Source organism: Chionomys nivalis, chromosome 3 (genome assembly GCF_950005125.1).
Source record: "Chionomys nivalis chromosome 3, mChiNiv1.1, whole genome shotgun sequence".
Lineage (NCBI taxonomy): Eukaryota > Metazoa > Chordata > Mammalia > Rodentia > Cricetidae > Chionomys > Chionomys nivalis.
The window spans coordinates 121,880,714-121,941,661 of NC_080088.1; the positions used below are offsets into that span (position 1 = coordinate 121,880,714).

The 60,948-nt window shown below is 51.6% G+C and overlaps 1 protein-coding gene across 6 annotated transcripts; it reads left to right on the top strand.

Moving 5' to 3' along the window:
* The first annotated feature begins 5,930 nt into the window (after positions 1-5,930).
* Cmklr1 (chemerin chemokine-like receptor 1) lies at positions 5,931-40,816 on the top strand. 6 transcript variants are annotated; one of them, XM_057764930.1, is made up of 3 exons: positions 5,931-6,189; positions 36,548-36,635; positions 38,511-40,816. In XM_057764930.1, exon 3 carries the CDS (start codon positions 38,513-38,515, stop codon positions 39,626-39,628), a length of 1,116 nt encoding a protein of 371 aa, XP_057620913.1. In that variant the 5' UTR covers positions 5,931-6,189; positions 36,548-36,635; positions 38,511-38,512; the 3' UTR covers positions 39,629-40,816. The 6 variants fall into 6 exon arrangements, with proteins under 6 accessions (XP_057620913.1, XP_057620914.1, XP_057620915.1 ...); XM_057764931.1 differs by having other exon boundaries at positions 5,931-6,111; XM_057764932.1 differs by lacking the exon at positions 5,931-6,189 and adding an exon at positions 15,944-16,050.
* Positions 40,817-60,948: the final 20,132 nt, after the last annotated feature.

Genomic DNA, 60,948 nt, shown 5'->3' on the forward strand with positions numbered 1-60,948 from the left:
GCTCAGCTGGTGAGGGCCCTGGGCATGCTCTCCCTGGCTGGGGCCAGTGTGCTAACAGCCCCATCTCTCATGAGCTCTGGGTTTGCCCAAGGTAAGAAAATAAGCCCTGAATCGAGGGAAGGAGGAGGCTGCTTGGGTTTTCAAAACAGATGCAGCCTCCCCATTGCTATGAACAAACTTCATGTTTTCAGAGTTTAAATGTTTTCTTTTAGTGACTCACGTAAAAGGCACACAGCCTCTTTGTAGACACACGGAAGCCTGTACCAGAGGGCCAGGGGCCAGGACAACCTGTCTGTAGCCTTTGAAGGCTGGCTGGAGTGGCTGGCATTCGGGAACCCACCCTGCGTCACAGGCAATCCTCCAATGTCTCCTACGTCTGCAGCAAAGGTGTATTCGTGCACAAGGATGGTCGAGGACTTAAAAGCAGCTGTGCCCCAGTGCTCTAAGGGATACATTGTCCACCGTGGCCCCGCAATTTTGTGCTATTCTGTTTCTGAGGACATGAGTGGCTGTTGACGCACAAGTAGATACCCAAACAGACTTTGATTAACTTGATTTTGCCATTTTCTCTTGGGTTCTGCCCTCAGTTGGCACATGATTTCTGTTTTTAAGTAGCTTTGTAGGGTCCAGGTCCAGTCTACGGACTCTGTGTTCTGGGCTCCTGGGCGCGGGGCCTGGGATGGTCTGGGCCTTTGCAGAAACATCCATGCAGAGGAAGCAGAGGCCGCTCTGGTCACTCTGCCCATGTGGCTGTGTGCCACTGGGGAACTGACTTCACCTCTCTGAGCTTCTAACACGGGATAGATGTGGGATCTGCCAGGTGGAATCTGTGATACTGGACAGCAACACTGTCTCAGGGGCTCCAACTCCTCCCAGCTTCGGCCAGCTACGGCTGGACCTCCTCCTCCTCAGGGAAGGTGTTGCCCTCCCAGGCTCCCACAGTGAGGGCCCCGCAAAGGCCTCAGGCTCTCCATGGAGCACCCGTCCTTATTTGAAGAACACCTGGGCATGGGGCCGTGAGGACAAGACTGGTGTGAAAAAAGACACAGAACGGGGCTGTTCCTCAGGTACCCCTTCGGGCTCCATGAAACATGGCCCAAAGTGCCCTGCTGTCACCTGCAAGTGCCACTGTTCCCTTGGGCATGGTGGGACATGGCCTCCCTAAAACTTTGTTCTAGGTTTCAGGAGACTTCCCCTCCCCACTCGTCCTCACTTGGCTGTCCCCACTCCGACCACCTTCTCTACCCACCTCTGCAGATTTTTCCCAAACCAACTCCCATTTTGCATATGGGAAAACTGAACACCCAGAAGCTTACCTAAGGCCATACCTGGATCATTCCAGTCTCTGCCCTATGTTCCAGACTCCACCCCCAGGTCCACGCCCTGTCTGCCCAGCTGGCCCCAGTGGGTTGCTGGCTTTTGCCATCTGCCAGGCCTTAGACTTCAAATTCCCCCTTAAAACAAGAGCAAAATCAAACCCCGAAAGCATCCATGTTAGTTTGAGTGAGAATGCTCTGGGCTCACATGTTTGTGTATTTGGTCCCCAGTTGGTGGAACCACTTGGGAAGGATTAAGAGGTGTGGCCTTGGAGAAGATCATTGGAGATGACTTTTGAGGTTTCAAAAGTTCACACCATTCCTGATTAGTGAGCATGCCCTCCCTCCCTCCCTCCCTCCCTCCCTCCCTCCCTCCCTCCCTCCCTCCCTTCCTCCCTCCCTCCGCCTCATAGTAGTTACTGTCTCAATGCATAAGCTCTCAACCACTGCTCAGTGCCACACCAGAGCCTGCTGCCATGTTCCCTACCATGATGAGTCTGGACTCCAACCCTTTGGAACTGTGAACCCAAATGAAATGCTTTCTTTGATAACTTGCCTTGGTCTTGGTGTCTTTGTAGCAATAGGAAAGTCATTAAGACATAAGGTGATACCAAGGAATGAAGTATTACCCGACTATGTGGGTTTCCAGAGGAGTGTGGACACGTTTGGGAGTTTGGACTGGGAAAGTGGTCGAAAGCTGTAAGCTGAGCTCAATGGACCTCAGAAGAAACATGGATGATGATAGTACTGAGGGCAATGTGGGGGCACCACATCTATCCATCCACATCAGAGGGAAGCAGTATTAGCAACTGGGCGAGAGAACATTCTTGTGATATTTTGACAAAGAGTATGTGGCTGTTCTCTCTCTCTCTCTCTCTCTCTCTCTCTCTCTCTCTCTCTCTCTCTCTCTCTCTATCTCTCTCTCTCTCTCTATCTCTCTCTCTCATTCTAAGATTCTAAGACTAAATTGAAGAATTCTGGCAAATTTTGTTGGCAGAGGAGCTTTCAAGACAACCTAGTTTTGACTGTGTTATTTGGTTATTAGTGAGCACTCTTACACAGAGCTACAATTAAAACAAGCAAGCAGGGTAAAAAGAAATATAAGGCTGGGTGGCGGTGGTACATGCCTTTAATCCCAGCACTCGGGAGGCAGACTCGGATGGATCTCTGTGAGTTCGAGGCCAGCCTGGACTAGTTCCAGGACAGGCTCCAAAGCTACAGAGAAACCCTGTCTTGAAAAGAAAAGAAAAAATAAAATAAGAAAAAGAAAAAAAAAGAAAAGAAATATGAACTGTCAGTTTGATGGGAAAAAGAGCAGCAGAGAGTATAATATTAGAGCCAAGTCCTTAAGAAGTTTAAAGATCGGCCTGATGCTAAATTGACTAAAGGGAGAGGTGACCTCAGGGCAGGAGGTCACCCTACCCAGCTAAGCTTCCAACATGTAAACCAGCAATTCCTAAGGAATTTTAGGCTCCTAAGGAAAACAAAAAAGCAAAGGAAAACTTATTCAACAAAGGAAAGTATCAACAAATCAAAGCGTATGAAATGTAATTCAAGGAGGGGCCCAGGCTCCATCTGAAGCAGGCAGCAGAACTTGGCAGCACTAGACACATGGTTCTGATTTTAGAGGCATGAAGGATACAGGAGTGAAGGCATTCGTGTAAAGGGTACGCGTCAGGGCTGTCCCTGAATGGAGGCTCAGACAGGCCATTCTGCGAAGCTGGAAAGGTTGAAGTTGGATTACCTTGGAGGCCCCAAGATGTTGGAGATTCCAGAGCCGTGGATACCTGCTGAGGAAAGCTGCTAACCGGGAGTGGAAGAAGCGTAAGAGAAAGAAGTGTGTGCAGTCAGCAAAAGTTGAAGGGAGCAGCCATCTAAGCTCTTTGCCGCTGGACACTGAGCTACAGGACTTGGAGTTTGGGTTTCAGTCTTGCTTTGGTCCAGTATTTCCTCAGACTGCTCTGTTCCCCGCAGTTTGGAACAGGCATATTCTGTGCCATTTATACAATTTATACATTGGAAGTATGTGATCTGCTTTTTGAATTTACAGGAGGTTACGGTTAAGAGATTGTCTTGTGTCTCAGAAGAGACTTTAGATTTTTTTTTTTTTTTTTTTTTTTTTTTTTGGGACAGGGTTTCTCTGTGTAGCTGTGGCTGTTGTCCTGGAACTAGCTCTGTAGATCAAGCTGGCCTTAAACTCACAGAGATCCACCTGCCTCTACCTCCGAGTACTGCTGGGTTTTTAAACAGTGTTAAGACTGAAGACTATGGGGACTTTTGAGGTTGGAATGGATGTGTTTTGCATAATGGTAAGGTCACAAGCCCGTGGGACAGGGGATTGGGGTGTGCTGTTTGAATGAGAAGGACCAGTCTGTTGCCTCCCTGGGTCCAGTTACTTTCTGTAAGGGAAGGGTTTGAACTGAGGCCAAGCAGAGGGGAGAAGAGAGACTGCTGTCAGACAGGTTGGTCCTCTAGGATACTGTGTGACCTTGGGGAAATAACTTGACCACTCTGGTGCTGTGAAATAGAAAGGTTAGAGCAGCTGGTGATTGTGAATGGCGGGCGGCATTCTGAGGGGTCAGGCTGTGCTGTGGTTTGCAGTGTCCCTGTTGTGGAGAAGCACTGGGAAGCTTGTCCCAGAGTTGGAGGGAGGAAGGGTGGGGCTTTCAAGGGATAATTCTGTCTGAAGTGTTCCATGTTCAGGACGACTAATGCCATAATTGCTGACAGGCAGAGCTCAGCCCCCTCCTCCTAGCCCTTCTGTGGCTTCACCTCCGTTTCTCACCACAAGCAGCAGGAAGCCCACCAGACACCACGGTTCCGGACCACTTCCTGCCTCTGGAACCCAGGGCCGCATACACTTCTGATTATGAGTATAGACAAAGACAGGCGATGGTAGACGTGACTGACACAGGTGGTGACAGACATGTCCACGGTCACAGGTGATGACAGACATGCCCATGGTCACAGGCGATGACAGACGTATCCACGGTCATAGGCGATGACAGACATGCCCATGGTCACAGGCGATGACAGATGTGTCCACGGTTACAGGTGATGACAGACAGGCCCACGGTCACAGGCGATGACAGACGTGTCCACGGTCATAGGTGATGACAGAAATGTCCACGGTCACAGGTGATAACAGACGTGTCCATGGTCACAGGCGATGACAGACGTGACTGACACAGGTGGTGACAGACACGTCCACGGTCACAGGTGATGACAGACAGGTCCACGGTCACAGGCGATGACAGACGCGTCCAATTGTCCAAAACTGTGAGGCTGGGCTGCCTACTCTGGCCTTTGTCCTCCCATCCCCTCTCTTCTCTCCTCCCTCCCTCCATTCCTCTCTTCCCCACATCTTTCTCTCCCTCAGTCTCCCCTCAGTACCCTCCCTCCATTCTTCTCCCCTTTCTTCCTATCTTATTCCTTTCTCTTCATCTTTCTCCTCCTCTTTCTCTATTTCCTTTCCCTGTTTTCTTCCCCCTTCCTTTCTGTCCCCTCTCCTCATCTCTAAGCAGTTTTAGGCAGCATGACTTCAGACCCCGAGGAACTTCAGCTCCGTCCCAGCCGTCAGACCCAACCTGGCTGCCTGGGCACAACTTCCTGTTGATGGTCTTAGCATCCTCGTCAGCCATGGGTGAGCCGTTCTAGCCACATTCCAGGCTGGCCTCGAACTCCCAGAGATCCGCCTGCCTCTGCCTCCCGAGTGCCGGGATTATAGGCGTGCGCCACCACCGCCCAGCATCTAGCTACGTTCTTAATGGAAGCACTTACTGTGGGTCACACACACCAAAGATTGCTATGTCATCTGGAGACCAAGGACTGGGATCAGCCTGATTGGACTGCAGCTCTGCTGTTCGCTGGCTGGGTGGTGTCAAGTAAAAGACTCACCAAGAAACAAGTATAATAAACAAGAATAATAAAAAATACCTGTCTGCCAGCGCTGCTGTGAGGAGGATCAAGTACTGAGTGTCTAGCACTGTGAAGGTCAGCACTGAGTGCCCAGTACCCTGCCTGGTTCTTGGCTGCTTCAATAATGCTGCTGCTGGTGGTGATGATGTAACCAAAAAACCAGGCAATATTAGGTGCTTGGGACAGACTAGGGACGAAAGTTGCTCAGGGAGTTCCCAGTCTGAACATGAGACACCTAGCGGGTGGCCCAGCATGGTCAGTGCCTGCTGTGACGTGGGAACCCAGGGCAGTCTGTTGTTAGCCGGCAGAGGCTTCCTTGGGTGAGGAATCAGCCTCGAAGAAGGACCTGGAAGTCATCTGGCCACAACAGGGACAGGAATAGCACTCGAACTAGGAACAGCAGATGCGAGGGCCTGGAGTTTGAGACAGATCTTAGAGGGGGGCAGGTCTTCAGGATTTACCCCCAACCCCAGCAGCCTGGTTTCAAGGCTCCATTTGCAGCTCCCAGCCAAGGGGCGGGTCATCCCTAGTGGGCTGCTACCACCCAGGAGCGCAGCTTGGCTGGCAGGCTCGGTCTCCTCTAGCGCCCCCACACCACACAGCTGGCGCCCCCGCCCTCTGCTCGCCGTTTCCTGCTCCTCCCTCCTCTCCCGGCTCCAGCTGTTTGTCTAGCTGAGTTCTGTCCCTGTTCCGCACAGAACTCTGGACAGAGTGTGACTCTTAGGATGTGCCTGGGGACTGTGCTCCGCGGGGCTCAGAGGAAATTTTGCGTGAATAGGAAAAACGGTTCCAAGCAAACAGCCCTTACCAGCACAACTGTGTGACCAGGAGAAGGAAGCCTGAAGCCACAGGAACCACAGGGGAGACTGGGGAGAAGGTACCGCGGCGCTTGGCGTTCAGACCTGCAGAGGGCGGGAAGGGGCGCACCGGCGGGGACCTGAGCGCTTCTAAAGAGGTGCGTGTCAAGGTTCCCAGGGTTGAGTCAGATCTGAAGAGCGATGCTGGTGCTTGTGAAAACCAGCGTAGCCGTCGCGGGTCCATCCTGTCCCGAAACCCGCTGGAAGCCAACTTGTGCCTAACCAGAGGCAATCTCCTACAGGTTCTCCGTGTTCTCCGGGGGAAGAAAAGGTTTTCCTGGGACGCATGTAACTGCTGTTGGGTTTACTTCTCATTTTGTTTTTATTATTACGAGCAAGACGAGCGAGCAGCTTCTCAATGGACGCTTTATGGAATAGTTATGCTTTGTGTACTTGTCCTGTGGATACAACTCCATAGGTGGAGATGCCACTCTGTCTCTCTTTCTCTGTCTCTCTCTCTTCCCCCCTCCCCCCGTCCAGATGTGCATGCAGAGAGAGGAGAACGTGGGGTCCTTGAGGCAATGTCTCTCACAGACTCAGAGGCTGGCCGGTTTAGGTAGCCTGGCCACCAGGGAACTCCAGCCATCAACTTGTCTCTGTCCTCCAATGCTGGGGTTACAGGCACATGTGGTCATTCCCAGCTTTTTGTACAGGTGATGGGGATTTGAACTCAGGCCCTAATGCTTGCACAGCAAATGTTTTTACCCAAAGAGCCATCTCCCTATGCTACTTTAAAAATAATAGGTTTGCACCGGGCATGGTGACACACACCTTCAATCCCAGCACTTGGGAGGCAGAGGCAGGCGGAACTCTGTGAGTTAAAGGCCAGCCTGCTCTACAGAGCTCCCAGGATAGCCAGAGATACCTAGTGACACCCTGTCTCAAAAAAAAAAAAGATTTATTTTATTTTTATTGATGTCTACATGTGGCAGTCTCTATGTGAGTTTGTGTGTATAGGTGCAGGTGCCTGAGGAGACTAGGGGGGCATCAGTTTCCCCTGGAACTGGAGTTACAGACAGTTGTGAGCTGCCATGTGGGTGGCTGGGAATCGAACCTGAGTCCTCTGGAAGAACAGCCAGTGCTCTCAACTGCTGAGCCATCTCTCCCGCCCCTTTTGAGATATGTGACTGTTTGACCGTGACAGTTTCTGCCTGCTGACACTCCCTATGGTGTGATATGGGGTTCAGTAGCCTTGGAGGCCCCCATGGCTATCTGCCTTCTACCTGAGATGCCTCTGCTTGTGCCTCTTTACTTTTTAATGGGGCGTCTCTCACTGGGATCCTGGGCTTGTTGGTTAGGCTAGGCTGGCTAGCCTGGGAGCCCTGTGGATCCTCCTGCTTCCGCCTCCCTAGCACTGGCCTTACATGTATGTACCACCACATCTAGCTTTTTATGTTCTGTGCTGGCAGAACAGGCCATCTCTCAAGCACTGAGCATCTCCCTGATTTTCTATAGTGGGTCTGTAGAAAATAGACTCGTTATCTCTGACTCGCTTGTGTGAGCCTCCCTCCTCCCCACCATGTTCATATTTTCTTATTGATATCTAAAAGTTATTTGTGTATGGAAGACAGGAGCCGTTTGGCCAAGTTCTGCCTGAAAGCATCGCACTGCCTCTGCTTCCATCCTGAGGCGTTTACAGCGAGGGATCTCTGGTACAGAAATCACCGCCTACAGCCACCCAGGAGCGGCCTGGAGAGTTTGATGTCCCGTGCATGTCTGTGGCTCAGAAAGGGCAGGTTTCAGGTCTGAGGTCACACAGTGAGGAAGTAGTGGAGGAGCTCTTGTGTTTGCTCAGTGTCTTAAGAAAGCCCCAATTCCCCTTTGCTTCCCTCTCCTTCCCCTTTCCAAGAGGATCTGTGGTTCTTGCTTCTGTCAAGAGAAAGGCAAAATCGGCTCTGTGCCTTGCTGCTGTGGTGTGCCTGGTCGGGTCAGACTGTGGAAGGGGTTGACTCAGCATTCTCTTTCGAAGGGTTTGGCTTAAACCTGTGAGGTGACAGTCTCCGAGAGGCAGGGGTGGTGACTCTGGACTCCCCCCGACTCTTTGAGTAGATGAACCCCACATGGGGCCTCTTTCTATTAAACTCAACCCTTTTGCTGGTGGAGAAGTCTCTACACCTCTCCCCCACTGATCTCCCTCCCCCATCACAGCCCCTCCCCCACTGTCAATCATCTTGTCTGTCTCTTAGCAACCTGGGAGTCCCTAGACCACAGTTCAGTGTTATGTCTTCTGGGTCCTCCATCCTCTGCATAGGAGTTTATGCACAAGACAGAGTCCCCTGGGTCCATGGAGAAGTTTCACCGTCTGCAGAGTGGGCTGGGACAATGGACTGTAGACCCGTCTCTTAGATGTTTGATTATGAAGGACAGCTTGAGTTGGCTTTCTATACTCCACCATGGCCACATGATGAGGGCTCTAGTAACACCCCAGTTTGCCGATTAGAAATCCGAGGCCTCGGAAGGTCCAAGCATAGACTGCCACAGATTTCATAGGGCTCCACGCTACAGAGGTGGGTTTATGCCTCAGATTCCACTTCTGTAAAACGGTGTTCCGAAGAGGAGCCACCCTGTGAAATTGTCACAAAGGTTAAATGACAGGACCCGGCAATGCTTAGCAGATGATGATCCCCTAGGCTCTGAATATTATTACTTTATATGCACACACACATGCCCGCGTGTGAGAGAAAAAGAGAGAGGGGCCAGTATGGTATGTGTGCGTGTGTGCGCATACACATGCCTGCGTGTTCGAGAAAGAGAGAGAGAGGGAGGCCAGTACAAGTGCTGGATGTCCTCCTCTATCACTGTCCACTGTCCTGCTGTGAGACAGGGCCTGTAACTTAACTGGCAGCTCACTGTTTTGCTAGACGGGCTGGACATCAAGCTTCCAGAATATACATGTCTTTGTCCCCCACAATACTGGAGTTACAGACACACACAGTCATGTCTGGATTAACGTGAGTTCCAGAGATTTGAACTCAGAATTTTAAGCTTGCAGAGCGAGCTTTCTCACCCTCTGAGCCGCCTCCCCAGCCCTCATGGATGTTTCTTAGAGCTCCAGCATCTGTGAGTCAGACTCTCTGAGGGGGAGCCTAGGGCGTCTGTGTCAAACGGGCGCCTCGGAGACTTCGATGCCCTTCGTACTTGAGCAAGGCTGACAGGAACACTCGAATGTTTTCCTGTTTCGCTTTCTGCCCAGGTTTTTGATGCTTTGCTGTGCGTTTGAGTTTCTTTTCCCTTTCTAAGCAAATCTCCACAGACCTCCATGGAGCCACACACTCTGTGTCAGCAGCTGAGGCCAGGAGGCTGTGTGGAGAACTGAAACTGCCTTATGGGACACAGCGTGTCTGATCGGACCCGTTCCCCCTGGGTGGGGACTTTGCAGTTACTTTAAGTGACAAAATTCGCTTATTGAAGTAAAGCAGATGGGAAGAAACAAACTGAAAACCAATAAAAACACAGTTTCTCCACAAACAGAAGGGCGGACCACTAAAGAGGCCCCATGGCTCTGCAGGGTAGGCTGCAAATCCCATGGGTATCAAGAGATGTGTGTTCCAGATGTTTGCTGGACCTGTGTGATCACAAGAGAGGCATTCCCATTGTCTGGCCATCACTGCATTCCCGGCAGGAGGCGATTGTGCTGTATAAGTTTGTGTGTGCTTCAGGAACAAATAGACCCAAGCACATTTACTGCCCCAAACACGTAAGAGACAGCACAAGGCAGCCAGCTCTTTTTATCTTCTGGTTCTCTCTCTGAGACCTTTTTTTTTCTTTAATATTTTATCCATGAGTCTTACCATGTTTCCCAGGCCATTTCTATACTTCTGGGCTCAAACAATTCTTCTGCATCGGTTACCCAAGTGCCTGGGATGGGAAGAATCTTTGCCCTAGGGAGTCAGTGACTCAACTGGCAGCTCCACGCTCCCATTGGTGGTATTCTGGTGCGCCCAGTGGTAGATGGGAAAATGTGAAGGTGTCTGATGGCCTGGCTAGATTCTTCCTCCTGAGAACCTCTGTGAGGTAGTCTCCTGCCTCCCATTGAAGTGAGGTGCTGATTGGCTAGGTGACATTCCAGAGGCTCTTGATGGGGTTGGCGTGTGTTCCACAGGACCCACAGGTTCTGGTACCCTTGACCTCCTCATCCCGATTGTGGGACCAGATACTCCGATATGCACAGAGGGCTGAGTACATTGTGTGCCTCTCTGAGGAAGCCCGGACTTGGAAATGCGCTTGGGCAAATCTGAGCAGTCTTTGACTCCAGCCTGGGACCTCTGCCTGAGCTCTGGTGGGGGTGCCTGGGTGTCCTCTCCACATGCTTTGGAAATGCTGGAAGTACCCACAGCTGAGTCAGCAGGGCTCAGAATCACTTCTGCTTTCTAGGGGGTATAGGTTCTGAGTTCTCAGCCCAGGCTGGTGATGGGGTAGTTCTTGTGCAAGGAGGTGGGTGGTCAGGGAAATCAATGCATAGAATGGCTGGGCACACCCAGTGTTCCCCTGGGGCTCAAGGATGACAGAGGCAGTGAGCGCATGAGGAGAGGCTGCTAAGGGATGGTGATCGCAGGCCCTACATTGCAGGCCTGTGTTCCGGCTCAGCTCCCTGGCCTCAGTTTCTTCCTCTCAGAGTTGCTTAGGTTGCCCTGCTCTTTGGTCTGTAGTCCACGCTCAGTGAGCGGCCCAGGGTCGTGGTTAAGGACAGATGCTCACCCCTGTTGCGTGAACTTGTCAGAACTGTCTCCAGGGTCCGAGTCCCTCCATGAGAGAGGGAGGGGTTTGGGTGCCCTCCTAGTTTTCCCTGGCCAAAAGCAACTTAGGAGAAGAAAGGATTTATTCGATTCACGGTTCTAGGTTACAGTCCACCACCGAGGGGAAGTCAAGGCAGGGACTCATGCAAGCTGGTCACATCCCAGCCACTGCCAGCAGTGAAGAGTAAAGCTGTCCTCGCTGCTTACACATTCTCACAACGGGCTGGGTTAATTAACAGTCAGGACAGTGGCCCACAGACACAACCCCAGGCCCAGGACAGTGGCCCACAGACACAACCCCAGGCCCAGGACAGTGGCCCACAGACACAACCCCAGGCCCAGGACAGTGGCCCACAGACACAACCCCAGGCCCAGGACAGTGGCCCACAGACACAACCCCAGGCCCAGGACAGTGGCCCACAGACACAGTCACAGGCCCAGGACAGTGGCCCACAGACACAACCACAGGCCCAGGACAGTGGCCCACAGACACAATCACAGGCCCACGACAGTGGCCCACAGACACAACCACAGGCCCAGGACAGTGGCCCACAGACAAAACCACAGGCCCAGGACAGTGGCCCACAGACACAATCACAGACCCACGACAGTGGCCCACAGACACAACCACAGGCCCACGACAGTGGCCCACAGACACAATCACAGGCCCACGACAGTGGCCCACAGACACAATCACAGGCCCACGACAGTGGCCCACAGACACAACCACGGGCCCAGGACAGTGGTCCATAGACAGGCTCACAGGTCAGCCTAGCCTAAATAATTCCTCATGAAGATTTTCTTCTCAGGCTCACCAGTTAAGTATGCATCCTGCTCTCTCTGAGGACCTCATATAATTCCCAGAACTCACAGTGGATGGCTTGTAGCCACCTGTAATGTAACTCCAGCCCCTGTGTGATCCAGCACCTCTGGCCTTGGGAGGTGCTGTACATGCACTTGTAATTAAAAATCTAAAATGAATGAAAAAAAAAAAAAAAACCTCAAAGTCTTTTCCCAGGCGATTCTAAGTTATATCAAGTTAACAGTTAGTCTAACCAGCCGGTAGCAAGTGGATCAGCTTTGAGATCACACCTGGCTACCCTGTATGTGGAGCTTCTCTGTGTTTCAGCAACTGCTCCCAAATAACCACTCAGAGACTTAATATTAATTGTAAATGCTCAGCCGATAGCTCAGGCTTATTACTAGCTAACTCTTACATTTTAAATTAACCCATATTTCTTTAGCTACCATCAGCCACATGGTAATACTGTCTTTCAATGTGACACATTCATCTTGCTACTCTCTGCATCTCTCGAAACTCCTGAGACCCCACGCTTCTCCCTCCCAGTGTCTGCAGTCCTGCTGTCCTGCCTATACCTCCTGCCTCACTACCAGTCAGTCAGCTCTTTGGTTAAACCAATCAGATGTCGCCTGGGCAAAGACACATCTTCACAGTGTACAAAAAGATGACTTCCTAACACCACCCCGAAGTCATAACTGTCAAGTGACTTTCTGGTATCTAAGAACAGGTGTGCCGATTCTGGGGACCAGGATGTGGGCACCTTTGAGAGACTGCCTATCATTACAGGCTACCCTGAGGGCAACCCAAATGGTAAGAGTTCTGAGCCATTTCTCTGAGGAGCACAGCAGGGTGCAAAGAGCACCAATGTGGGTGGGGCTGAGGCAGGCATAAGGAGAGGGCAGGTCTGGTCTCAGCTCTGGACTCTGGCACGGAGGTGGGTTCGGGTCCCTGCTTTAGTGGGTAGGAGCTGCTGACTCCAGGTAACTGTGCTCTTGTGGAAGAGGTGGTGGTAAGATGCAGTCAGGTTTGCTGGTAGATTTGTCAGTGAGGTCACATGTGCCAACTGAGGCGGTAACCAGCTGCCCAATCAGGCTTGTCCTCTGCCGGATCTCAGGTTCTCAGTCTCAGCCCCCTCAGTATAAGAGCATTGGCTGCTAGGCAGTGAGGCTGTCTCCTTGACCCTGCCCATCCCCCACCAAAGGAATGGACCCCAGGGAGTCTCACATGTAATGCAGTTGCCCTAACTCTGAGCCAGACCTCAGCCTCAGCCCTGGTTTCTCTTTTCTCTTTCCCCTCCTCTAGGGGATGGGAGAGGGTGGGTGAGAGGCCTAGAAGGTCTCACTAAGTTGCCCAGGCTGGCCCTTGAACTCATTTTCTAGGCCAGATAGGTCTGGAACTTGAGATGCCCCTGCCTTAGCCTCCTGAGTAACTGGAATTACAGACACCACTCAGTTGGCCACTATACTACCCAAATTCATTGACAATCCCATTTTTCAGGTGGGAAAAATGAAGCAGGGAGGTTGTGGGTGAGCCGAGAGGCAGCCTTCACTCTTGGGCGTCTATACGCTCATGGCAGGGAATTTGGGAGGAGCCCGTCCTGCCTAAGGAGCTCCTAGCCTCTCAGGAAGACAACTGAGAAGAGACAGAGCGGGAAGCTTGGAGCACACCACTCCTGGGATGGGAACACCATCTGCCCATTCGCCAAGGCTTTTTTGACCAAGAACAAATTGTTAGCCACATCCACACTGGTGTTGGCCGGAGACAATTAGTGGCCAAGGGTTGTAGGAGCAAAGGGGAGATGGCTTTCACAGGAATGGCAGGAAACCAGTCCCCAGACAGGAAGCCCGTCTCTGAGCTGGGTTCAAAGCACAATCTGGCTTCAAGTTGCCTGAAGGGAAGCTGGCAGGAACAGGAGAGAGGGGGAGCGTGGATGGGGAGTGGAAGACTAATGGCTCTGGGGTGTGTAGTAAAGAGAGCAGGGAGCAGGGGGAGGCTGCAGGCTCTGCAGGGCCTTGAAGGCCCCACCCAGTTTTCTGGGTGGCCTGACATGCTCCATTTTACCAGCATGGTATACCCACCCTCTTCAAACTCGGTGCTTACATTTGAAGTTGTGGAAATGGAAGATTCCAGACAACCAGAACTAACTGAGTTTAAAATTTGAAGTCTGGGGCTTTATGTGCTGGGTTGTTGGACCATAAACCAGACCATCTGCTCTGGCTGGGGAACTGCAGGATGTGTGTGTTGAGGGGACACAGGCACAGAGGTGGGAGGTGCTGAGATGGTGTTAGGGGTTTTCGGGTGTGAGCCCTGACCTGCCTGTCGTGTTTGGTGATTCCTTCCCAGCAGGGGCAATACTCTGCCACACACGCTGTGTCCAGCAGGCCTGGCTGGCATCACAGGGTTCTGTGGAAGGGAAGGAGACCAAACCACAGAAGGAATCGCTCTTGAGGGTATGTGGGCACTTTCGGTCTCCTTCATGACAGGCGCAGACTCCGAGGAGCCGGGTCATGGAGAAGAGGGAGTCAATCTTTCCAGTGCTGTCTTGAGGGACAGCTGCCTCGAGGCCTACCCAGTCCACTTTGGGACTGACCACCGCAGACTGTTCCTGCAATGTCTTTACCACACACTCACGGGAAATGGGAGGGAGCCCGTTCCACCGTGTGCGACAAGATGGATGGAATGGAGCGAGGCAGTGTCCTAGTGACACAGCCTCCATGTCCCGATGTGAGAAATGAGCTGTGACAATAGTTTGGGGTGACTTATCAGGAAAAATCCTTCAAAATATTAACGAATGAGTTAATTTTAGTTTATATAGCTCATTCAAAGAGGTTGGAACTGGGCAGTGGGAATTAGGCTAATCACATGGGTAGGGATGCAGGCTGCTGCCTCTGAGTGCTTGCTTTGATTACTCAGAAGTGCTTAGTCTTGGTGCTAGCTTGACATTGTTGTTTGCATCTTTGTTACTGGCTGATCCTTAGCCTCATGGGTTTGGTTAGACAGGATGTGGTAGGCAAACTGAACCCCCTTTCAAAAGGAGAGTTTTCTAGAAGTTGGGGTAGTATCCCTGTGCTATTAGGTGACTGAAGAACCCTGGTAAAACAGCAGGTGGCTGACTCTCTAGATGTTTCTGCAACCACCAGTATGGCCATCTGGTTTACCCCTGGGGAGGGTAGCAACTGCTTGTTTCCTTGGGCTGTTGTGTGCAGAAACTAGGGACTCCTCTAGATCCCAGCACCTTAAGGCTAGGGTTCTGTGTTGCTTCCCCAGAGCAATATGCAGAAGTGTGGAATGTGTGTGTCATCTGTCTTGGTGACCCCCACGGGCACCTATTGCCTTTTGCTCTCCCTCTGCCTCCCTTCCTTCCCCCAGGCTCATGTCTGGTCTCAGAGGAAGGGGTCTGGGTGGTCCCTCCCCTCAGGAGCTGACTGGTGAGACCCAGCTACCACACTGTGGGAGGGAGTGTGCCTGCTGCCTAGTCCACACGCCCAGCAACCTCACCCTGTGTCCACCACATCCTGGTGCTCTGTAGATACCAAAAGGGTGAGCAAGCAAGCGAGACTGACAGCAGAGGGGCCCTCAGGGAATAAGATCTGGGACATCCCTGAGGCCTTCTTTCTCCCTCGGGGAAGAATAAACCTTAACCACAATTCTTGTGAGGGCTTGTGGTGTTTTATTTTGAAAATATGTGACATTATTTTAAGAGTGTGTGTGTGTGCGTGCGTGCTTGTGGGCATGCATTGGACAGCTTAGGAGTTTGCATTCTTCAACACAAGTCTGTGTGTTTTCAACATAAATGCGGCTTTTAGGCTGCACATGATGATCCAATCATGTCATCCCAGCACTCAGGAGCTGAGGCAGGAGCATGGGGAGTTTTAGGTCACCAGAGCTTGACAGTAAGAGCCCACCTCCAAAAACAAACAAGTAACTCCCATTTGTAAAATAAATGGAAAATAACTTGAGGCCTCTGTAAGCCTTTGGGCCAGCTCTAGAGGGAGGTGGAGACTGAGGTTGGGCTCCTGTCATGCAGCTGATGAGAAACTTGAAGGAGAATTGTGTTCTGTGGTCTGAGGGAGTCCCCAGCAGGTAACAAACCTTCCTCTTGCCGCACCCCCACCACACCAAGGAAATAGGGACACAATAGAGAGGTTAGGTGACTTGCCCGAGACACACAGCGAGAGATTGGCCTGAGTCAGAGTTCGAAGCCGCAGAGCTTAACCGCAATGCTCACAAAGGTGTTACTTTGGCAGGATCTGTTTGTATCTGTCACCTCAGGTCTGTGGCAGGGCAGATGAGATCAGCTTCCTGGACAACGAAGAATCCTTCCCTGAAGAGCTAGGAGCCTGATAAGGGACAGAAATAAGTAAAAGAACGTTCTTGGAAGTTCTACCGAGGACCGTGGCTCAGACACCGTCTTGGATGAGGTGAGGTTTGGATGGCCTCCATGTGTTGAGGGTTTGTCTCAGGGTCCTGGTCAGGAGGAGCTCATTTTTATTTAAAAGTGGGTCCCTTTTCCACTGTGATTTTTTTTCTCTAAAATTTAAAGCTGTGCAAGAAATCAATATGCTTGATTAGGGAGTTTGGGGGTACCCTTCTCCCCTAAATTCGTGCTCTAGGCTCCTCTCTCACCCACCTAGCTCAGTGTGTGAGAGAATGTCTTAGGGTATTTCTGTGGCTGATTACTCCATGTTGAGGTTGGTGAATGGCAGGAGAGGAGATTTTGGGTGCTCACCCTTAGCCAAGGCACAGAGCAGTGAGACCCAGAACCCTGTTCGACGGTAGCAGTGATGGGTCCGGGAGATGGCTCGGTGGGTGAGAATGCTCCTTCTGCAAACACGAGAGTCCGAGTTCACATACCCAGCATCCATGTATGAAGCCGGGCGTGGTTGCTGTGCCTGTGAGTCCAGGACTGGGGGGCAGAGACGGGTGGGTCCTGAGTGTGCACTGGCCAGCCCTGACTATACAAACCAGTGACCTTCTGATTTGGTGAGACCCTCTTCACAAGGAAAAAGGTGGGAGGTGATAGAAGAAGAACCCCGGGGTTCTGCTCACGCCTCCTCATGGACATGTGCAGGGGTGCATGCCACACGTGCAATAGCACAGATGCTAATGGCTTTTCTGGGGCCCCACCATGGGCTGGGCACTGTTGTTCTGGGGTCTGTTTTCCCCCTCTTATATCCTAGTACCCACCCTGTGAAGCACGTGCTGTCACTGCTTCACTTGGGGACACTGACACAGAACCCAAGCTCTCCCAGGGGCTACACAGCAAAACTGGCCTTTGGCCCGAAGGCTGGGCTTCCGAGTCGTGGCTGTTATCGCTACGTGCTGAATCCAGCTTTGCGGATCCATTCCTGGCTTCTTCCTCTTTTAGTTGTGTGTTGTTGGGCAGCTTGCTTGACCCTCCTGAGCTTCAGTTTTCTCTCCTGAGGGGGTCATCAGGGCTTTGGGGAGGATGAGGATGAGTGAGAGGTGGGGGAGTGTGAGGGACAGGCAGTGAGGGTCTCAGTGTTTCAAGGGTTTTCATTCCTGGCTCCAGACCTAAGAGGCCTTGGAAACCTGAACCAACAGAGAAGTCACAGCCAGGATTCTTGGCAGGACTGCTAGGGAGCAGAGAGGGGGACAAAGGTTCCTCTGTCAGCCACTCGGGGCCTGGAGGGGCCTGATGGAAGAACCATGAGTGTTCCAAAGAACAAGACTCCTGCCCAGAGGCAGGTTGGCACTGCGGCCTGCCAGGCACTGCTCTTGGGCCAGCCTGGAAGATTCCTCTGGACTCTTCTTGAAGGACTTGGGAAGTGGCTTTTCCTCCCTCCACCCAGGGTTATTGTTATTTTATTTTAGAACCAAATAAAGATGGAACGCATCTTCACCTTGGCAGCTGCTAGTAGTCCTTATTATGCCAGGTCACCTCCAGATCACCATTCCTCAGGCTTACGATGACACTGATCACCTGTCCTCCACAGAGGCTGCCTCTCTAGCCTCCACACTACTCTCTGAACCCCTGCCATCCAGCTGTACCCGTGGGGTTACCTAGGGCCCAGAGATGCATCTGCCCAGTGTACTGCAGCTCTCCTGCTCCCTGCAGTAGCCCATGATGTGGTGGATAATGTGGAAACTGAGGGCCAGAAGTGGACTGGCTCTCCCGACCGGAGTGAGAGCAGGTATTTCTGTGACTGGTGCTGCAGGTGTGGCCCGGCTGTGTGAGGACCTCTTGACCCTGGAGGATGCAGTTCACTTACTTTGGAACAGCAAAGGAGGGCCAGCCCTATTTCCTCATTATAAAAGCTCCTCAAGGACTTAGCTAGCAGGCACAAGGCCCAGAGTTCCATCTCAGCCACCACACATCAACAAAGATGAAAAAAGGAAGATAACTCAAAGGAAAACTTAAAACAACAAATTCTGGAAAAGAGGGAGTGGAGGGCTAAGGGTTCAATTGTAACACACATGGCAAAACTGCCTAAACACTGTAACACTAAGAGACTCAACAGAGATCAGGTGCCCATCTGGCCGAAGCTGTCCCCAGGCCCGTTACTGAAAAGCTGGTGAAGCTAACCGTGAGCTATTATGCAGCTATCTAGAAGGAGGGGTATGATTGACCGTCTCCAAAATTGGATAAAGAAGGAAGGTGTATGTATCTTTTCTTTTATACAAAGGGAGAGTTGTATAAAAAAACGAGAGAGAGAGAGAGAGAGAGAGAGAAAGAGAGAGAGAGAGAGAGAGATCCCTTTGTAATTACTCAGAGGCTTCAGAATGGCACCCAGTAACCTGGTACAGGAACTGAGTGCCCTGGGAACAGATGGATCGTAGTGTGGAAGGGGTAGGGCTTTTTGTTCTAACTCTTTAGAGTTCTACATGGTTTGAACATCTCTAATTGGGTAAAGCTGTGTCACCTAGTCAGAAATTTAGTAATAAAAAGAGGTGAGACTTTAGTTCTGAGTGGAGCCCCTCTCAATAGTCAATGTTTTGTTTTGAGTGTGTGTAGCAAACTCCTAGGCCCGTGGTCTCTGTGAACTTCTGGGACAAGCCTGGGATTTCAAATCACCTCCACTTGGTTCCAGTTCTTAGTGGTGTCACAGGGGAAGGGTCCTTGTGGGGTTTACGTCAGAATCACTCCTTTGTCTAGCTTCCCATTCTCCTGGTAGCTGCCATGGGTGTCTGGTTGTTTCCTGTGGGCCAAGCTGACATCTCGGCACAGATCTGCTGCCTCTTCCCACAGCAATCCTGAGACTCAAACCCTTGGTAAGTGTTTTCAGGAGAGCGATGTGTCCGCCTGGTCCTCCTCAATACTCACTTCCAACACATGCAGGCTTCTAGAGAAGTCAGTGACCCCAAGCTCAGTCCAGAAAGGCCTGATATGTCTTAATCTTGTCTCTGCCAGAACTTTCCCAAACACTGTGCCCCCCCCCCCCCGCCACTCTGTCACCAAACGACTTGCATTAAGTAACGCCTCTTCTGAAATCTTCTGAAAGAGACTGCAGGTCAGGGCAGAGCTCTGGCCTTGTGTGCAAAAGGCCCTGGGGTCCATCTCCTGCGTTGCGTAAGCCATGAATAGCAAACAAGCCACAGCTTTCCTGTGACATCACCCAAAGTCCCAGATGACCTTCTCCTGGGCCCAGCACAGGGGCTGCCCTTTTGCTGCTGGCTCGAACCTCCCAGGTCAAAGCCCAGGCCACTTCTGCCTGGGTGTGGGTCTTGGTTCTCTTCTCTGATCTTGCAGCCTGCCCCTAGCCCCTCTCCTTCTGGTGTCTCTCTCTTTCTCTGCCTTCATCTTTCTTGTCTTGGTGTCTTGTCTCTTCCCCCTAAGTTTTCTCCCCCAACCCCTTTGTCTTTCTGTCCCTACCTCTGTGTCACCAGTCACCACCTTGGTCCACACTTCTTTTAGCTCCTTGGTGCTTGCTCCTGACTGTGGTCTCCAGCTCCACCAGGTCCCTGACCTGCAGGAGTCTGAAGAGAGAGGACTGGTCCTCTGCTTTCCTGAAGCCAAGGGCAGGCCAGCCTTGAGGACAGTGACCAGTGCAGCCACTAGGCCCTGGCAGGGGTACACTTGAGATTCTGCCACTGTTTGTTCGGAGGGGCCGTGACTTCTTAGGGACGAGGGGCTGTGTTTTCTTATTGCGCTGGGCCTGTTCACGACTCAGTCGGCTGTGTGGAGGTCATGACCTTCTTTGACTTGAGACGGAGGAGGTGCCACACTGAGCAGACTCTTGTTCATCTAACAGCAGGGGATCACTGAACTCCTCCCAATTAGAGAGATGAAATAACTGTAGATCCAGAGAAGCCAAGCCACTTGCCCAAGGGCACACAGCTTGTGGGCCTGGCGGAATAAAACTGAATCTGAAGGGAGGAGATTGAGCAGGTACTCTGTGAGCAAGTTAAGTTTGTATGATAAACCATATTAATAAACAAGAAGAGTAGAGACCACAGAATTGGCCCAGGCTGTCTCCTACCAGTACAGGCTGTCAATAGTATCCAACTTGTGGGTGCTGACGTCATCAGGACATCAGCACAGAGAAGCAGAGGGATTCTGCTCTGATTCCTAGGAATATTCTTAGAAGTTGTTTTTTCAGTTTTAAGCCAGCCGCGTATATTCCTGCTGGACTGAACAGTTAGCTTCCCTAGTACATTCAGGGAAAATGACTTTGTTGAACGGCTGTATATTCAGTCTCTCCTGCAATACCCTAGGCTAGGTGTGGTTAGGTCCCCAGGAGACCTGTCCCATAGCCTGGGCAGAAGTATTCTGATCTTAGCACCAGGAATCCGCCTCACTGTGGTTTGGACTGTTCAGGGCCAGGACCACGTGACCTGGAAGCTGGCATCTCTTCCCTGGCCAGGAGCCTCAGAGGTGGAGGCCCCTGGGAGCAGTTCCGGCATTGCTGTCTGGTCTGTTTCCTTCTCAGGCCTGGCTCCCAGTCTGTTCCTTCCAGGTCCCTTCCTCCTTTCACTCTTACTCTTAATTTATGCTCCTCACACACAAGCTTCTCTTTGAACTCTCACCCTCTTCTGGTCTGAGCCGGTACCTAAGCAAACGCCAGCCTACCATCCTAACACCGCCGTGAACCCCTTCCTCCGGAGGACTCAGAGTGGGCCAGCTGTCCCGGGATGGGGGAGAGGGGGCTGGGGAGGCCTAAGAAGGGTGCCAAGGAAGTGCTACTAGTTAAGGTCAAAGAGAGGAAATGCTCAGTGCCAGGATGGGGAGGTGTCGGGTGTGGTTTGGGTGGCTCCCGGGACTTGAACCGGGCCATTCAAGTTCAGTTAATAAACAGAGCAGGGTTCTCAATGGCTCAGTCTTACTAGAAGTTCTGCTGGTTGGGGACTCAAACTGTTAACTGACCCCCTAATCACCTCTCTGGAAACTACCAGGCAAAGGGCATGTGTGCTCCAGAGGTGGGGTGACCTGCAGGGACACTGAATCCTGTGTCCTGAGGTAGCCTTTAGTTCTTGCAAGGGACAGGTCATCCCATACTCTGGGCATGTGAGACGTCGTGAGGTCCGAAGTAGACCCTCTCTGCAGATGTGGGGGTGGGTTCTACGATACAGAATTATGGCAACTGAAGGCCAGGTTGCAGCTAGATAAATGTGTGTGTGTGTGTGTGCTTTGCTTTGCTTTTATTACTCTTTTTTGAGACATGATCCCTCCCATGAATGCAAGGATTTCAGGCTTGGATGACAATGCTTGGTTTATGAGGTGCCCAGGATAGGGTCTGGGGAGTCATGCACACTTGGCAAGCACTCTGCCGGCTGAACTGCATCCCTAGTCCTGTGTCAGATCTACTGCTATCAAATGAGACTAGAGTTCATGACAGTGGCCTGGTGACACAGGCTTTCACCTTAGGAGTTTTGAATTCCCTTTGGTCGGCAGCCAGCATTTTGTTCTCTGATGGTGTCAGGGCAAGTGAGAGGGCCATTTCCCTGACCATTTCCCTCCCAGCTCAAAGTGTGGGCTTGCCTTGGAAGAGGTAACGGAGCGGTGATGGGGGCGGGGGCAGGCTGCCCATGTCCCTCTTCCCTAGAGCCTGGGAACAGGGCGGGACCTCACACTCCACCATCCTGGCAATAGTGACAGCCCATTTGTCACTGCCTGGGCCCAGGCCAGGGAATTCTGAGCTGGGCTGTAGCTGGAGTCCTGGGGCAGGTCAGAGCCCTGGACTGTCTGTCCCATTGGGCTGTCTAGGTTTCTGAAGTCCTCCACTTGCCCTGGAGTCTGTTTGAGGACAGCCCAGTGAAGAGATGGGCAAGTTGGGGTCACTGGAGGTTCTTGAGATGTTGGAGGCATGCTACAATGGCAGATAGACCAAGGCCAGCCAGGGAACAGGGTAGTACCCAACAGAAGAGCCCCAGAACACGGCAGTGGACAGCTGTCACTGGTTGTGTACGTCTTAAGAGTCAGGCTGTCCTCATTCAAACCCCATTCCTGGCCCTTCCTCGCCAGAGCCATTTCTGCTTGGTGCCTCAGTTTCCCTTCCAGCCTCCTTTCTTCCAGTGCAGACCTTACTATCCACCCAGGTATACTTTTTTAGAAAGAAGACATCCTCTACTTGTGAGTATCCATGGCTCCCTACTGCCTGCATGATCCAGTCAGGTCTCGTACGGCATTGTAACAGTGAGTCTCTCTGTCGTCCCCCATCACCCTAGCCACCTTATCAGGCCTCTTGACCTGTACTCAGCACCCTTCACTGGGGCATCTTCTCTATCCATCTGGCAAATGACTGACACCCTTGAGAGATCAGTTCCAATGTCACTTTCCCTAGAGGCTTCACCTGTCCCCAGCCTCCTGCCCCTTGCTTTGTCAGGGCCAGGACTCACGGACACAGTGACCGGAAGGTTCAGACTGGAGTCACGGAGAACCAGCATGTATTTTCACCCCTGCAGAGCCCTGCACCTTCTTGGGACAGAGGCATGTGGGCAGGACTCTGCTCCTCTCTTACCCTCCCTTGCTCCTCCTTCCACGGTGGTGTAAAGGCAGACGGCGTGGTATATTGCGGCTTACTTAGTGGCCCAGAATTGAGGAACAAAATGAAGGAGTGGGGGCTGCAGCCAGCTCCACCCTGACAGTAGAGGCCAAGGACGGTAGTTGGTTGGGGGTCTGAACTTAAGGCAACGTTTGTGACCCTGGCCATGCCACTTGTCTCTGAGGGTAGGAACCGGGTCGTCTTACCCCACAGCCTTCGGCAGGGTGGCAGCCAGGTGCTTACTTGAAGCTTTTCCATGGGTGCTGGACCCGCTCCTGCCTCGGACCTTTGCACTTCCTGTCCCCACTTCCCAGAATGTTCTTCTACCCACTGACTCCCCATCCCTGAGTTCATGTCTCCACTCAAATATCGGTTCCTCAGGGAGGCTTCCCTGAAGCCAGTGTCAGGCCCTGTGCACCTCTCTCGGTCTGTTTACAACACTTACTAACGGTTGCTGTTGTTCTTACTTAAATAGGCAACATTTCTGTGACACTGAGAGGTATGGGGCTTGCCCAGGTGACACAGCTGAACTGGGACTCAGTCTCAGGCAGTGTGCCTCTGAGGTGTTTGCCCTGTCATATAGCGCCTCTGGTGACTGTCACTTATACCCCTTCCCAAGCATAGCCGTGTTCTATGCTGATCTCTGCTGTACCCCACCACCCCAGTCCAGCCTGGCACACAACAGGTGCTTGGTGAGTGAGTGCTTTCTGGAAGGATAGGGGTGGCAAGAGGTGCAGAGGGTCCTCAGAGCCCAGTCCAAGGTCTGTCACCATTTGCAAGTGTCTCTCTTTTGGAGGTTTGAGCTTGCCCTGGGGAGGCTCATTCTGGCCCCAGGAGGACCTCTGTCTCCTGACCCTTCCCTGGTAGAGGTGCCAAGCAGAGCTTTGTCCTTTACCACCTGGCGTCCTGCCAAGCCCACTTCCTGCCGTGTAGGAGCCAGGTGTCTCTGGAACACGGTGGCCACCGTTGTGCAGCCAGCAAGGGCCCCTAACGCATGCTCAGGCAGCTGTAGAGGACTGGGTGGGAACCCTGGACCCTAAAGCAGTGAGCTCCCTAGGGGCTGCTAGGAAGTGTGTGACGGCTGCCCCATGGGTGACAACCCTTTGCTGTCAAAGCTGCGCAGTGCTGGCACATGGCTGCCCTGGTCTCACTGTCCTCAGCCTGTCGAGAGCAGCAATAAGAGATGAGGAAACCGAGACCCGCTCACTAAGGCTGGAATACTTCAGATTCCTGGGAAACACAGTGTGGGAACATCCATTCTGTCCATTGCTGGCAGCTCACAAGGAACTCAGTTTGTGTAAATGTTAGTTTTTAAACTGTGAAGTGGGGATGAAGGGCGAGTGATGTTGCCGGAGACCCACAGAAGTTGCCTGCTTTGCCGAACCACTACCCGGCTATTTTCCCCAATTGAGCTATGTCTAAAAGGGAAAACTGAGTCACAGGTTCAGGATGGGTAGCCTGGTCAGCCTCCCCTTGTCACTCTCCAGAGAACAGACTTGCAGTTGGCTGCCAGCACAATGGTCCAGTCTGAGCTCTGTGTGCTGAACACCTCCCTCAGGCGCTCTCCACTCTCCTGCCAGGCTCACAGCACCCTCAGAGGGTTTACACAGCCAGCTCAGAAAACAGAGGTGGCTCGTCCACACTGAGGTCTACAGATAGCCTCTGACCCTGCAGCTAGGACTGCGTGTTCTAGTCAGCCAGAACCCAGTCTTGGATTTGGCAAGTTAATTTTGAACTTCACTGTCCTAAAGCCATTGCAGCTTCAGAGGATCCCCACAAATTCTTTCCTCTTCACCCTTCATTGCTTGCAAATGTTTTATTATTTATCTCACGAATGACTGACTTCCATTTCTGAGAGGCGAAGTAACTTGCCTAGGACCACATAGCAGGCAGGGAAGCAAAGCGTGCTGTCTTTTTAGGAGCCATAGCACTAAACTGGGGATAGACACTTGGCCCAAATATAGTGTCAAGCTGGACAAGAGCCTATGAAATCATTGAGACTCCAAGGAGCCGGGCATATTTGTGGCTTTTTTTTTTTTTTTTTTTTTTTGAGCCAGGGTCTTGTTAAGCAGCCCACACTCTACCACACCCAGCTAAGTTATTTCTAAAGACGTTTACTAAGTAAGGCCGAGAGAGAAGAGAAAGCACCCAGCTTCAACTGTAAAGCGGCTACAAGCATGGCCACCATCCCAGTCTGGGTTAGATGCTTATATAGTGTCTCTCGGCATTCCGGCACATGGTAGGCATGCAATACAACGGAGCTAGTAGGGTGACTGGTACTCACATTGAATCCTGACCTTGGGGCCCCAGAGGCACCCGGTCTCCAGCTTCACTCTCTTGTCCCCATCTGGCAGGTTGTAGAAGCCTCCTGTTAGTGTCGGGGAGTTCTGTCTCCAGCCCAGACTGAGCAGCCTCCCCCTCACCATGCGTGCCCCATGCCCTGCAGCCACACTGTGTGCCCCACTCAGGGAGGCTTTTATTTAGATAGAGCTCTCACTAGGGAGTCCGTGGCTTGTCTACCACTCATCTTATAACCCTGGTTGGTCTCAAACACTGCGGTGACCCTCTTGCCTTTGACATCCATGTCATCTCATGCCTAGCAGAGAGACCTCTTGGGATCCATCCAGGGCACCCTGGCAGTAAGTGTACTCTAAGAAAGGCTTTGGGGTTCCTAGAGCCAGTCACGGCTGCTCTAGTGGAAGAAACCAGGCGATGGTGTGGTGTTTGGGGGGATCTGCCTTCATCCGTGTGCCCACCAGACACAAGGGGTGTTTTGGGCTCTGCCGGCCCTCTGAGTGTGTGGGCTTCTTATTTCTGCCAATTCTCAGAGAGTCTGATCTGCAGGCTCTGGTGTGCTGACTCAGAGACCTAGTGCGGGGGCGTGGGATCAGGGAGGAAACTCTCTTTGACAGAACTAATTCTGTCCAGCGCTGGGAGCCAGGCCTGTGACTGGAACATCTGTGTAATATCCAGACACCTGGGGCCATGCACTGTAGCCCCTAAGTGATTCTAGAACTATCCACAAGAGCTGGGAGGCCCCCTTCTCTGCTCTGAGTAAATGGGACTAGCTATCAAAGACATGGCAGTCTGGAGGTGTTCAGGCTGGGGAGCCGGGGAAGGTAATGCTGTGTGAGCCTGTGCTGGTCATGTGACCTCTCTGAACCTGTGTGTGCAAATCTGCACTGCAAAGGTAAGCCTTCCCACTAAAGCATACGATGTATGAGGTTCTAGGTCCTAGGCTCTGGGTACATCGTGCACATGACAGCCCAACTCTCCTGTTCTGTGGCTTAGAGAGGGTCAGTTACCTTCCCTGGACTTCAGTTTCCACCCCAGGACAACCTCTGAGGGACTTCTCTGTTCCTAAAAGCCCTTTGGAGGCAGAGAGAACTAGAGATGTGGCTGAGCCATCACCCAGCTGGACTGTTAGCTGCGGCGGTGGGAGATGGGAACAGAAGCCAGACCAAACATACTGGCCATTTGGAGCTGGGAAAGGGTTTCCAGTTTCCTTCTGGGCTCTCACGCCCACGCCCACTGCCCTGATAAGGCCCTTGTGTTTGCCCTGGGGCTGCTACTCAGAGGTAAAGGAGGGGAGGGAAGCAGAGGGGGGAGGAGAAGGGGGGGGGAGAGATAGAAACAGAGAAAGGACGAGAGAAATACAGAGAAAGAAAGAACCAGCTGCCTGGAGGGTGAGGGCCAGGTGCATGCAGAGGTGAGACAGGGCTGTAAGTGAAGGGCTTTTGGTTGGCTGGGACTAAGGCCAGGGAGGGAGAAGGAAGGGTGGCTGGGACAGGGCGGGGTGGGGGGGGGATTGCTGAGAAAGAAACAAAAGAGGCAGAGAGAGTGAGGCTCGGAAGCCAGCAGGAGGGAGAGACAGAGAGTAAGACCCCATGTGGCTCAGGGGTACATGAAGGGATAGAAGCAGAGCGGAAGACAGACAGACATCTGCTGCCCAGATGTCTCTTGATCCTACCATCCTCCTTCCATGGGGGTGGGGGAGCACGGGCCAGCAGAGGACAGCAGAAGTGGCGCCCTGGCTTCTTAGGCAGCACAGGCTTGTACTGCGCTCACCAGGTAAGGTGGGGGAGGGTGACTTCGAGCAAGTTGCTCTTCCCTGGCCTCAGGTGCCTCTCTTGTGAGCTGGCGACCACTAAATGGGTCGAGGACGGAAGAGGCATGTTGCCATCTGCTGTGGCTAGGCATTTCCTAGGGTCTACACCAATTTCAGGATGAACCCCGCATGCATGCTTGAAGGATGGCGGACAATGAGCTCCTTCTAAAGGGCATTGTGACGAGAGGCATCCCTCACATGACTGCTCACTAGAGGCAGAGCGACTGGAGGGAACCCAGGACACAGTACACCATGGATCCTGTGGTATCCATCCTGTAGGGGTTTTAGGAGGTTCTGCTAAGGCCAAGGACAAAGGGTCCTGGTGTGTCTTGGAGAAGAGCAACGGATATCTTGCAGGCTGTGTGTTAGAGCTCTCATCCACCTCTGTATTTCCTCCTAAGGAGAGTGGTTAATTTGATGTGTCTTTCCTGATCGAGTTTGCTGTGTGAGCTTGGGCACGTGACTTGGCTTCTCTGTGCCTCGGTTGCCTCTTCGTATTCATATGTAGGATGGTGGCCAGAATGTAGCACAAGTCAGTTCAGTGAGGAGGAAGGTGATGACATCTGCCTGAGGGCTTTGTTCTTTGTGGCTGGTAAAACCAGATGTGGATGTGGGCAGGAGCAGCCATCTGCCTGGGGCCCTCTGGTCTTGCAAGTCTTGGCTTGCTGAGGACATTCTGATGTGGGGACACCCATCAGTTCCCTCCCACTGAACTGTCGCTGTTATTCCCCTAGGGTCACCCCAGCCCAGCAGAGAAGACTGTCGGGCAGGGCCCTGAAGAAAGTTTTTTGGCTTTCTGTCTGCTAGCGTAGCTTGGTTGTGGGATCAGTGACCCAGGCATCGCCCAGGTGTGAACCCCAGACAAGGGTTTGGGGTGTTTGTTCTTAGGATGTTTTTCTGGCCCTCAAGAAAAGTGAAGAAGGTAAAATTCTTTGCCTTCACACCCATGCCTGCTGCTGCCTGCAGCCTCTGTTCCGGCCGTTGTGTGCTTTGTTAGGTCTCTGGGCCTGGCTCCCCAGGAGTGCTCCTCCAAGAGTCCTCCCCTTCCAAGTGCTTCTTCCTGAGTTCTTTCCCTGAGTGCTCCTCCCATGCAGCTGGTCCAGTGTGGGTCTACAGGTCACAGGGTCCCTGCTGTGTGCTGCTTCTTTGCATAAATTTTCTATGGAGCTCCCCCCGCCCCCCAACTCTGTGGGGCTAAGAGCATCATAGCTCCTTACAGCAAGCTCACTGCCCCCCCCCTTTCTCCTGCCCCATCTCCCATGGGCATTCAGGACTTCTAGCACCCAGCTTTTGGCAGGGGTACCTGTATCCACCCATGTCCCCAGTACCTTGACTGTTTCTAAGCCTTAGTCTCCAGGTGGACTCCTGCTCCCAGCACCTGGGACCTGGGGCTCTGTTGGAGGACTGACAGGCGGGAAGCACCTGGGATGCTGGTGAGGGGGAGGGCAGGTGGTGGACATATGCAACCTTCTGGAGCATGGAGCATGGCCTGTCTTGTTCCCACAATGTGGTGGTTCACACTGTATGGTGGGTGAGCCCAGGAATCCTTTGGATGCTGACATGCCCGGCCTCCTCTGTCTCCCAGTCCTTCTGCCCCACTCCCCAACCCAATTTTCCTGGACTGCGTGACAGCCACCCCTGTATGTAGGAATCCTCGCTGAGGTGTTTGTTTGTGGACTCTGTGTCAGGCTGTGGAGGCTGCCTGGGAGTTTCCTCAGGAGCTGTCATCGGTCACCTCAGCTCCTAGATGCCTGAGGCACCCGCAGCTCTTTAGGGCTTACCACATTATGCCTGCCATGTTCTCTTTGTTGCTTTTCAGTTTGGTGTGTTTGATCTAGGAACCTCCTTGTCTGAATGTCGCCTGTTCCCATTCCTTGGTTGTTTTCCTGCCCGGGGTTATCTGTCCCAAGGTTCCTTGGCTATTCTGGACAGTCATTCCTCTTTGGAGGTAGGGTAGGGCTCTTCTAATTGTGTGTGTGTGTGTGTGTGTGTGGCCTCGCTCACAGGCTCATGCTCAGCTGGCTGGCTTTATTATAGAGCCCAGGACCGTCTGCCAAGGGAATGGTGCTTCCCCCAGTGGGCTGGACCCTCCTGCATCAATTAAGAGCGCCCCCCCCCAACACACATACAGATGCGTTCTCAGTCAATCTGATCTGAGCAATCCCTCGTGAGGCTCCCTTCTCAGGTGACAGGGTTGTGTCAAGTTTGCATTTAAAGCTGTAGTAGGACACCAGCTTTCACACCAGCTCCCCCGTCCCCAGGCTGAACCCCAGATCTGCAGCAGACACTAAAGGATTGAGCCGGACACAAGAGTTCACTGCTGGTAGTCGTGATATCAATGTGGCATGCTACATTTCCACCTTCCAGACCTACCTAAAGCCTCAGAGGCACGCGTGTTCATCCATCACGTGGCCGTCCATTCACTAGATGATCCTGCAATTCCTGCACCAGAGCTGTGTGTGATGCACCCTGGGGCAGATGGGAGAGAGCTGCACGGGGTGCCTTTTGACTGTGAGCCTGTAATAGTTTAAACAGACAGACGAATGGCGGGAAGGCAGAAGTGATTCTAGGATTAGTTCACTCCCAAAACCCAGGGCTGTGACACAGAACCCACTGCTCCAAGGTCACCATGAGAGGACGAGAGGACACTCCTGTGTATCCACACAATGTTTTGCTTGGCTGCACTGGGAAGACAGAATAGAGTGGAGCAGAAGGAGCAATAGTTGGTGTTCCAGTTTGCTCTCACTGACATGAGGGGGCGAAGTAGAACCAGACCCCACTGTCCTGGGGGAGCCAGCTATCTGCACATTTATATAACGAACCATAGTCTTCTGTTTCTACTGGACAAGCCCTGCCCGTGTGAGCAGGCTATGGTGGGAGCTGGCATGGAATCCTGGTGTTTATCCCCTAAGACAGAGAAAAATTAGAAAATTGTTTCTTCACAACTATGGGAGGGCGGAAGCTGGATCCAAGGGATCAGGTGGGATCACCCAGGGGCCTCCTGCAGGTTCTCTGTCTCTGGTGGCTCTGGATCTTGGTTTCATCTTCTTGTGGTCTCAGTTTCTAATGTCAAATTTCTCTGTCATTTCTTTTCTCTCTCTTCCTCTCTCTCTCTCCTGCCCTCCCTTCCTCCCTCCCTCTATTTTCCTCTCCCTCTCTTCCTCCCTCCCTCTCTCTCTTCCTCCTTCCCTCCCTCCTCGATCCCTCTCTTCTTCTTCTTCTTCTTCTTCTTCTTCTTCTTCTTCTTCTTCTTCTTCTTCTTCTTCTTCTTCTTCTTCTTCTTCTTCTTCTTCTTCTTCTCTTTCTTCTCTCTCTCTCTCTCTCTCTCTCTCTCTCTCTCTCTCTCTCTCTCTCTCCTCTGACTCTTTCTTTCTCTCTGACAAGCTCTCTCAATGTAACTCTGGCTGGTTTGGAATTCATAATGTTCCTGCTGTCTTTCTGGGTGTTTTATTCCTGTTTTATTCCTGTCTCCTCATTTAGGACCAATTCTATTCAGGACAGTGTTTACCATAGTTACTTTTGCAAAGATCCTTCCTCCAAGTAGCTCCAGATTCACAGACTCAAGTGGACACACTTCTCTGAAAGAATGGACATCATTCCAGCCACTACTGGGGTAGAGACCTCTAAGGGAAGATCCTGCTGTAAGAATGCTTGAACCTGGTTTTTCAAGGATGACTTTTGAGAGGGAAATGTCGTTTTGCATCACGGGGGCGCTGCTGCCTGCCCTGGTGCTGCTGCCTGTCCTGGAGCAGGTCCAGAGCTGCCCTGCTGATACCTTGACTTGGCTTTTCTGCAGTTCCTATATTAAATCCACCGGGACTGGGATGAGCTGGGACCTTGATCAGGTGCATGCAGGGCATCTGGGGCCTCCCAGGTTTCTCCACCTGCTGCTCCATTCCTACCGCAGCAGCTCTTTAGCCTTAGAAGGTTCAGGTCCTGGTAAGTTCCAGCAGGCGTTGGTGTTGTCATCTTTCCAACTCCCAGACTGTACCACTGAGGCCCAAGAAGGGGAGCTGATTTCAGAGCCCCTCTGCTGCCACCTCCTCCGTGTGTCTGCATCTCCTTCTAGGGATGCAGGACTGTCCCAGGGAAAGCACAAGACAGGCCTAAGGTTTTGTGGATCAGGCAGGCCACTCCAGGCTCCTGTGTCAGATGGATAGGAGCTCAGAGTCTGTCCCTGGTCTCTGGGGGAGCTGAGGACAGGAGAGGAAGGCCAGACATGCTTGCTTCATCTGTGACCCTGTGTGTTCCTGACCTCAGCCAGATGGTTCTGGAAATCGGGGAGGTTGCACTCCTTGGCTGGGAGGGACAGGGCTTAGAGAAGTAGGACAAGAGGACGTGTTAGTCACTATTCTATCGCTGCGAGGAGACACCATGACCACGGGAACTCTTAGGAAAGAAAACATTTATTGGAAGTTTGCTTACAGTTTCGGAGGTCTAGTCCATTAATATTGTGGTAGTGAGCGTGACGGCATGCAGGCAGGTGCTGCGCAGTAACTGAGAGCTGTCCTGATCCACAGGGAGATTCTGGGCTTGGCATTGGCTTCTGAAACCCCAAAGCCCATCTCCAGTGACAGGCTTCCTCCAACAAGGCCACACCTCCTAGTCCTTTTAATTCTTTCAAGTAGTACCACTCCCTGGTGGCCAAGCATTCAAATGTATGAGCCTATGGGGACCATTCTTATTCAAACCACCACAGGGAGGTTGTCTGGCTAGAGGGGATGGCACCTTGGGGCATCAGGAAGGGTGTGGGCAGACTCAAAATAAAGTGTTCTGTGTACTAGAAGCGAGGGTGGAGGTTGGAGTGATGGGCACGGGAGCAGTCTGTCTGAGCATGATGTTAACTGCACCCCCTCCCTCACCTTTATAGTGGAGAAACAGTAGGGCCCTGGGGATGGGTGGAGGCTTTCCAGCTAATGAAGTTAAAGGTGCTTAGCCCAGTGTCTAGATAACTGTACACTGATAACTGAATCAGTACGGAGTAGGTTAGATGCAGGAGGACCAGCTGAGGCCAGAGAGGCTGGCTACAGACCCACCGAGTTGAGGGAGTTACTGTCAGGATCTGCAAACATGACCTCGAGCTTCCTTGCGGCCACATGAACAAGGGTGATGTGATCATTACAGATCATGGATTATCAAGATAGAGGAAGTAGCACTTCTTCAAGGGAAGCCTTGTTCCTTACCACAGTTTCCTCCAGGGTAATCCTCCGTGGGCACCTGGGGGGAGCAGTAGCATGGGGCAAGAACGCTACAAGCTCTGTGGGGTGACTTCTCTGTGGGGTAAGATTTTTGCTTACAGAGAGCGAGGAGGGGGGGAGGCTTAGGGAAGGCGTATTTGTGGGAGAAAGACACAGGGAGGGCCTGAACTCTGAGGACTCAAGGCTAAAGCTTGGAGGCTTGGAGCAGGTGGGACTGGGGCTGCTCTCTCTCCAGAGCAGTAGAGAAGTGGGGCACCCTAGGGGTCAGGTTCTGCTCACACTCACTGCTGTGTGGCTACAGACAAGAGGCTTTACCTCTCTGAACCTGCTTTCTCATCCCCATGGGGCCATCTGAGCACTGCAGGGTGTTGGCATGTGGCCAGGGCTCCGGTCTGTGTTAGCTATTTATGGGACATGGGGTGCACATAGAGGTCCCACTTCTTTATTTCACCAGCTTCCTGGCGGGAGCGGTGTGTGTGTGTGTGTGTGTGTGTGTGTGTGTGTGTGTGGTGTAAGGAGTGTGAGTAGCAGGAGTGCTGTAGCTCTTTGCACAGTTGGCAGACACCAAGCACCCGCTGTCACTGCACACGGTGTTCTGGGCAGTGGATGGGAGGCACTCTATGGCAGAGCTTAGGAACCAGGATGCCCAGCCCTGTGACCATTCCTGGCTCTGAACCCAAGCAGGAAAGACAGATGGAACAGCCATTCCTCAGGCCTCTCTGGCTGGCCTTTTTCCCATCTGCCTTGACAAAGGCCACCAGAGGGGGCATAAAGGGCAACAAGATAGTGTGCCAGGCCAGTTCTCAGCACAGCCGTCCCTCCTTCTTGATGGACATTCTGTCCCTGGATTTGACCAGCCATAGAAGAAAAGTATTTTGGAAAGCCCGGATATGGTGGCATAAAAACCTTTCAGTGGCATATACCCATAATCCTAGTACTCAGAGGCAGGAGGATTACTAGTTTGAAGACAGCCTGGCCTACACAACAAGATGCTTTCTTTCTTTCTTTCTTTTTTTTTTTTTAAATATTTATTTATTTATTATGTATACAATATTCTGTCTGTGTGTATGCCTGCAGGCCAGAAGAGGGCACCAGACCTCATTACAAATGGTTGTGAGCCACCATGTGGTTGCTGGGAATTGAACTCAGGAACTTTGGAAGAGCAGGCAATACTCTTAACCTCTGAGCCATCTCTCCAGCCCCCCCCCCTTTTTTTTTGCTTTTTTTTTTTTTTTTTTTTTGCTTTTTCGAGACAGGGTTTCTCTGTAGCTTTGGAGCCTGTCCTGGAACTAGCTCTTGTACACCAGGCTGGTCTCGAACTCACAGAGATCCGCCTGCCTCTGCCTCCCGAGTGCTGGGATTAAAGGCGTGCGCCACCACCGCCCGGCAAGATGCTTTCTTTCTCAAAAAACAAAAACCAAACCAAACACCAAAACCAATACCAAAAAAAAATCAAAATAGAAAAAGGAAAAGAACAAAAAAGAGAAGAAAAGGAAGGAAGGAAGACGATTTAGGTTGAAATTGCTGGTGTTATAAGCATGTGTGGCCTTTTCTTCGCACTTCTTGTCACAGAATGCTGAGATACAAAGGCTATGTGCACAGCATATCTATGACATTAGACACTGAACTCAATCCCCAGGAAACTTAAAGCATCTGGGAAAATGCATGTGGTTCTATATGCCAATGTGCTATTTTAGAAATGAATGTGAGGATTTGGGTTTCCAAGAGGCATTTGGGAGCCAGACACTGTTTCACACAGGACTCAGTCCTTGGGACCCCCTACAGTGAAGTACCCATCACCTATTCCCTTCACATCCCCTTTACAGACACGGCAACTGAGGTACTGAGACCACGGACTCCCTCCAGGTCCCCAGGAAATCCATGCAGCTCAAGTTATAGGGAGCCAGACAGAGGCTGAGGGCCTTCCTCCACTTAGGAGGGCTAGGGGCAGGGAGGTAAAGGCTACCCAACGGCTGACCTGCTTCTAATAGGATGAACCATGACAGACTTGGCAAAGCTATATATTTATATATATCTCCGGAGCCATCCCTGTGGCCCTGGCTCAGAGATGAAATGACACAGCCTCTGACCCCAGTTGCTCCCAGCCCAGTTTAAGAACCAGACATGACGTCATTGAGGTCATCTTTCTATGGCCAGCAGCATCTGAGTCCCCTGTGCCATGATGGAGGTGCTGGGTGGAGCCTTCTCCCTCCTCTCTCATCCCCACATCCGCATCCCTGCTTGCCCTTTACCCCCACTCAGAGGTCCCTTGTCCCAGAAAGCGTACAGTCCCCGGCTGAATGCGGCTCCTCTTACTTCTTGGAATATTTGGGGTCTGCCCTGGCCTCTGTCATATCTGCGAGTCCACTGTGGGAAGAGTCCCTAAGGGAGTTGCTTCCCATCCCTGGTGCCTGTGAGGCCCAGCACAAGGAGAGTAGACAGACACATGGCAGCAGTTTTCAGGGCACCGTGGCCTGGCAGTTAAGCCTGGCTTCTGCAGGCTTCAGACGGCTTTCTCACCCATCTGTGTGCTAGGTCGGGGCATTCTGCTTCCTAAATTACACAGTAGCGGCTCCAGGGTTAAGGCAGGATCGTCGCTAGGGGAGGTGGCTCACTCTGAAGAGCTTGCTCTGCAACCATAGGGCTTAAGTTCAACCCCAGCACTGTAAGAAAACAAAACAAAAACTGTAGCAGCAGCCATCTGAAATGTCTGTACCGAGGAGGCAGGGGCAGAGCCATGCAAGGGCCTTGCTGGCTAACCAAACCAGTAGAATCTGAACTCCAGATACAGTGAGAGACACTGACAAAAAGAGATGGAAGATGACACCTGATACCTACCTGTGTCCTCGCAAGCATGCTTACACACATGCACGCTCACTCATGCACACATAAAGACACACGTGCACACACCAGCTACGTGACCACTATTGGGACTGAGTGCTCAGTCCAGGCCCTCAACACGTTAAGAGTTTCAAGTGGCACCTCATACTGTCATTGACAGCAAGTCTTCCCCTGACAATGGGCGTCCGTCCGTCCGTCCGTCCCTCCCTCTCTCCCTCCCTCTCTCCCTCACTCCCTCCCTTTTTCTCTCCTTCTCCCTCCCCCTCTAGCACTAGGGATGATGAACCCCAGGTGCTAGGTGAGTGCTCCTCCACCGTATGGTATCCCTGTTCCCAGTGCTCATTCTTTGGATAGGCTCCCAATCTACCAAGAATGGTGACAATCAAGCTCACGTCCGGGTCCCTTGGGCTCAGAGCCCCAGTGAAATTTTCCAAGAGGCTTTCATTTAACAAAAGTGTTTTTCTGAAATGAGAGGCACGCTCAAGCCCCAGAGGAGCAGCCCTGAATGCAAGCGCAAGGGAGTTGGCTGGTTGGTAAAAAGAGAGACTTTGATTGACAGTCTCACTGGGGTTAGAGTCCATTTGTCGAGACCGGAGGACTCCCACAGTGGAGGTCAGAGCCTTCAGTTCAAATCCTGTGCACCCTGGGGGGGTGATGCTTCACCCCTAAGCCCTGATGGCTTTCTGTGTCCCCTTGCCAAGCTAACTGCCCATATCCTGATGTCCACTTCTTCCTAACACACTGACATGGTCTGGGATCTGAATGTCCCTGTTTTGTTGATGGGGACCCTGAAGTTTAGACAGACGTCATATGCTAGAAGTTCACAGCTGGGAGGTGACAAAAGTCAGATTTGAGCCCTGCACCCAGTCACTGCCTCTGGTACCTCCACATTCACGAACTCTCCTAGAAGCCTGACTGGGTTGCTAGAGGCTGATGCAGGACTAGCTGGCAGACTGTCCTGACAGTGCTCAGAGGCTGCGTGGGTCTCTGTCCCCATACAAAGTCCCCAGGTCATGAAGTTTGTGTCTAATTAATGCTGACCACCAGGGCAGGATGGTCTATATCTAACTCACGGTGACTACCAGGCCCAGAGAATGCTTTCTGAGCTCTGTTTCCATGCATTTTGGAGGCAGTCTTACTATGTAGCCCAGGCTAGCCTCAAACTCATGATCCTCCTGCTTCAGCCTCCCCAGGTGCCTGGATTATAAGCATGAGTCATTTCATTCTCCACATTTCTAATTTTAAAAATCATTTACTTATTTATTTGACACATGTGTGGAGGCTTGAATGTGTCCATGTTCATGTGTGGTCAAAGGACAGTTTTGGGGACTCGTTTCTCTTCCACCGTGTGGGTCCCCAGGACTGCACTCTGGTTGTCAGACATGGCCAGTGAGTGTTTTTGCCCGCTGAGCCGGCTCACCGGCCTAGTTTCCATACTCTGTAAAGCAAGAGCAGCAATGCCTGCTGGGAAGAGGCCCTGGGAAGACTAGATGATCTCAAGGGGCGCATCCTTCCGTCTTCTCTCCCCACATTGCCTTGGGGGCTGGTGTTTTCTGGGCCCTTCCGTGTGGGTGAGTGTCCAGGGATCCACCTCCACAGCCTGTGTAGCATCTGCATGCACTCACCTGTGTCTCGCCCCCTATGCTGGCGCCCACACGATAGGGCAGCTGTTGTGGGTAGAGCCACTTGGTTCTAGGTTCAAGGGCTCCGCTCTTTCCAGCAGGGGAACCTTGGCTGAGTGATTCCCACCTCTCTGAGTAGCTGTTTCCTCCTTATTGGGCTCTGGGTTTACCTGTTGCCTCTTCTCCACCCTCCCCATCCCCTGCAGGTATTTCTAGCTGTGCATAGTGTCTGCCTGGCCTGGAACTCACACTGGAATTCTGTTCTGCAACAGCTAAGAGTGAAGGTCTCCAAAGGTAGGGACTTACTCTCCAAAGGGTCATCAGCAGGGTGGGGTCAGGGGAGAATGCTGGGATGGCTGTCCCTGAGGCTTTGGACGTGTGAGTGGAACCATGGTTATAGCAACAGGCTCCCTTCTCCACTGCATCAGAGCTGGTGTGATAGTCTATACCCCAGGGGGTCTTTGAATGACTACCTCACACAGACTACAGAGGGAGGAAGGGTCCTTAGGAGGCCAGTGAGACTTAGTTTAGGAACCCAGTCTTTTTCTGTGGTGGGGGTGGATGAGTTCATCATTGGCTTTGTTGAGATTTGTATTAGTGATTTTATATGGCTGTGATAAAACACCACAGTCATGGAGATCTATAAAAGAACGCACTTAATTGTGCTCACTGTTTCAGAGGGATCGGGTCTATAATGGTGGAGCAAAGGCATGGCTGCAGGCAGCTGAGTGTCCATATCACAAGCAGGAGACAGAGGGAGCACCGCACCCCTCCTCCTGCCATTGATGCACCTCCTCTAACAAAGGCACCCCTCCTAATCTTTCCCAAACAGTCCCCTCAAATGGGGCTGAGTATTCAAGCATGTAAACCTAGGGTGGCCATTCTTATTCAAAACACCACGTGGTTCCTATTGCATCCCCCACCTCTGCATCTTCAGCTTGTTTGGGGCTCAGCTCCATCTGGCCTCACATTCCTACTTGGACTTGTGAGGTCCAGCTGTTACTGTCTATATATGCTAATGAGCATAGTAGTGCCGGGCTTGCAGATGTTTGTGAAAGAAATAAAGGAGGCCAGGTGTGGTGGCACACACCTTTAACTCCAGCACCTAAGGGCAGAGGCAGGTGGACCTCTGTGAGTGAGTTCAAGGCCAACCTTGTCTACTGAGTGAGTTCCAGGACTGCATAGGAAGACCTTGTCTCAGAAGTGGAGGGTAGGAGGAGGACGAAGAGGAGGAGTAGGGCTAGGGAGGAGGAGGGGGAGGAGGAAGAGTAGGAGTAGGAGGAGGAGGAGAGAAGGAGGGTGAGTAGGAGGAGGACTAGAGGGAGGAGGAGGAAGAGGAGGGTGAGTAGAAGGAGGACTGGGGGAGGAGGAGGAAAAGGAGGAGGGTGAGTAGAAGGAGGACTAGGGGAGGAGGAGGAAGAGGAGGAGGGTGAGTAGAAGGAGGACTAGGGGAGGAGGAGGAAGAGGAGGAGGGTGAGTAGAAGGAGGACTAGGGGAGGAGGAGGAAGAGGAGGGTGAGTAGAAGGAGGACTAGAGGGAGGAGGAGGAAAAGGAGGAGGGTGAGTAGAAGGAGGACTAGGGGAGGAGGAGGAAGAGGAGGGTGAGTAGAAGGAGGACTAGAGGGAGGAGGAGGAAAAGGAGGAGGGTGAGTAGAAGGAGGACTAGGGGAGGAGGAGGAAGAGGAGGAGGGTGAGTAGAAGGAGGACTAGGGTGAGGAGGAGGAAAAGGGGGAGGGTGAGTAGAAGGAGGACTAGGGGGAGGAGGAAGAGGAGGAGGGTGAGTAGGAGGAGGACTAGGGGGAGGAGGAGGAAAAGGAGGAGGGTGAATAGAAGGAGGACTAGGGGGAGGAGGAGAAGAGGGGGAGGGGAGTGGTGATAGTGGGAATAGAAGTCCAAGGAGATGGTTATGAGTACTAAATGAACTGAGGAACTTCATGTTCCATGTGTCCTCAGGCATTGCCCTCCGCCCTTCACATACACCTACTACATGAACACATGTACGTACACATATGACAGGCAATGAATACAAAGCAAAGCAATGAAACGACAGGGGGGAGATGGCTGACTTACGGCCCTGGCCTCTCTCAGATGATGGTCTCTCTGTTGCCAGGCAACACCTCAGCACCTGTCTGTCGAGGTCTTTAGCCTGTGACCCTGTCATCTCTTGCAGAGATGGAGTACGATGCTTACAACGATTCCAGCAGTTACAATTATGATTACACAGACATCTTCGACCCCATTGTGGATTTGGAGGAGGCGAATCCACTAGAGGCCAAGGTGGCCCGTGTCTTCCTGGTGGTGATCTACAGCGTGGTATGCTTCCTTGGGATCCTAGGCAATGGCCTGGTGATTGCCATTGCCACATTCAAGATGAAGAAGACAGTGAACACTGTGTGGTTCGTCAACCTGGCCGTGGCTGATTTCCTGTTCAACATCTTCCTGCCCATCCACATCACCTACGCCGCTATGGACTACCACTGGGTGTTTGGGAAGGCCGTGTGCAAGATCAGCAGCTTTTTGCTCAGCCACAACATGTACACCAGCGTCTTCCTGCTCACGGTTATCAGCTTTGACCGCTGCATCTCTGTACTGCTTCCTGTCTGGTCCCAGAACCACCGCAGTGTCCGACTGGCCTACATGACCTGTGTGGCCGTCTGGGTTCTGTCTTTCTTTTTGAGTTCCCCATCTCTTGTCTTCCGGGACATAAACAATACGCATGGGAAAATAACCTGCTTCAACAACTTCAGTTTGTCTGCCCCTGCGTCTTTGCCACACTCCACTAACTCCCGGGTGGATCATGTAGGGTTCAGCAGACACGTGGTGGTCACCATCACCCGCTTCCTGTGTGGCTTCCTGATCCCCGTCTTTATCATCACCGCCTGTTATCTCACCATCGTTTTCAAGCTGCAGCGCAATCGCCTGGCCAAGAACAAGAAGCCCTTCAAGATCATCATCACCATCATCGTCACCTTCTTCGTCTGTTGGTGCCCCTACCACACACTCTACCTGCTCGAGCTCCACCACACTGCTGTACCCGCCTCTGTCTTCAGCCTGGGACTGCCTCTGGCCACTGCCATTGCCATTGCCAACAGCTGCATGAACCCCATTCTCTATGTCTTCATGGGCCACGATTTCAAGAAATTCAAGGTGGCTCTTTTCTCCCGCTTGGTCAATGCCCTGAGTGAAGACACAGGACCCTCCTCCTACCCCAGTCACAGGAGCTTCACCAAGATGTCCTCATTGAATGAGAAGCCTTCAGTGAATGAGAAGGAGACCAGCGCACTTTGAGCCCTATTGGCAATGCCCCCATGGGTGCTGCAGCCCAGGACACCTGGGGATACCCAGGACTTGTCTCTTGAAGTGGGAGACATGATAGGAACCTTTCTGGTATGCTCCAACGCCCACTACATTTTGTACATGTGCTCATGTTTTGAGTAGGATTCCAGAGTGTGGACACGGACACTCTTCCAGCAAAATGGAAGTCAGATCAATCTGAGCCTCTCAAGCAGGAAGAGTAGGGGACCAGCTTTGACAGACTCAGAAGAGGGCAGGGTTCTCCATCCGGGCACATAATTTCCTGTGTGTGCTGCAGAGTCTCTAGTGTGGGTGAGGAAGTCAGCGCAAACCCATTGCAGACCTGTTAGAGCCACAGGGCAGTCAAGCCAGCAAGCCTCCCCTGCCACTGCCATCATCCTCCAAGAACTTGACTTTGGATTTCAGAAGAGCTGGGAAGACCAGGACCTGAGGGGCTGCACGGAACCCTGCAAGGGCGAGGCCGGCTGTGGGTGGTGGTGGTGGTGACAGAAATGGAGGAGAGCAGAAACCCAAAGGATGGAGGCACAGAACATCAGCAGCATGCCACAGGGAGATGGTGCTCTAGGTTGGGGGTTCAGGTGGTGGCAGCCCTTTGCTTCCGTGCCTATTGTAACCTGAGGCTGTGGAGGAGAACATCCTCGCCAAAACTTTCACTCCATCCCAGGGTCTCTTCTCTCCTTCCCTAATCCTCTCAGCTCTGGCTGGAAGGTCTTAGAATACACCTCTCTGGGTGGACGGTGGAGGGTGGAGGGTAGAGGGAGGAAGGTGAGGGTGTCATCTCCCCCATCCATCCCCTTTAAGTTTCCTGGAGACTAGAGAGTGGAGTTTTGAGACTCCGGGCTCAGAGCATCCCCCAAAGCTGTCTCTGGGGACTCGGCTGTGAAGCTGATGAGCTAACTGACTCCTCCTTGAATCACGCTTCCCAGGTGAGGCAGCACAGCCTTGGGAGCAGCCCATGGATGGACTCTCTTCCTCCAATCAGACACTTTCTCCTGGCAGGGAAGTCAAGACTTGAGGAAGGGAAATGACTCACTCAACACTCTTAGGCAGTGACAAAGACCTGAGCCCAGCTCTGCCTGGCTGCCTTCATCCCTACACTGAGGATTTGATACCCTGCATTATTTAAACATATTTAAACTTAAAACATTTACCATGCATTTAAAGTGTTTTACATGTATCTTCTCATTTACTGAAACCCTGATTTAGGTCTTTATACGTGTGAGGAGTCAGAGACTCAAAGAGGTGAAGTAACTGGGCAGTGGGACCAAGTGAGATGCTGGCAGGCTGGATTTGAACCTCAGTTTCCCGTCTCAAAGGAGAGGTGGAGTCAGGAAGGAACTAGTGGTTTGGGGTTTTAGCCATAAATATTGGTTCTTTAGTGGATCCATATGAACATTTTAATAGTCTTTACGAAGCTTTGCATGCTGATTTCAGAGTAACCCAACATGCAAAGAAAATGCATGTTGATCTCCAACCTCCACTCCTCCTGGTTCCTGTCACACACACACACACACACACACACGCACGCATGCACGCACGCACGCACGCACGCACGCACCCACGCGCGCGCACTGAAATCTGGACAAGCAGAAGGAGGAACCCGGCAGGGGTAGCCCTTCCGGGTCCAAGGCCTCCTGGTCCACGGTGTCCACCTTTGGTTCTCTTCCAGGCCACTCCTCCGTCAGGATGTAAGACGCAGATGTGTGTCCTCTGGCCCGGCAGCTCTTGAACTTGCACTCCATCAGAGGACAGACTGCTCCTCCCTTGTGGGGTCTTGAGAGGAGCAGTTCTCAACTGATCCAAGCTGGAACTTCTGATTGCTTCAGAGGGCCTGAACTTACAGGGATTGAGAACAAAGAGGGAGGTTTAAAAATAGCCTTGAGTTCCCATTGTCCTTCCCAGGGCCCCAGATGTGAACTGAGGCATGCCACGGTATGGGATTCATCATGCCACAGACATCAGGGTTGGCCAGGCCAGGCAGGGGACCATTGGAAAAGCTGACAAACAGGAGAGTGACACTGGCCAAACCCTCTTCCTCCTGACTGTCATAACACCCTATTCCTGCAAAGTGCTAAGTGAAACTTGCAGTCTTGTCCTCGTGGCTTCCCACAGCAACCCCTATCTCCCAGGACCCACGCGTAATCCTTGCAGCTGGCCCTCTGTGTCCCTGCAAAGACTGTTCAGGACAGAGCCTTCTCTGGGGCTGGGACCCAGCAAAGTGCCTCACTGATGCCTCCTGGGTGGGGGAATGGGCTGAGGGAACAGAGGAACAAGACAAGATGTGAGGGGACAAGAAAGGAAGATCACTGAAGTGTGGGGGAGGGGAGCAGGGCTTGCTGAGGCGGAGAGGACCCCTGCTTCTGAGCATCCAGGTGCCAATGAGCCTTCCAGTCTCTGCCTGGAGCTGGCAGAGGTGGACATTGTGTCCCTTCGGGTCATGCGGAAGGTGAAGTCAGGGCCACACAGCTAGGAAGTGGTGTGGGGTATGTGGGGGGGCACTTGGAATCAGCTCTGCTGCCTGAGACCCCACCCTTATCAACCCAAGAAAGCAACATGGGTGGGAGGGAAGGGGAAGGAGGGAGAAAAGAGGAGGGGAAAAGAGACAGCGGAACCTCCACCTCCTTCCCTCTAGCCCGCCTCTCCTGGAACTCCTCTAGCTCATCCCCTGGGGTTCCCTGTTCAGAGAGGGATTTTGCAGTCTGTGGTTCTGCGGTTCAGATGGAGCTCTCTATCCTTGTGGAGAGAGCCACGGAGAGGTGTGATGCTTGTCACTGAGGGTCAGGGACGTGTCCTTGGGAAGGGATTGTGTTGACCTGGGGAGGGTAGGTCAGTGTTGACATGATGGGGGGGCACCTGATGTTCCAGGTAGAACTGGAAGAGGACCAATGCCGAGGGAGAGCCGTGCAGGGGTCTGAGGGTTGGACTGCAGTTCAGTAAGCAGGAGGCTGCAGAGGACCAGAGCTGGGGAGGCCCAGGTGGGGACTGACAAGCTTAGACCTGCATGTTGAATCCCTCCCTTCTCTGCTCTAGAAAGCATGGGGAAAAGAAGCTGGGAGGCAGGCTGCACAGCAGAGGTCTCTGGACTGGGAACATTGGAGAGAGTGGAGAGTTTGGGGAGGTATTTAAAAGCTCTGAGCTCTCTCAGGGGAGTGGTTAGCGGGAAGCCAACCCTGGGCCCATCTGTGCAGCACAGAGGTCCTGCTGCATCAGTTTGTTGATGGAAATTAATTGTAAATATTATTCAAATGTACCTCCCAGTGCACAATTATACTTCTCAGGGGAGTTCTGAGTACATGGGGAAACTCTGTAAATAATACATACATTAGCCCAGGCGTACAGAGGCGCTGAAGCTGCTGCCTGTGGGAGTTACTCAGAGCATCTGCACTAGAGGCTAGCCTTGGACAACCAGCTCTGTCTCTCTGAGGATGGGTACAACTCTAGGCATGCCAGCCTGGTCACTGGCCAGGTGGGGACACAGAGCTGGCAGGGGAGGAAGACACACAGGTCAGAGCATGCCCAACTGGCCTGGGAGGCTCAATAATGGCTGTAGTAATCGTGTGATTACTTGGGCACGTTCAAGCTTGGGGCAAGCATTTCCATCTCACAATCTCACTGAATTCTCATAGGAAAGACCATGGAAGACTTTGTGCTAAGACCTAGTGCCCTGTCCACAGATGGATGAAGTTGAGAGATTCAGACAGGTGAGGTGAACTGTGCTAGTGAGAACTGAGAGCCAAGCCCTGTCTGTCTGTCTGAAAGCTCTTGCTTTCTCCAGAAGTTACTTGGTCAGTCTCTGCCCACCTCCATTAGCTTTCGAGGTGGGGTGGTGATGAGCCTGAGGGACTGCCTCGCCCTTGGATGGGAGGACATGATGTTCCCAGGCTCGTCAGTTCCTCTCAGCCTCTGGGCTTAGGAGTTCGGAAGAGACACTACTTCAAGCTCACCCTTTCTCAGCCAGCACCCTATTTCCCAGACTGTGAAACTGAACAGGATACAAATAGTCGGGGGACACCCCCCCAACACACACACACTTCAATGAGAGTGGTGTGAGCATGCTCCTGAGAGTCACTTTAAAAATTTCAGCTTGGATACCTGAGGCTCACCAACCTGCCCTCGTCATGGCTAAACTTTGAATACCAGCTTTGGCAGCCATTTGCCCAGGGTCCATCAGAATCCTGGCTGAAACTGAATCTTGGTAAAACCCACATCGGAGCAGAAACAAGATATTTCTGAGACATCTTCACTATTGCCCTGGTAAGGGTGTCTCTGAACCTGGGAGGTAATGGCAGGGACACCTCCATATGATAAAATCTCAGTCTGTGTATCTGAGATGAATGTCTTATAAAAAGAATTAAAGATCTTGTAGGTGCCGGGCGGTGGTGGCACACGCCTTTAATCCCAGCACTCGGGAGGCAGAGGCAGGCAGATCTCTGTGAGTTCGAGACCAGCCTGGTCTACAAGAGCTAGTTCCAGGACAGGCTCCAAAACCACAGAGAAACCCTGTCTCAAAAAACCAAAAAAAAAAAAAAAAAAAAAAAAAAAAAGATCTTGTAGGTGGTGTCCAAAGGAGTGACCTTCCGTCGACACCCCTGCAGATGGCAGGGGGAAAGGGGCAGATGGGAATGGTCCTGGTAGAATCCACCCAGAGAGTGAGCTCTCACAGACAGCCAGGTTTAAAGGCCTCTGTGATGGAAATGACTTGGCAAGAGAGGCCCCTTTCTCTGCCTGCGTGGGCTGGAATCCCACCCGCACTGTGCAAAGCAATCAGGGGTTGGGGGTGTGGTTGAAACATCTCTGAAACTCTTCCTTTCCCGTATGGATGGTTTGTAGCTCTGAGGTGCTACAAGGCTTCAGGAGCACAAGTACTTGGCCATCATTAAGCCCCTCACTGGCCAGGACCACTGGCTTACAATTTTCCATCTTAAAACACACCCAACCTTTGCTGCCATGACTCACAGAACCTTGGAGAGCCAGCCACCAACTCCTTCCCCATGACATCAATTGCTAGTCAGCTCGCTGTCTTCACTGGCCCTCAGAATCTAACCAGGGCAAACAGGTAGCCACCACTGTAACTACTCCCCAGGCTGTTCTTTTGGGACCATCCTGCTTCTGGTGCTGGCTTTACCTATGTACTTCCCAACTCCCCTCAAATGTCACCTCCTCTTGGGCATGATGGCTCACTTGTAATCCAGAAATCAAAAAGCTGAGGCAGGAATTTGAAGGTAGCTGGACTACAGAGATCTGACCTCAAAAAGAAAAGCCCAAGCCAAAGCATCAAGTCACTCCCTCAGCAACCTCCTCTGAGGTAGTCTGACCCCTGCTCAGGGTCACAGACAAGATCTCACTTCTCAGTAGCATGGGCGTCAAAACCACTTCATTTATTATGTATGTAGTTGTCTCTTGTCTGTCTCCTATTGGAAGAGGATCTTCACTGGGGCAGGAGCCCATGTGCCCCACTCGCCCTGCGTTCCCGGCACCCACAACAGAGCTAAGCTTGGAAAAGCTGCTTGCATTTTGCTATCACCGAATAGGATGAAAGTCCTTTCCTCTTGACGTGGTTCCTTCCCCCTCGGTCCCCTACTGTAACCTCACAACACCCCCCAAAGATTTCTCCTTTGTGTGGAGAGGGTGGACCAGATCATTGTATGAATTGGAGGAGCTGTGGCTCTTCCTGAAGCCACTGGGAACCATGGGGGGCAGAAGAGGTTTTCATTAATGGCCTTCTTTCCTGGTTGTCTGGTTTATTGCAGCTTGGGAATAAAAGAACAGAACAGATACCTCCAGCACCCTCCCCATTGTTTTCCAGACCAGGATTCTATTAAAGGTTTGGCAGGCATGGCTGTGACCACAGACTTCCTGTGTTTACCCTTCCGCTTGGAAATTGGGCATGGAGTCTGTGTTGGCCGTGGATGGGGTCCCCTGGCGCCCTGAGGCTCTGCAGCCCAGATGTGCTAGGAGAGACAGGCATAGGTTTCTCTGTGACCTGGTTTCTGTTGCACAGATGTTTGGCATCCTACAGCATCTGGATAGCCGAATGAATTTCTGATTTGATTCCAGATGTTGAAGGAGACAGGAAAGGGGACTCGAGGTCTATGTGTTTGGCTGATAGCACGGATGGCTGGCTCTTGGTCGTAGCAGGTGTTTACAATAGAAGGCTCTGGCCAGTCACGGATGCCTCACTGGGAAGGGCTGACTGGGGGCGGGCTTTCAGGCATGGTGAGGAGAGGCCGGAGATGATGGTACATCAGTCGTCCTAGGTCACTGTCCTTAGAAGCCTCTGCTTTGGGGATGAGGGAGACGACAGATCCATTGGACGCCCATCCACTGGTTTGCACTGAGCACTTGCTAGGCCCTGGGGACTCAGACCATTCCTGGTTTTGTAAGTCAGTCGCACCGCATGCGGGCTGTGCGAGAGCTGGAATCCAAGCTGCTGTCTGTGAAGAGCCACGGCTTTCCCGGTCACCACACGTGCTGTTAAATAAGCCAGATTCCAAGGAATCAAGGCAGAGTGGGGAGACAGGCTTGGTGATGAGCTGGAGAGAGAAGACTGAGTTCTTACAGGGGAATGGAGTGGAGACTCATTCTGGAATCCAGCACACATCTGCCGGCAACTGCCCTCTGGCCCTGAATCTCGGAATAGGAAGGGATCTGACCGATGACTCTTCCCTCCTCAAGCCCAGTCTAGAGGCAGGAACTGAGGCAGCCTGAAAGAAAAGAAGTGTGAGCCCCCTGGTCCCGGTCCACTTTCACCACAGGAACCACCAGCTTCCTCACATGTTGGAATCAGATGTCACTGGTTTCTATTCTCTGAGGAGAGGGCTCAGTGGCTAAGAGCACTTGTCCTTGCAGAGGACCCAGGTTTAATTCCAGGCATCCACTGTTCATCACTCCAGTTCCAGGGAGTCCTGCAGAGAGTTAGGAGAATGCAAGGTTTTCCTCAAGGCCCTCATGTAGAGGCAGAGTTGATAAGGATCTGGGGCTAGAGCCTGGCAGAGTCTTCAGCTTGACCCTGGGAATTTAACTCTTGTTGGCATATGGGACTACCATATCACCCCCGAGGCTGCTGCCGTGTGCTTGGACTATAATATTCTTGAGATACCATGTTCTCTGTGTGCAATATTGCTGGGTTAGCTTCCCGCTGACTTCGTCCCATTGTCTGGCAGTTGCTGAGGACTCTGTCCCACGTCTCCCCTGGAAGTAGCATATAAGGTGCTGTTCTCCTTAATAAACTTGCTTGCTTGAGCCATCAGTGTGTGTGAAAGGTCTCGATCCCAGACTTTATCTTCTCATCTCCTGCTACCTCCCACTTAGGACCCACCCTGTCCGTAAAGAGTGGCCCCCTCCTCTCTTTTAACCTCCACAAGCACCATGCACACGGGGTGCACAGACATACGTGTGAGCAAAAACATTCATGCACATAGAATTAAAAAACATCTCTGGTTTCTTCTCCACCAGTGGCCTTGTTATAAATCTCATTTTATTTCCCTACTCTCTTCCTGGGTTTAAACAGATTTCTTCAAACAGTTTGTTCTACAACAAATGTCAGCTATGCGGAGGCTTTTATGGCTGGTCTGGGCCAGCCCTGCCTATAGGTCAATTGCCTCTATACTCAATTGACCCCACAACCCATCAGTACCGAGATGAGCCGTGCCCGTTCATTCAGTAGCTCAGTCTTCTCCTCGTATTTTGGCTGTGATAGACGTGTCTGTGTCAGCTGTGAGCAAATCCCCGACAAGGAAGGAAGGTCTTCTTTGGCTCACAGTTGTCCAGTGTGGTCCACCGGGCATCGAGTCACGCTGCCTTCTAGTCAGGAAGCGCTGGTGCTCAATCCAGGTCCATTTCTCCCTTTTGTGATGCCTGTGGCTTTGTCTCCAAGCTGATTCTAGACCCTGACACGTTGACAACCAAAGATTTACCATCACACACTCATGTAAACTTGAGAAGCAGACAAAGAATGTCAGTTTTTTTGCTATAAAGACTTTCTGATTTTTTTTTGTTGTTGTTGTTGTTTTTATCTGTGTAGCCTTGGCTGTCCTGGAACTTGAACTCAGAGATGGCCTAACTCTGCCTCCCGAGTGCTGAGATTAAAGGCATTCACTCCTACTGCCTGGCTGATCTCAAAGGAGGATAGATGGAGTGAGGACATGCCCTGATAACCTCCCTCTTCCTAGCATCTGTCTTTGGAGTCAGTTTGCAGTAAACTGAGGACTAAGACTGTATCCATTAGAGCACACTAGGACACATGGGCAGGCATTCACTTCCACGCTTGCTTTCAGGGGACAAGGCTTTGTCGCCAAAATGTGACTGTACTGGTCACAAGCTGACTCCCATCACAGAGAAGAGAAAAGGGCCCTTCAGGAAGCTCTCAGTAGACCCCTCCTAGCATATCACTAATTAGAGCCAGTTCACGTGGCTGATGCTAAACCAATCACTGTCAGGGAAAGCTTTGACCAATCAGGACTCATAGAGGGGTCACATGTGAAAGGTTGACCATTCAGACAAGACCAGGCTTCCATTCACAGGGAAAAAGGGAAGTAAGTCAGCCCCCATCACCCAGTGATGTCCTTTAGAGAAGGGAGCAGGGCTCTGAAAACCGTGACCAGCCTTTCGAGGACACAGCTCTCAGATACCAACGAGGGAGACCCAGCTCCTAAAAATCGTTTGCGTCTCAGTTAGAATGCTGTGATCCCTGACAGTAATGGTTCTCCTTTATATTAAATAACGTATGATCTTTGTCAAAATATTAAGAATTTATGCAGGACTGGAGAGATGGCTCAGCAGTTAAGAGCACTTCCTGCTTTCCTAGAGACGGGTTAGGTTCCCAGCACCCACAACCATTTGTAACTCCAGTTCCAAGGGATCTGGGGCTCTCTTCTGGCCTCCACTGCACACACATGGTACACACACACACACACGGTACACACACACACGGTACACACACACACACACACACATAGAGACAGACAAAACACTCACCCATACATAATGAAGATAAATAAATCTTTAAAAATTAAAATATATGATTAAGCAAAAAACTAAAAGCAAGATCTCCCATCATCCTATGGGTGATCCTTATTACCATTTTCCCTGATGCTTTACAGTCCAGTCTACCTGTCTGTAGCATTTCATTATCTCGCTGGTTTAAAAAAAAATGCATATAGATTGTGCAAGGCATTTGTAGTTATCTTTTAACCTGACCTCCAAATGTTCCTCTGCCCACCACTGATTACGTCCTAGCAGATGTAACGGAATTACTAGTTTAATTAAACAGCATCCTATTGGTGGATATTTAGGCCTTTAGTTTTCTAGACAATTTGGTAGTGATGACTGAACCCAGCCAGTGTATCCCTACTGCGGTGCTGTGAGCTGCTGAAGCCCAAACCCGTGTCTGGAATCTGGTCCACTGGATAAGCCAAGCAACTGTCCAAGCCCAGCTCTACCTGTAAGACTGGGAATCCAAAATGCCTTGTAGGATTGCATGCACATTCATCATAAACAAACCCCGGGCAGCATCTGCTGGATTGTGTGCTGGGGAGCTCGCCTGCTCGAGGGAATCCCTGCCGGTGTCGTAGAGGGAAGCAGACCACAGAAAGACATGAGAATGAAAACCTGGGTCAGACTCTGGGGAGTCTAACAACAGGCAGTTTATTCTCAATGCATTTAAGCCCAGTATAAGTTGAAAAAAGTTTCCTGGTGTAATACAATCCCTATTGCACAAGGAATCGTAATTATATTGAAACTCAACTCAGGGTACAAGTCATTTCTCCCAAAAAGATGGGTCCTAGAGATACTTGTACCAGATTAAGGGCCTAAGGGTCTGGCCTGGTCTAGGTCATACAGATAGTGCAGAGGTCATTTGGGCTATTCGCCACGTCTGGTTGTAAGAGCTTGGTGTGGCTTGACTTAAAGATAACCAGGCTGTTAATCACTTCCAAATCTCAGCTTTCTAGATGGAAGAACAGGTTTTTCCAACTTTCCCATTGGAAAATGTGTTTTTCACATTCCAGGTTTCTCTGGAGATCTGTGACCGCAAGGATCTTCGTGCTATGCTCCCAACACTTGTTCTTGTTGTAATGGCTTCTGCTGTGCTATCTCTGGGGCCACTCCTAATCCAAACCATTGATTTGGGAAGCTGTGAGCATCTGCTTACATCTGTGTTAAGCTTCCAGGAGTGCTAAGCTTTGTCAGTTTGGTGAGAGAAGAAAATGAAATGTCTCTGTCTGTAGCTGACCCGGAGTATCGCGAGGAAACCTCAGGCCCGTCACAGGTTCAGTGGGGTCCTACCCCAAACATTTATGTTGACATCCTTAGTCCCAGCAGCTTGGCACTCTCTGCAGATGGCTTTTATAGAAATCATCAAGTTAAAGGAAGTCCTTAGGGGTGTCCTAAACCAGTATGACTAATGCCCTATGCGAAGGGACTAACGCAGGTCCAAAGGGAAGATGAAGCAGAGGAAACCGGAGGCCATTTACCTGCAGGCAGGGAGAGAAGAGACACCTCACAGTCCGAAGATGAAAAAAATCCCACAGACGTGAGCTTCTGGCCTCCTGCGCTATGAGCACAGCCTGCATTGCCCGTGGCCCATGGTGTCATCTTGAGCTCTGTCATCAGACCCAGCAAGGAATCCTGCCCAGTTGTGAAAGTCCAGTTTGAGTGACATCTGATGTCCCTCAAGAGTTTCCTCTGGATGATCACACTCAGTCCTTCCCTCTGGGTTGTTACGTCCCCTCCCTGTTTTCTGTGGGCGAAGAGGGTGTGGTGGGGACAGTGTGACTCCTAGGGAAGCATGCGAGTTGAGCATTTTCTCTCCTGGGTGTGTTGCACATCACCTGTGGGCACGTGAGAGTTCGTAGAAGGAGCCTGTTCTGACATGGCAGACTGGGGTCCCCCAGATGTGAGTTTTAGCACCTCAGGCTCACACCCCATGTAGCTTTTGTTAGACTCCTGCTCACAGGTCTGCTGGGATTTTCCTAGCCTTCCCCAGGGCTGTCTTGCAGGTGACATGCATCGCTGGTGAGAGGTGGGCTGAATTCCAGAGAACCTTCCTGCTCTTGGAGGAGCTCAGCCCAGGCTCGAGGGCTCTCTCCTGCTCTCCTCTCCCCCTCCTTCTCTCCTTCCCCTTTCAGTTCTCCTCTTGTGATGCTCAGTCGACATTGACAGCTTGATGGGATCTAGAGTCAGGCACCATGGAGACTTACTTCTGGGTACCAGTCTAAAGATTGTTTCCAGAAAGGTTAACTGGAAAGGAAGACACACTCTGACTGTGGGCAGCACCACTCCATGGGCTGAAGTTCTGGTTGAATAAAAAATGAAAAACTGAGGGCTGGAGAGATGGCTCAGTGGTTAAGAGCACTGACTGCTCTTCCTGAGGTCCTGAGTTTAATTTCCAGCAACCACATGGTGGCTCACAACCATCTGTAATGAGATCTGGTGCCCTCTCTGGCGAGTAGGCATATATGCAGACAGAACACTGTATACATAATAAATAAAAACCTTTTTTAAAAAAATGAAAAACTGAGACGAGCTCCCGCCTTCCTCGCTTGCTTTCTGCTTCTGATTGTAGATACAGCGAGACAGGCTCTTGGCACTGTAATTTCTTCACCACGATGGACTGTACCCTAAAACTGTGAAGCAGAATAAACCGAACCCTTCCTTATGGTGTTTTTATGCCATAGTAAAAGGAAAAGCAACAGGCTTCTAGTACACCCAGATGAGCCTGGAGAAATAGAGCCAAGGTGGTGTCCCTGATCCAGAAGAATCCGGGGCTGGGTTTTTCTAGGCTTATCCTCCGTGTGTTAAAAATAATAAAAGGTGTCTGGGCTGCAGCTCAGTGGTAGAGCATTTGGATAGCAGCCACGAGGCTCTGGGTTTTACCCCAGCACCGTAAAACAGGTGAATAAAAGCAGAAGTTGGGAAATCCTTCAAGGCAGGAGCATCGCTGCACTTTGAATGTGGCAAATGTGGCTGCATGTTCCCTGTGAGCATCTGGCTCCCAGCTGTCAGTGCTGTTTGGGGCGGGGAGGGGGTGGTGCCTAGGGTAGACTCCTGAGGGTCATTGCCGCTGGTGCCTCTCACACACTCCTGCTTCCTGGCCCCTGCCAAGCACATGGGCTCCTTGGCAGTGACCTCACCTCCCTCCCCACTTTGAAGGACCCAGCCCTCAGACTGTGAGCCTGAGCAATCCTTTTGACCCTCAACTGCCCCACCAGGTACTGTGGCCACAGAGATGCTAAAGTGACAAACATACCCGCGGCAGGTCCTACCTCTTAACGCTGTCATATTTGAGGTTAAGATGGATCATGAACCATGTAGGAGACGCAAGCGCTTCAACCACAGCCCCAGGGGTCCTAAAAGCAGAATGAAAGAGACTTAGTGGTCCTTAGGACAAGTCTTCTGTCATCATCCATACATTTCCCAGAGTCCACAAACGGTAGAACCAGCCCTAACAAGGCGTCTGGTGACATGCAGTTTAATTCAGTGCCAACTGCAGACAGCATCAACAAAGGGGAGAGAGCGCTCCTTCCTAGACGGTTTCTATGCCGCTGCTCTCGGGCTCCTGTGTGCAGTCACACTCGGTTTTCTGCTATTCACAGGGAACTCCACAGATTTCTTGAAACCTGGGGATGGGCCGGTGGCTGGCAAAGATGGACGGAAAGGGTGGAGTGGTGTGGTGGGTTCTTAATGCACGTGGAATGGGATTAACGCTGCCTGGAATCTGGGCTCCTGCTGCCGCTCCTGGGCACCTTGCCTGAAGGTTGCCAGAAATTAGGAACCCATCCTCTGGGCCTTTGGAGTGTTGAGCAAGATGCTCTGGCTAGCATCCACTGCATGGGTCCCAGGCAGGGAGTGGGGGATGGGAGTGGGTGTGGGCACTGACTGGTGTCTCTCCATGCTGCTTTCTGAACCACACTGGGCCTCACAAGCCTACCCTTAGTCCACTCCAGGCTTCAGTGGTGAAATGGAAGCCAAGCGCCTTATGAGAGCGCAGAGCCCCAGCTGATGAAGTCAAGTGCTCAGAGGGGGCCAACCTCATGCTGAACAACACAGACAAGGGTCACTGCCACCTCTGCGAGATGGCCGGCTCCTCTCTGGCCTCCACCTTCTGGTGTGGAAAAGGGGAGACAGTGAGGTCACCATGCTGTAGCACTTATGCAGGCCTACTGTGTGCAGAGACTGGAACCATCTCTCCTGACGCTGGGAGGCAGAACTTGACGGGAAGGGACCAGAGCCTTGCCCTCGGCTCAGGTCATTTTACCACCCTCCTTTCCACTCTGACACTGCAAGGTTTCAGCGACTGCTTCCCCTCACAGAGCCTTGGTGCAGCCTGGTGGAGCCGACAATGTGGGGATGGGGTGCCTGAGAGGTCAGAGTGCCTGCTTGCATGCTCAGTCCCAGGTTCCATGCCTAGCACACACAAACAGGGGTGGTCATGCATGCCTTCAATCCTAGAGCTTGGGAGATGATCAGGGTCATTCCTGGTTACATAGAGAGTCTTGGGCTAGCCCAGCCTGGGTTACGAGAGACCCTATCACAAAAACAAAACAAAACAGAACAAAAATCGCACTACACTAAGGCCCCTTGGTCAGCCCTTTCGGGGTCCCTGGCATGTTCCTCCAGTCCTCACCTCCCTTCCCTCGATCTGTTCCATTCCACCAGAGTCCGCTTCCAGCAGTTGCCTGTAATTAGACTGAGTAGAATGGAATCACAGATGCCTTTTGGTTCAGGGGCTGTAGAGACCTCTGGGTAATTTGTTTGTTTTTTAACAAACCAAAATAAAGAACTGATATGCACAAACAAGCCCATTTTAATGGGATTAAGGGGAGGGTTTGGACTTTAAAGCACAAAGGGTCCGAAGAAGGAAGGGCTGCTGGAGACTCTGGCCTTTCCGTGTGCACCTCGCTCCCATCCTCTGCACCCAGCCCCAGCTTCCTGCTGAGCGCATTACAGGCTGTATTCCCTCAGAGTCTTGGGAGGATGTGAGCTAGCAGTTTCCCTCAAACATCTCCTTCCCCAGTTGCTTCGTTCTCTCCCACTTGATAAATGGCTCAACCATTGGCTTTGGACTCAGACTGAAGGTCTGTGTCCCGGCCCCACCTCCTTCCAGCTCTCAAAAAATCTACTCCAGCCGCTGTACTTCAGTGCCCTTTGTGGTGGAAGGAGGTGACAATGGCTTCCATCCAGTAGGGTCTGTGTGGGAATGCTTGTTGGCAAGTCACCCTCCACTTCACAGGTTCGCCACAGTGGTGGCCTTAGGACAATGGAGGGAGGGCAGATGGAGGGAGGGCAGAAGTGAAATGCTAGCTGGAGGGAGACCCAGTGAACTGAAGAGGCTGACCCTAGCAGGTGTGACCTACACTCTCTTTCATGGCGGGGGAGGTGTCAGTCCAGCCTCCAGCCTGAGGGACTAGGGATAGAATTTTGGAGTCAATGGTGTTAATCCCAAAGATGGGAGGAAAAAGACCAGATCATAATGGCCAAATTCATTTAAAGCAAGCAATTAATTAGAGCAAGCTATTTTATTTTATTTTATTTTTTATTTTTTTTCCAAGACAGGGTTTCGCTGTAGTTTTAGAGACCAGGCTGGCCTCGAACTCACAGAGATCCGCCTGCCTCTGCCTCTCAAGTGCTGGGGTTAAAGGCGTGCGCCACCACCGCCCGGCTTTAGTGCAAGCTTTTTTATTCGTGTACTTGGGCTGCCTCCCCCTAAGACGGGGTTGAAGAGGTCGACATTGGGTGTGAGGAAGACAAGGCTTTTATAGCTCAGGGGTAGGGGGTTTCCAAATGGGGGAAACGGGCGGGGTTACAGGAGCAGAACATAACAGGAGGTCAAAACAAGGTCATCACAGAAGGTAGTCATGACAAGGTAGTCATAGGGGCTCATGTAACCTTTTCAAACAAAGGTAGGTTTGCAAGATGGGTATAAGCAACTTGATGAATAAAAGACACGGTGGCCATTCCTGTATCAGGCAGCACAGAACCATTTGTAGTTAAGGTGGGGATAGCCCAATCCTCAGGAAACAGATATAATCATAAACAGGACTGAACCTAGTTTGTCTTTACTACAAGATGGCTTTTAAACCTGAGATGGAGGCAGGCTGGTTCTTCAATGGGATGGGCCTTGGAGTTTGAATAGGAGGGGCCACAGCTGCTCCTCCTTAAGTATAATCCAAAGAGGTCCTCCCTCCTCCCTTCCCTGTCCCTCCCTCCCTCCCACCCTCCCTTCATCTTTCTTTCTTTCCCAGTGCCAGGATCAAACTCAGGGCTACACCAGCACTTCACCACTGATCCCCAACCCCTTCATGTTTTTTCTTTTCTTTTCTTTTAAGATGTATTTATTTTGTATATAATATTCTGTCTGCATGTATGTCTACAGACCAGAAGAGGGCACCAGATCTCATTATAGGTGGTTGTGAGCCACCATGTGGTTGCTAGGAATTGAACTCAAGACCTCTGGAAGAACAATCAGCGCTCTTAACCTCTGAGCCATCTCTCCAGCCCCCCTCGTGTTTTTTCAACACAGGAGGACAGTGGTGATTGTTTTAGAGCCCAGGAAGGCCTTGAGTAAAGGCTCCTTCCCCCACTATTCAGACACAGGGGTTACAGGGTGTGCTCCCATAGTTGGCAGTGACCCCTCTTGTCCCCGAACCCCCCTGCCTAGAACTACAGACAGTGGTGAACCCTATACACATCGTGCTTCTCCTTCCGTATGCAGACACACCTACGACAGCATTTGTAGATTAGCATAGGAAGAGATCAACAGCAGAACAAACAGGACAGCAACGACAATGCACAGTGACTCTGCTCTTCATCTCGCTGTCTCTCTCAAGTCAAGGCACTCTTGTTTTCAGAGTGAACGCTTGGGTGAGGTGTGATGGTGACACGGACCCCAGACCTGGTCAGGGTCTGGGGCAGGGCCTGAGACAGAGTCCTCTGTCACCTCCTAGGGGACACGGCCACACCTTGAGGAGGTAGAAGCTGGTGAGCTGGTGGGTGGGGATGAGCTCATGGCGGGCAGGTGTGGGCTGTGTCACAGTGTGTGAGTGAGGGGACGGTCTGCAGGAGTCGACTCTCCTCCTGCCTGTGGCTGAGAACTGAACTCAGGTTGTCAGGCTTGGCGGCGAGCACCCTTACCTACCAAGCCATGTTGTTGACCTGGGGCTGACTTGAGGCCAGTCATCCGCCCTCTTTTCTGTGCCCTGTTCACAAACCCCCAGCAGGATCTGCAGCAGATGGCTGTCACATGGCCAGAGTGACCGAAACAGCGTGAAGAAGGGAGCTTTGTTCTGTTTTTCAGTTTCCAAGGGTTCAGCTTTTGTTGTTTGATCACATGTGTCTGGGCAGAGCAACAGGGAGATGGGAGCTTGCGGAAGAGGAGGCTGTACTTCTCATGGTGAGCAGAAAACAGGGGGTGGGGGAGAAGAGAGGAGAAAGAAGAGAGAAAAGAGAGTGTAGAGAGAGAGAGTGGAAGGGAGAAAGGAGAGATGGTAGAGAAAGAGGGAGGGAGAGAGAGGAGCAGGGACAAGGTGCCCCAAAGTCCCCAGGGACCTTCAACAGGTCCCACCGCCAGAGGGTTTCCAGAGCCTCCAAAAGTGTCATTCCTGGGGTGGGTGGCGGGGCTAAGCATCCAACAAGGAAACCTCTGGTTGATTTCCACTGGACCATAGCACAGGGCACCCTCGGGATGGAGTTGGGGTGGTGAGTTTGCTCTCCTGTAAAATGTATGCATCTCTCTCTCTCTCTCTCTCTCTCTCTCTCTCTCTCTCTCTCTCTCTCTCTCTCTCTCTCTCTCTCTCTCTCTCTCTCTCTCTCTCTCTCCAGGGCTGGCCCACAGAGATCCACCTGCTCAGCCTCTTGAATGCTGGGATTAGAGACCCACACAGCCTCGTGCAGCTCCCGAGGTTTTATTCTAATGCAGGTGGTGGCGGTCTTTTCCCCATTTCCTGGAATCCCACCTCACAGTGTTTTGTGATTGGCTAGGTTTTTTTTTAAAAGATTTATTTTATGTTTCTCTGTGCTTTGCCTGCATGTGTGTGCACCACGTGCCTGCAGTGATGACGGCAGAAGAGGGGAGCAGATCCCCTGAATCTAGAATTACAGATGGCTGTGAGCCACCACATGGGGGCTGGGAACTGAGCCTGGGTTCTCTGCAAGAACAGCAAATGCTCTGAACCACTCAGTCATCTCTCCAACCCCATTATTGGCTAGTTTTAAAAGAATAGGCACAAAGGAAGTGAAAAAAGGGGGTGTGGCCAGCTGCTCTGGGCCACGAAGTTCTGGGGGGTGCAGGGAGGAGGGACTTTATTTGAAGAAGAGTTTGGCCCAGGAGGAAGTATGTAAAGATATGCATTAAAGTTTTACAGGTGGGGAGACATGTGAAATATTAGCCTTGACTGCCAGCTACCTCCCGCAGAAACAGAAATAAAACATCCCTTACACGTGGGGGGGGAGCACCACTGTCACCTGCAATAAGGGAGTGGAAAGTTAAGGCTCATGGTGGAGGAGCCAGGCTCTGTGAATGGTTCTGTCGATGGGAAAGTCTAGAAAAGACAAGAACATGTAAGTGGGTTTCTCCAGTCAACTCTCCTGCTTGGCCAGAAGTCCAAAGCTCAGGGGCTGCCCTATCCTGGCTGGAACTTCTAGGACCCAGAGCTAAAGAAACCCTTTAACTGTATAAATTAACCAGCCCAGGTGCTTACTGTAGCAACATGAAGCCAACTAAGACATGTGTGTAAAATACCTTTCAAAACAGCTGGCAGAAAAGGTAACTCAGGGTGGAGGCAGCAGTTCCACAGCGGCCGCGGCCATCAGTGCTCCAGAGGGTCAGGTCCCACAGCGGCCGCGGCCACCAGTGCTCCGGAGGGTCAGGTCCCACAGCGGCCAGTGCATGGGGTGGGGGTCACATTCCTAAGGCTGAGCCACAGGAACTGACAACAAAGCGACTTTGGAGTCCATTTTCTTCCCCAAGGACTCTACTTCACCCCCTTTTGAGCCCCAAGACCATCAGACTTACCTTCTAAGGACTTGAGAATCGGGTTAATGGCTGAGAGAAAGTTCTAACACCTGAGGGCCTGGCTTCTCTTTGGGAATTAGCTAATAATTACAGAATCCGTGTATTTAATTAGGCAGAAAACAGCCCCTGATAACAATAATTAGCATTTAAATGTCGCTCTTTAACATCAACTTGCATTAAAGGCGTGTTTATTAATTAGACACTTTCCATAGCCCACAGAGATAAGGGGTGGGCCGGTTATTGCTCTAGGCCAGCCTAGGAAGGCCAGGCAGGGGGTGTGGGTTTCCCTGAGTCAGGCTTCTCCAGCCTCTGGGTCACTCAGAGACTTGCAGAGAAGGGAGTGAGGAGAAGGGGTGAGGTGGGGCTGACGGCGTAGGGGACGCAGGTGTGACCGGCCTCTTCCCTCTCTTCAGTGCTTCAGCCATTCTCTGGTTTTGTGACTCCAGGTCTACGCACAAGCCCTTCTTTGTCCATGAATCCACAGGATCCTTAGGGGCTCACCTAGTCCAGCACGATGGATTTGCAGAGAGAGGACTGAGCTCAGGAGACGTCAGGGCCTTGTGACATTTCTGAACCACAGCAACCCTGATGAGAGTGGGAGAAACTAATTGAGGGTGAAGGAAGAACAGATGGAAAAATAGGGGTTCATCTCCCACAGGATTTGAGCAGGGAATGTCTGGTGGTTTGAATGAGAAATGTCCCCCATAATCTCAGGCATTTGAAGCCTCGGTTCCCAGGAGGTGGTACCATTTGGGGAGTTTTAGGTGATGCAGTCCTGCCAAAGGAAGTAGTCACGAGGTGGGGGGGGGTCACCAGATGGGGGGGGTAGGTATGGTGGTTTTTTTCTTCTTTTTGTCAACCAGACAAAAATATAATAGAAAAACCAAGGAAGGAATCTTAATAAGAAAATGCTTACCATCAGTTCTGCCTGTAGGCAAGTCTGTAGGGTATATTCTTAATTAGTGATTGATGGGGAGGGCTCAGTCTATGGTGGGTGGGGCCAACCCTGGGTTGGTGGTCCTGGGTTCTATAAGAAAGCAGGCTGAGCAAGCCATGAGGAGCAAGCCAGTGAATAGCACTGTAATGGTCTGTCCTGTCCCTTTAAGAGACAAGCCCTGCACACTCCCATTCCACAAGTGGATCTTCCTTCTGCTTCCAGCCTGTGAGTACTTTCTTCTTTTCCTCCTCTCTCACAAAGAGGTAGCTTCTCCTCTCCCCTCCTCCCTGTTTCTCTTTTTTTTCTCTCTCTCCTCATGCCCCTTCTCCCCTTCTCTTCTTTCCCCTCCATAACCCACTAAATAAATATCCACTTTCTCTGCATGGCATGCCTAGCAGTCTCTGTCTCTCACTTGCAGTGGCTTCTCATGGGATGAGGGCTCTCACCGGCCACACAGCTCCCTGCCTGGGACCCACTGATCCTTGTGGCACATTGCCTGCTGCGGCCCCTGCCCCTCGAGAACCTGCAGTGTTTTATTTTTACCATTTCAAGCACCCCTCCTTGGTTTGTGCATCAGTTCCTGCTTCCAGGTTCCTGCCCTGTTTGAGCTCCTGTCCTGACTTCCTTCAATGAGGGACTATAATGTAAAAGTGCAAGCCAAATAAAACCTCCCTCCCCAGCGTGCTTTGTTCATGGCCTTGTGTCACAGCAATAGAATGTCAGAGACCAGCTTCAACAAGGATACACTACTTACCAGGGTTGGGGCATGGGGACTAGAAAATAAGTAAAGAGAATGAAGATACAAGTAAAGATAATAAAAGAGAAGAAGTTTCTCTGGGAAGAAGTTTCAGTGAACACTGAAATCACCCGTGTGTAATTTCCATTTGCTTAAATACCCCAACCCCCAAAAAGTAGGAGTAAGATAAAAATCTGCATTAACACAACACAAGGAAATGACAGGACCAGTTGAAGATTGTGGGCTACATTCTTAGTTAAGCATTCTGTTGCTAGAACAAGATAAGTCATGCTCACACCCTAGACCAAAACATTCTGTAGACAAACCACTCCCTGGGTAGAATCCAGTGCTATCTCCTTAAAAGAGTAAAAACTTAGTTGGGTCCTTTTGTTTGTTTGGAGACTTTTGTTTGAGGTAGAAACATATCTACTTCTCTATTCCTGAAATACTAGGTCTGCGTATTAGCCACGCTTGTTTACAATGACCTTGAGAAAGAACTCTGATCTAAATCAAGGTGGGACCTTTGAGGTAGCAACACACAGTAACCTTGAAGGAACAGAAGTAAGTTCCAACTCTCTGACCTTTGGTCAGGGTGGAGTGGATCTACCTCCATGGGTCATCTTAATGTCCAAAACCACTAAGTAACCACACCCTAGGTCAGGGTGTGTAGTCACAGTTGTTATCAACAACTTTGAGCAAGCTGAAACTCTCCGAACTTCAGACAAGGTGGAAGTAGGCTACATTTTTGGGCCTCCATGATAGAAACCCTAACTAGGACACACTCTTCCCCTACTCAGACCTGATTATTCATCTTTGAGATGAATTCTGATTTAAGAATCTGAGTAGGGAGCTGGAATCTGATGAGGGTATAATGACCCCTCAACCCTTGAATCGCTAATGAGTAGTCACGGCTGCTCTGGTTAAGATGGTGATGCCCAGTGGACAGTGTCTGCCACACTGACTAGGGGCAGGGACTTCAGTGTGACCGTGACAAAGAACAGGATACTTGCAATGACGGTTTGAAAAAAATCATTCAACAGCTGCAACCCTCAGAAGCCAACAATGGAAAATCCAGCAAATGTGGGAAATCCAGGCTTGCATGCCACCATGTGCAAAACACCTGGCTCCATAGCATGTGCAAAGGGGCAGGAGAAGACAGCACATTCAGAGGGGAAGAAGCCGTCCAGTCCTTCATCCATCCAGTCATCCTCCCACCCATTCAACCATCCATCCATGATTCATTCACACTCTCGTCCATCCATCTCAGGCATTCTTCATTTGCTGGTTCACCCTCTTCTCGGCCATTTTCTGATCCATCTGTGCATTCATTGCCACCATCCTGCCCACTCCTCACCAGGGAGCTTCATTTGACCAGTGCACCCTACAAATGTGTCCAGCCCCGTATCAGCCACTTTTCTGCCACTGTCATAAACACCATGATCAAGGAAACTTACAAATGAGCATATTTGGGCTTATGGTTCCAGAGGGATAAGAGTCCATCGTTGCACGGAAGCATAGCAGCAGGGGGCAGACATGGCAGCCAGAGCAGGAAGCCAAGAGCTCACATCCTCAACCACAAAGCATAAAGCAGACCAACCAAGCTGCATGTG

Coding starts and splice junctions, on each gene's coding strand:
- Cmklr1 (XM_057764930.1), top strand. CDS start 38,513: ATGGAGTACGATGCTTACAACGATTCCAGCAGTTACAATTATGATTAC.